General features: G+C 36.6%; 5 protein-coding genes across 5 annotated transcripts; 4 read left to right on the top strand and 1 right to left on the bottom strand.

The window, feature by feature from the left end:
- The first annotated feature begins 14,123 nt into the window (after positions 1-14,123).
- Positions 14,124-15,930, top strand: LOC116174592 (fatty acid synthase-like). The gene is made up of 2 exons (XM_031492531.1): positions 14,124-15,188; positions 15,235-15,930. Exons 1-2 carry the CDS (start codon positions 14,157-14,159, stop codon positions 15,928-15,930), a joined length of 1,728 nt encoding a protein of 575 aa, XP_031348391.1. The 5' UTR covers positions 14,124-14,156.
- Positions 15,931-15,944: 14 nt separating this feature from the next.
- LOC116174198 (fatty acid synthase-like) lies at positions 15,945-20,703 on the top strand. Its single transcript, XM_031492074.1, has 6 exons — positions 15,945-16,552; positions 16,599-16,857; positions 16,909-17,434; positions 17,487-18,528; positions 18,575-18,869; positions 18,916-20,703. The coding sequence occupies exons 1-6, from the start codon at positions 16,005-16,007 to the stop codon at positions 20,515-20,517; spliced, it is 4,272 nt and encodes a 1,423-aa protein (XP_031347934.1). The 5' UTR covers positions 15,945-16,004; the 3' UTR covers positions 20,518-20,703.
- A 19,055-nt stretch (positions 20,704-39,758) lies between these two features.
- LOC116174323 (intraflagellar transport protein 122 homolog) lies at positions 39,759-52,202 on the top strand. The gene is made up of 16 exons (XM_031492225.1): positions 39,759-39,898; positions 39,945-40,386; positions 42,295-42,639; positions 42,690-42,887; positions 44,314-44,595; positions 44,848-45,012; positions 45,060-45,324; positions 45,372-45,499; positions 45,550-45,869; positions 49,037-49,311; positions 49,360-49,504; positions 49,999-50,193; positions 51,240-51,514; positions 51,559-51,752; positions 51,799-51,963; positions 52,013-52,202. The coding sequence occupies exons 1-16, from the start codon at positions 39,840-39,842 to the stop codon at positions 52,121-52,123; spliced, it is 3,564 nt and encodes a 1,187-aa protein (XP_031348085.1). The 5' UTR covers positions 39,759-39,839; the 3' UTR covers positions 52,124-52,202.
- Positions 52,203-53,168: 966 nt separating this feature from the next.
- LOC116173902 (60S ribosomal protein L28) lies at positions 53,169-54,263 on the top strand. The gene is made up of 5 exons (XM_031491643.1): positions 53,169-53,237; positions 53,411-53,511; positions 53,567-53,695; positions 53,861-53,974; positions 54,143-54,263. The coding sequence occupies exons 2-5, from the start codon at positions 53,416-53,418 to the stop codon at positions 54,224-54,226; spliced, it is 423 nt and encodes a 140-aa protein (XP_031347503.1). The 5' UTR covers positions 53,169-53,237; positions 53,411-53,415; the 3' UTR covers positions 54,227-54,263.
- A 2,818-nt stretch (positions 54,264-57,081) lies between these two features.
- On the bottom strand, positions 57,082-65,925 carry LOC116173901 (dual specificity protein kinase Ttk). The gene is made up of 5 exons (XM_031491642.1): positions 65,732-65,925; positions 64,970-65,689; positions 57,773-57,942; positions 57,505-57,722; positions 57,082-57,455 (listed from the first exon to the last, which is right to left on the bottom strand). The coding sequence occupies exons 1-5, from the start codon at positions 65,803-65,805 to the stop codon at positions 57,168-57,170; spliced, it is 1,470 nt and encodes a 489-aa protein (XP_031347502.1). The 5' UTR covers positions 65,806-65,925; the 3' UTR covers positions 57,082-57,167.
- Between the last annotated feature and the right edge of the window lie 6,164 nt (positions 65,926-72,089).

Below are 72,089 nucleotides of genomic sequence, written 5' to 3'. Positions count from 1 at the left end.
ACATTCATTACGATGAAACCCATTTTAATGCTAATTTCGTTTTGTCTTCAAGGTTTAATAACAAACGTATACGTTCATTTGTTTTATTTTGATGTACGATATCTGGATTAATGTTATTCATCTAATTATGATACATTTTTTGAAAAATTTTCTTGAATAAGGGTACTATGTTATATCATCGAAAAAGGAAAAAAATCTCTATCAAATGAGCCTAATGAAAAGGTGCATTGCCATTTTAAAAAATTCAATTATTTTTCGTTACTCATTTATTTTCTGAAATAAAAACAACTGAATGCTGGCTTATTATGGGAATAATTTTATATACATTCGATATTTACCGAGATATAATATTATATTCCATACATAATGGGCACCATGTATAATATAGTATATGTAATTAGTCGCGAGCAAAGCCTCGCGCTCGCCGGTGAGTGAGTCATCTTGCATGATCTCCTCCTCTCCCTCTCGCCGCGTGACAGTCATTCAAAGTGCTTAAAATGACGACTTTGCATGTATAATTTTTCAAAAATTTCCGGTGGAGGACCCCCCTCCTGCGGGTGTATTCCAACCCCCCTCCCCTCGGCAATCATTGGCCCCCAGCAAAAATATTTCGCTCCAGGCCTCGCATTTGCTAAGGACGGCTCTGCCTTTGCGCATCTCGACCATTTACAGACCGTCACCGAATAGCAAACTTTCTTATTTATGAAGGTATTTAAATGAAATTTGATACATAGCCACTTGGAATAAAACCAAATTTTATGCCAGTTTCAAAATTTCGTTTTGCGCATGCGCAGTGCAAACTTTCTGATTTATGGAAGCTATTAAATGAATCATACATATACAGTGTGTCCCAAATCGGGTGGGATTGCATGGGTAACTTTGTTATTATTAAAGATAGAGAATTGGTTAAATGGGCAATGTTTTGCAGTTTTGGATGCTTATTTAAAATTTCCTTATGGAAATTCAAAATGTCGCATAGGTTCGACGTAAATTCAAAAAAACTAAAATTGGTCATTTCCTTGAATGTCTTATATCATCGAAAGTATAAGAGATATAAAAAAAAGTTTTATATAAAAGTGACTGTCTTTGATACGCTTAACTTAGAATTGATGTCAAAAAAAAATTCAAGTTGGCCACTTTTGAGGAACATTTACCAACTTCCTAAAGTTAAATGGGCGCCATATTGGATTTTTAGATTACTTGATAGATTTTTAAATTCTCTTTTCAACGAGCTATTATAACATAAGATTGAAAATAAGATACCAGTTATATTAACGGTTTTTGTATTTTAATCAAGTAGTCTGTGACGAATAAAAAAAACAAAACAAAATCTATTTCGAGGCAACAAAACAATGAAAATAATTACACCAGATGTTTAAAATACTGGCCATTATTAGTGAAACACACTTCAAGACAGTTTAGTTTAGGCAACGTGTTGCCATTGATGATTATTATTATTATTGTAGTGGTAGCTACTTCTACTTTACTTTTATTTTCTAATTAAGTACTTACTGTTATAATTTAATGTACTGTACATAATTCGTGAATTGTAATCTGAGCAGCCAGCTTGTTGGTAGGTAGCATAAACCAACCCTTTCTTCAAAACATACGTTGTCGAGAAAAATCCTTTAAGGAAGTTTATTGGAGAATTTGTAAATAATGGTGAGGAGTTAAAGATCCATCGAAGATTACCGGTCCAATTACATGACTTCCCATTATGCCATAAAATACATTAATTTAAAAAAATATTACTTGATTTCGGCGTGAAACTACAACACGTAGGTTTTCCTGTGACGAGTAGTGTTCATAATGTCGATTTGAACACTTCGCAGTTAGAAAAATAAGATTCATCTGTCCATATACTCGGACTGGTAAAACTGTTAGTTTCGATATTCTTGCGGATAAACCACCTACAAAATGTGACCTGGGACAATGCATCAATGGTAATACATTGTGTAAAATAAAGCGAAGTGTCTTGAAATGTCTTTAACTGGATAATGGCATGACTTTTTTCGAGGGGATAGTTTGTAGTAATACCACCATTTGTAGGTATGTAAGTATGGGTAATAAGTCAATAAGTGATGTTATAAAAATCAAATTTTTCTAGACCTAATGCTTATATAAAATTTTGGAGGGAGTTGTAATGCCAAAAACCCCCCCTCTCATGAGTGCGTTCCTGATTTTTTTAAACATCTGATGTAATTATTTTCATTGTATTGTTGCCTCGAATAGATTTTGTTTTGTTTTTTTTTAATTCATCACAGCCTACTTAATTTAAATATAAAAACCGTTGATATAACTGGTATCTTATTTTCAATCTTATGTTATGATGGCTCGTTGAAAAGAGAATTAAAAAATCTATCAAGTAATCTAAAAATCCCATATGGCGCCTATTTAACTTTAGGAAGTTGGTAAATGTTCCTCAAAAGTAGCCATCTTGAATTTTTTTTTACATCAATTCTAAATTAAACGTATCAAAGACACTAACTTTTATATAAAACTTTTTTTTATATCTCTTTTACTTTCGATGATATAAGACATTCAAGGAAATGACCAATTTTAGTTTTTTTGAATTTACGTCGAACCTATGCGACATTTTGAATTTCCAAAAGGAAATTTTAAATAAGCATCTAAAACTGCAAAACATTGCCCATTTAACCAATTCTCTATCCTTAATAATAACAAAGTTACCCATGCAATCCCATCCGATCTGGGACACACTGTATACTTTAAATAAAAGCAAAACTAACATCAGGTTTAAAATTTAGTTTTGCACATGCAATAGCCATATCCAGGAGCTCGTTTGCTATATTTGTTTAATTTATTTAGATTATTAAGGTGGCTACAGACTATCCATGTATTTGCGATTGATGATTCGCGATGCGTAATTCGTCCAGTTTGTTGTGGTTCATAGTGCGTTTGTTTACACTTCGTATGCATGATGCCTGATTCATCCATGTTCGTGGTAGTGCACGAAAATTTGCGAGTACGAGCAAAGCCTGTACAGGGTCGCTGGTCGATTATCGGGGAAAATATGCAAGGTGTCAAAAAGCATTTTATACAAAAGATTTGAGGTTCTTTAATGTCCATTTTTCTAATGCAATCGTCTCCGAGTTACCGAGTTTTGAAAATAAAAGGTATTTCTTTAAAATGTATTAAATAAACAACAATAATAAATAATGACATTACGAATTTCTTTTGAAAACATTCTGTGGTTCTGAAAAGAACCGTTTGTGAAGTTTGTTATGATTGTTTGTAATCATTAATTATTGTTTTTTTTGTTCAATTTATTAATTTTTTTTAAATAATAGCGTTTATTTTCAAAACTCGATAACTCGGAAATGATTGAATTTAGGTACATTATGCTTATTACAAATGGTGGTTAAAATTGAGAGAAGATTTTAAATATTGAAAATATACAGAGTGTTCCATTTAACAAAATTCAATTTATGTGTGCCGCCCCTTGCAACCTTGTATAATTAAAATTATTACTGCCTAGTAGACATTGAAGAACCCCAAAACTTTTGTATAAAACATATTTCGATATATTGTATATTTTCGCCGATAATAGACCGTTTCTTGAATAAGGGTACTAACGTGTTATATTATCGAAAAGAAAAAAAAATCTCTATCAAATGAGCCTAATGAAAAGATTCACTGCCATTTAAAAAAATTCAATTGTTTTTCGTTACTCATTTGTTTTCTGAAATAAAAACAACTGAATGCTACACAACGACTTTCATATAGAAAATGTTTGTATACATTCGATATTTACCGATATATATACTATATTCCAAACGTAATGGGCACCTTGTATATAATGCGTACATTTCCGCACCTTGTACACAGTGCGTGGATATATAAGTACTTAAACCTTCATATTTAGAGCACAATCATATTTATTTGAAACCTGCGACTTCTGCTTACAAAATATGCTACTAATGATTCCTAATCCCTAATCCAGCTACTACTAGTAAGTATTAAAACATACGAACTTGGGTGCGCTATTGTAACCAGTTACTCTGTCAGTTATATCGGGCCATTTTTATGCCCCACCGTTGAGCGTCAAAATGTAACACCAGTACGATTAGATTTGTTACTAGTTTATAGCATATGTTAAATTGACTTTTACTAAATTTGAACGAGTAGGCTAAGCCGAGCTTTAACCGTAAGGATACGACATACGACAGTTCTGTTTCTATGGAAACAATCGCGACGGCAGAACTTAAGCTTGCTATTTTTGACGTCTCTAAATTAAATTCAGAATTGTCAGAAGCTTTACAATGATTTATATGACTTCTGCTATAAAATATAATATAATAAATAACCATTTTATTGCAATTGCCCTTTTTTAGGAAGGTGCACTTTTCTCTTTACCTGATTATGTTCAACCATTTGATTGTAGTTCTGAATAAAAATAAAAAATGTCAGAATAATTCCATAGTTAAATAAAATTCGAAACTCTACTTTCGTTTATACCTCTTCTAATTTAGCTTTTTTAATTTAAAAACCCGTTACAGAGTCATACTGCTGCATAAACTGGACTGAGGGTCCCTGGTTCGAATCCGGGTTCGAGTATAGATATTTGTAAATGTACCTATAGTGGGTTGGGATAGTAGAGCAGCCTTGGCTGAAACCCTGTCCACTCAAAAATAATGCCAAAAATAAATACTTAACCTACCTAAGTGGTCACTCATTCACCTGTTTTAAACGATATTAGTAACAATTACTACCCCCTTTCGTTTCAAAACATAATTCGTAATCTTAAAAGAAATGGAAAATAGAAAAGTATAACCATTTCAGTCCACTGTAAGGCTTTTCTTAATCCCTTCTAGGTGAAACCGCACAGAAACATTCTGACAATATGAAGGTGCCGTTTTGTTAAGGTTAAGGAAATTATCCTTAGCACGCACTGTATATAACTATTTCGCCTGTCCCTTTATATATTCCCATTTATGTGGGGCGCATGCGCCCTCAAACAAGGGAAGATGTGGCACAACCGTCAAAAATGAACATGGCTGTTAAAGAGCAACATGTCGTTTCGTCAAATTTAAATGGTACGCCGCCGTGAAAGCTTTTGTTGCTGCAAATCATCGCTTTCGTCGAAACTGTATTTCCGCCTTCGTGCTTGAATCAACTAATCGACGTTATCACTGCAGCAAGAGGCAGGCTATGTCTTTCGCATCGCATTCATTTGTTTATTGCGCTTTCCTTTTCGTTCATATTTTTCAGAACTACAAACAAAGAGTAATTATGGTTACTCTTTGCTACAAGTGAGCTTCGCATCGACTCGCCAGTAGAATCAATTTACTTTACTTGTATTTTTAATGAATAGGTAAACACTTTGATCGTTAGTGTCGATATTTTTTCAACATCCCTTTTACACGAAAGCCATGGCGGGCAATTACATTAATACAGTTCACAAAATATCGAAGTTTCGCTTTACACGCAACGACATTGAAATCCCTGGGCATGTGACTCGACTAAGGGCTGTTTTGCTAGCGTATTTACAAAAAGTCCTCGAACCAGGAGAAACCAAAGGGTGGAAACTTCTGTATTTCTTAAAGCAAATCTTCAAAGATTGCACAATTTACTCAATCCAACGGAAAACTAATTTGGCATTGAAGATTAATTGATTACGAGCAAATAGTGAAATGCTACTCCGTCGTTTGGGCACTTTAAGGCGATAACCTTTGCTAATAATGCTCACGTAAATTTAAAACTCACCCCCGGTAATTTACCAGCTGAACAATGTAACGAGTGGTTTTATTTCGCGCCAAATTTCATTAAGAAAATCCAAAGTTTCTTGTCATGATAGTGCAGGTCACCCAGTATATTTCATTATTTGTTCCGGTTAGAAATTTTGTGTTTGGGCATTTCGGTTCGCTCAAGACTATGGTCCGATAGATTTAATTTCGCTCAGATTTAATTTCGTCGTGGGAAGAGTGCAAAGTTGATTGACGTCATCATGAGTAATGCGAGTTTTTGTCGTTCGTTTATCACCCAAGGCGCCGTCTAGACCGAGAATAGGAGCGGATATAGCACCGAGCCATCAAGAGATAAGGGGTTTTAAATTCGTCAGCAGAAAACCGTGAGATCAGCTTATTCAGCAGTTCCTGGAGGTTGACGACGAAGTTAGAGTGGGTTAAGTCATCTTTATCTAAACCAATGGGAAAATTTCTAGCGGAAGCCATTTTTGTTTTATGGTAATTTGGGTGTGGTTTTCTCAGTTCAATTCTGAAGAAGGGGATCGTTTTGAAAAGACTCGCGGTTAGTACGTCAAGCGGTCAACACGTACCTTGAGCGATCGTTTTGGTACACTTAGCGTTTTGAGCCACCGGTTTATTTCGGTTGCTCGCAGTTGCCTGCTTTTTGCACCCGTTTCGAAGTGTTATTTTCTTTTCGCGTTGATTTTTGGGCGACGAAGACCCAGGTTCCGATCAGGTGATATTTTGGCGAACCCTTGAGCTTCACCCCAGTTTACTTTGGGTGCAGTGAATCGCGTTAGGATACGTTGTGATTTCTCGAGGATATATAATTCAAAGTGCTGCCCTAGTCCTCAAGGCGCCGATATTCGGGATCCGCCCCAGGTGGAATTTCCTACTAGTGCCGTACGGTCATTTGTCGAAGTAGCGCTGCGTTTTGGAGAGATATTTGCCCCAAGAAGAGCTGGTGAAATAATACGTCGAACCACCCAAGAACAAATCGCGGTTTACCGTCGGATAGTGATTATAAAAATTTGTGTTCTGCCGTGCCGCTAACTCAAAAATCTGTCTCCCGCAGGCGATCAAAGTTAATAAACTCTAAGAGCCGGTGGAAGGAAATAGTAGGGGTCACTGTTTAAATTAAATACACCTGCTGTGTAGAAACTTTGGCAACTAGCCGTCTCCCACTCGCCACGCGAAGGATTTCCTGGACTAAGCTTCAGTTCAAACACTAAACTTTGCTTTCGTTCCGAGGAAGGATAGGCACCGTGGATTTTGTTTCCGTGTGTTAATTTCAAGCCACCCCCTAGGAAGTCACAGAGACCTAAGTGTCAGGTTTCATCACATCCACCCTGTACCAGAGGAAAGAGCAGTTCACAAGATCGGCTGTACAAATGTTGTAAAGGTTAGTCTAATTAAATTTGTAACGTTCTGTAAAATCCCACTTTTTGGTAATGAAGCTATAGTAAAAAATTTTGATTTGATTGTTTATTAAAGTCCAATGAACGATTACCAAAGAGTAGGATAAATTTTTGTGTTTATTTAAATAAGTCCCAGCCCACGCTGGAGTAAAAAACGATTACCTGTTGTTGAAATTTTCAAACTGTAGAGGATGGCCACCCCTTGAGTAAATTAGTCTCACCTGGTAGGATTTTTTATTTAGTTTAGTTGTCATTGTTAAGCTATTTTTTTTTACAAGGAGGAGAGAAGAACTGCTAGATCCCTGTAATTTGTTTGTATCTCTAATATCATTTAAATATATTATCTATTTGGTTTCAATGTGCCTATGTCTTTAACGAAGAACGAGGGGAAGGAAAGAGAGGAGTAGGAGTTGAGGCAGGAGACTGGTAGGCGGCAGGTTAAGGTTTGTTACGCAGTTTCAAAAGAGTTAAAAGCCCACCGATTTGAGTTAGCCGGAGCATTTATTTTTATCGATTGAGCAGCCTGAGAAGAAGACGGTTTGCCTTGCCGGGCGGAACCGATGGTAATTTTCAAGTCCAGAAGGAACCCCCGTAGCAACAACCTAATCCCCATCGGTTTTTACTTAATAATTTTTAATGACTTGTTTATTCCGCGATTTAACCACTCCGCTCACCTTTTTGGGGACTGACTTTTTTGTCCATCTATTCCGAGCCGCGTGACTGTACGTATTTCTTATCGCTGTTTCACGCGTAATTTCTTTCTACTTTTTTACGCCACTCAAGATTGCTCTTCGACTTGAGCTCTGTCGCGGCTTTCAACGAGAAATGGCCCCTTCTCCGGCTTAACTCCCACGCAAAATACTACTATAATACCCTGCTATGACTTTTCCGGCGTTCGATTAACCTTTTTGGCCGCGCAACACGATGCTCACATGGTGTAACGCATAATGCTTTACAGCTACCTTCGGAGCTTTAGCCTCCACCTAGTTCTCATGCCAAATATAACAATAGCATCATGGTAAATCCCGTAAACCAACTAAACTAAAATTTTAAACCCTGAAGGGGCTTCCTTTACAGTCACTAATGAGTGACGACCTCTACAATACTATACCGAGTGTTCTTATTTTTCCCTCGTTAGTAATTTTTCATTGCATTGCTTCAGTGCCATGGAAAAAGGGAATTCAAAATTCGTCCGTGTTAATGAACTTACTCTGAAAAATGAAAGAGTAACAAACATTTCGTGTAACCAAGATATTTCCAGTTCGGGGTTACAGGCTTACATTACAAACAGTTATTTTCAGGTCGAATTAATCGCTTTTTAAGCTAACGAAGCTCCAAGTACATTAGGGCCTTAATCTGACTAATAACATGACAAGCAATTATTGGCTATTAAATTAATTTCGGCAAGGGAATTGAAAATCCATGCATGTTAGAGTGTAGGGGAATTTTCAAATTCGATAGGCGTAATAAAATTACACATAAATTATTTACTAAAAAATATCAGTTGCAAAATTGTTTGCTTTTAGTTTTATTCGTGCTTTTGTCATGCAATTATGTGATCGTTTACGCGTATAAAAACTGGCGAAGTTCTATTTTTGAGAGACGCTGCAATGTTGCAAACGTAATCCCTCTTTTCGCAAGCTAAAATCGAAATCTGAACATATTTCCGTTCCAACGAGTTTGATATAATCTATCGGAAAAATATAAATAGTGAAGCAATCCTTTCGCATTGTATTAAACGTGTAATGGCATTTTGTGGGTTATCTGATAAAACCATTAAGCTTTATCTGCTTGGTGTTCCGAAGTCCTTGCGATGAAATTGGGGATATGCTCCTTTATCTCCTGGTGGATCATGCCCATACGTAAAAATGTAGGTCTTAATTTATCTGTAAAAACTATTATTTATTCAGGGTGAAAAATTGCTGTTACCATCTGTAACGGGAGCTCATTCAAGGATCGACTGATTTTTATTTCGGGGTGGTTTCAAATTGGGTTAACACGACTTGAGAAAATTGTAGAATCAAATCATGGACGTCAAAGTATACAATTGGTCTAGAATGGTCGATATTGGTTCGTCATTTAAATTTCAGAAGTTACGCTTATTTTCGGTCAGGCCAGAAGAGATAGAAAAGTTTGATTGTACTCATAATATCACCAACCAAAATTATATATTCATACCCCCAAAGTTGCATGAACGTAAAGTTTAGTGCTCGTTTAGAACCCCGTCGGCGTCTTAGTTGTGCATAGGGAAGAGCCAAAAAAATTGAAGACACACAAGAAGCTGTAACGGGTGGTCGCTTTAGACTTAGAAAGAAGTATATTTTTTTGATTTCATAGTTTGGTCAACATAGGAAAATTTACACATATACCGCTTGATAGCGAACAAAAACGAAATTACGTCTGGAAATAAAAGGCGATAACACTACCATACGTAGTACAAAAAGGTGTCTAGACTTTTATCTTTCGAGATAAGCGAGCATTCGTTAGACAGTAGGTGCGGAGGTTTTGGGTAGACTAGTTTGAACCTTCAGAGAGTAGGTACGTACTCACGTATTATTTTAGGTGTGAGAATTTTAGTATATCGTATATTGTGATATTTTTTCGTATCTAATTTCGCGAACAGTTAGTTACTATTTTTAAGTTTGTTTTTAAATATTGTACTGCAACATTGTATTATACCTTTTTTCTTCTCAAACTGAAGCTCGAGTCTGTAGGGCAATAAAATCTCAGCTGTGCCAGGTGGCTGACGGAGAACGTTTAATCCAACAGCGGTAAGGTATTGTCGGTTTTTATTTTGAGCGGAATCTTCTAATCAAGGACGACACTGCTATTTTCTTCAAACGCGCCGTTAAGAAACCCTGGTGACAAGGTGCGAGGAGCCATCTTGATTTGTAGCAAAGCGATTCATTTACAAATGATAAAAATTTACGCGAGGGAACATTTTCAATTGGGAAACGAGCTCTTCACATAGAAAGAGAATTAAATGTACTGTATTTAAAAACTCTTTGCGATAAACGAAGATTTTTTCTTCGTTTGCACCGCTTACGGTTACAGCTGGTTAGGAGCTATTTTATAAAAGTTGCGTAAAACGATTTTGTAGTGCTTTGTGCAATAAATAATGTTTTGTACACAACGTCATTTGGTAGGAAAGTTAAAGTGACAATTATTTGTTACATTTACTCACACCACAAACACTTAATTAATTGGCCAAAATTTTAATACGAACACAACGGAACATTGGCGTTTTATTCCAGTGCACAATTGACCATTGCAGGGATATATTTCCATATTCTAAAAAAGGGCGCACTTCTCCGGAGAGAGAGAGAGAGGCAAAGAAAGATTTTTTGCTTCGTATTCAAGGTGTACGTGTATTTTGAACAAGAACATGTACCGGTAAATTATTATGTGGTAAAGATAAAACCTCTATATAAGAGTCAAATTTAGCAGAGACACGGGATCACGAAATAGGCACCCCCGTAGCGCAACCTGTGCGCATCCCCGGGCAATTTTGAGGGAGACTCGTCGACCGCAAAAACCCCACTTCCGAGCAATTTCTGGGCACGGTTAATTTTTCACCCTTCAGCGCCTCGCCTATTTAGCTCCGGGTAAGTTTGAGGGTATATCTGGACTTGGCAACAACGAAAATCCCCGAGTAGCGATTTCCAAGCGATTTCTCCAGCTTTTCAGATGGACGAGAAAAATGAAGAAAAAAGTAAATTTTTTGCAAAACAGTTTGTATCAAAATGCGGTTTTCGGCATAGTGTTAAGAAAAATACGAATACATAAAAGTCAGGAAAATGACACATTACTGGCGAGAAAATACGGAAGTACGAGGCCCCCTTGGGCCGAGTACTTTAATTTACGAGTTAGGACATGTCATTTTACTAACGAGTTTTGTGTTAAATTTTACTGGAAATAATAATAATAATACTAATAATAATACGCATTTATTCTCCTTAAGTTTGTATTTTGCATTATATTTTTTAATATAAAATTTCAATTGTTATATAGAACTTTTGATTAACGATAAATGTCAATATGTCAGTGATGAGTCATTATAGACATTTAGCAATGTCACAGATGCGACCGGTAAAGTTACGGTGCGGCGGCTTGTTTATCAGCATAAGGGCCGATTTATAATCTTTGTCGGCCGCGTTCGCGCTGGCAGTTCGTAGTTCATCGAAGATATTGACCAATGGAAAAAGAGTACCCATTTGGCGCGCCAATTAGTGTCAAAGTCAAACTGTCAAAGTTGCTCGTTTTGGCGTGTGAAGTGTATTAATATCATTTATGTCTTACTAACCTATCATAGCACATTTTATATCTGTGATACGCGGGCATAAAGTACCACTTTATGCCCTAGGGCATTAAGTATCACCATAGTAACTCATTAATACTTAATGACAAAACTAACAAATATTTGCAGGTCATTGAAAATTACAAACGTCAATTATTAATTGTCAATACCTTATACTAAATCACAAGATTGGCCTTATTTCGTATAGTTTCTGGAACTTCTTGCTCATTCACGATGAATTGAATTATTTAAAATTACGTTTGACGTTTGGATGGTTTCAATCACATTAACAAATTCGAACCACGCATACTCGATCAAACATAATGAATTATTTTGTAAACGAATTTTGACGAAGAAAACTATTTGTAAAACATAAAATTGTGTATGTACCACGGGCATAAACTGATGTTTATACTCTCGGGCGACTAAAAAGCTCTCGGGCCATAGGCCCTCGAGCTTTTTAACTCGTCGCCCTCGAGAATATAAACATCACTATTATGCCCTTAATACATAAATAACTATTATAAGTCTTTTATCTCATCATCATAAATCTTTCACAGAAATAATTCTTGTCCCTTTCATGAACAAACTGTAAACTAAACATATCTTAACCGAAATATGCTCTGCAACGATGGACGCGAACGCCGACGCGAACGTAAAGTTTATAAATCGGCCTTAACTATTTGTGTTTTGTCAACATTGATTACATTTTTATATTGCTTTTGTCCTATGACCTTACATTAATGTATTTTGGCATTCTCAAATTGCACAAATTGTTAGTTGTGAACTGTATAAATTCATAACGATTCAAGTAATGAAAGCAATCCTCATTCTTTTGCAAGGAGTTTTCTACGTTATTTTTGCCTTGTATGTTCCCTGGTTCGTATTGATATTATGCTTTTATGTTTTGTCTAATTTCTCTTCCGTAACATGTTCCGTAATATGTTTGGTATAAATTTTAATTTATTGATTGCATGGTCTTGGTCTGATTTATCTAATTTAAGGTTATTCGATTAAATATTTAAATATGTGTGAATTGTTTCATTTTCTCAGTGAATGGGGTGACCACGGGGTGGCAATAACTGTAGGCACTTCTAGTTACGACAGCTAATTCCGGGACCAACCTCGACTCTCAACTGTAGGCTTGAATTTCCTGAACGAAGAGTAAATTGCCTATCTCGGGGGCCAGATTCTACTAACAAAAAGTCTTCGGTTTAGAATCTGTGTGCAATATATCAGTTGCGATTCACTGATTTCCACATATTTTGTTACTTTGGTTTGAGTAGCAAGACCATGTAATTTCCCATCCAGTTTCTCACAAAATTTTATTACACGAAAGATGATACACATCTTGTGTACTTTGGGATTTTCTTGCTTTGCGTTAACGTACATAATGCGTTTTATTTTGTGTTCCTTCCCTGCCGTACTCCAGGTCATAGCGTCAATATTTGTAACTGAAGAGGAACATAATCGTGCAAGTACTTCCACTTGTATTTAAATTATTTTCATAATCCAAACAAAAAATACGTAATTCGAATGCAAATGTGTACCTACTACGTAAACTTAACCATAGTTTAATTTAAATCCGCGCGTTCTTTCGTAAAACGTGATCCTACGAATCATGATCTTGAAATCATGATCGCGCCTATGGAAATTCAGGTGGCCATTTTTTTTTATGTTGCCGGGTTGATTTTATTTCCGTGATATTGTAGTGTGAACTTAGCATAGAACCTGGGGGTTAGGTACACAACCGGCTTTGTGGTTCAATTGTAGAACGTTGGGGTATAAAGTCGGAGGTCGGGTGTTCGAACCTGGGCTGAGTTAAGAATTTTTTATCTGTGGCAGAGATGGAAATTTCCTTAGATCAGTTTCGAGGATTCTGCCGGCTACTCCGAATTAGGTTTTCCTGCAATTTTTCTAGTTCGTAAGATACGTACCGGAGTAGTATAGACTGTAGAACAACTTAAGACCTTCTGCAGAGGCACCTCTAGCAGAGCTGTGCAATCAAATCCACAATACGCCCCTGTCCACTGTTCATGTAGCGAAGGTTGGCAAACATAAATTGAGAACCCTTAATATTTGATGATAGCATTAAAAAAGTACACAGCCAGGATTAACAAAACTCGAAATAATCGTATAATTTGACGTACTTGCTCTAATTTTAGGAAAATTGCCACGTTATAAAGGCGGATTTGTCACGCGCAAACAGTGTGTAAATGGCGTAAAAAAGTAATTAAATACCTTCATTACTTCTGTGGTGCTTTTAGTTTTTAGATGAACATTAGTGGTTTCCATCCAATACCCTATTTTTTGCCTTCTTATTTAAACTGATCCTCAATTGCACCATAATTGTTCGCAATTAAGTACTTGCGCGGCTACTTAATATAATTAAAGTATTATCGTTGAGTGAAGTACTCAATGGTATTATGTAATTTCCCCAAAGGTTGACAAGGACTGTTAGCTAGCATAGGTTGCCAAACAACTGTACGCCACAAAAGTTTAAAGTGCTGTAAATTGCTTATAGTAGGATCGGTGTAATCCAAGATAACGTAATTCAATATATAATCCCGTGATTTAGATTCGGTTTACCACATCTTCGCGATAATGCCTGTAGAAAGCAACCAAGCAAGTGCTCCCCTTGAAAATGAAATTGTTATATCCGGTATATCGGGGCGTTTTCCAGAATGCGATACTGTCGAAGAGCTCAAGCAAAAACTGTTGGATGGTGTCGATATGGTGACGTCAGATGAAACAAGATGGCCTGCCAAACTGCACGGGCTTCCGGCACGTATGGGAAAGCTGAAAACCTTAGATCAATTTGATGCCGCGTTCTTTGGAATACATTCAAAACAAGCTCATGTCTTGGACCCCCAGTCTCGGATTCTTTTGGAAGTTACTTATGAAGCAATCGTGGACGCCGGATACAATCCATCTGAATTGAAAGGGAATCGAGTTGGAGTATTCGTAGGTGTGAATGGAAGTGACACTGGCGCATACTGGAGACATAGTCCTGATACAGTCAGTGCATATTGTGCGACGGGTGTGGAAAGAACCATGCTTGCCAACCGAATTTCGTACTTTTTTGACTTTATCGGGCCCAGTATGTGCATCGATACGGCTTGCTCTAGCAGTATGATGGCATTTCAGAGAGCATTCGCTTCAATTAGAGCTGGTGAATGCGATGCTGCAGTGGTTGGCGGTTCCAATGTTTGCCTACAACCTACAATGTCTCTTCAGTACCATCGACTAAATATGCTAAGCGAGGAAGGGAAGTGTAAAGCGTTTGATCAGTCTGGTAACGGATTTGTACGTGCAGAAGCGATCAGTGCCATATTTTTGCAAAGGGCGAAAAATGCGCGCCGAATATATGCGACTATTTTAGGAGCAAAGTCTAACACCGACGGTTACAAGGAGCAAGGAATTACGTTCCCGTCGTGTAAATTGCAAAGAAAACTAATGGAAGAAGTATATAATGAATTCGGGATTAACCCAGTGAGTGTGTCTTTTGTTGAAGCACACGGTACGGGGACTCAAGCAGGGGACCCTCAAGAGTTAAACGCAATAGCAGAAGTACTTTGCAAAAATCGTAAAGAACCGCTCTCCATAGGGTCTATTAAAAGTAATTTGGGCCACTCTGAGTCTGCATCGGGAGTATGCGGTATAGCGAAGGCTATTATTGCAATGGAATGCGGAATTTTACCAAGGAACCTTCACTTCACTTCTCCAAATACCCAAATTGCCGCATTGAGTGACGGAAGACTTGAGGTATGCGATGCTTTAAACACGCTACTATTAAAGTATTGCGTTTCAGGTGGTTGCCCAAAATAAGAATTGGAGCGGAGGGATAATTGGGATCAACTCCTTCGGATTTGGGGGGGCAAATATTCACGTCGTACTACGTTCTAATCCAAAAAGCAAGAAAGTCGCGGCTCCCGTAACGATACCTCGTCTGGTGACGGTTTCAGGTCGAACACATGATTCTGTTTGTAAGCTATTGGATGGAGTGGAGCAAAACAAGCATGACACTGAACTTATGGCACTGCTTAACAGCGTGCACTCGCATAATATAACTGGCCACGGCTTCCGAGGTTACCGTCTTCTAGGCAAGGAACTTGCACCAGAAATCGCAAATGTTACATCTGAGAAACGACCCATTTGGTACGTTTACACCGGTGTCGGATGTCAGTGGCCCCACATGGCTAAAGACATGATGAAATTTGAAGAGTTCCGAAATTCTATTAGAGAATGCGCTGCAATTTTGAAACCATACGGTGTAGATGTGGAAGACCTTGTTTTGAATAGCAGCGCTACTAGTTTGGAAAATGTTGTAAATTCTTTAGTGGCTATTAATGCTGTACAAATTGCTTTAACTGATTTCTTAAGTACATTAGGAATTAAACCAGATGGCTTCGTAGGTCATTCGGCAGGAGAACTTGGCAAGTACTTTCTACCTGTTTCTCAGTTAATTAATGATTTCCAGCATGTGCCTACGCGGATCAAGGTTTAACCCGTGAGCAAACAATAAAGTCGGCTTACCAACGCGGTGTGGCTCTTCTCGAAAATAATTTGCCGAAAGGAAAAATGGCCGCTGTAGGTTTGTCATTGGAAGAGTGTCAAAAGCGTTGCCCACCAGGAATTGGGATCGGATGTCACAATAGTAAAGACAACGTGACCATAACGGGTCCGGAAAATCTAGTTGATGATTTTGTTGCCAAGTTAACCGCCGACGGAATCTTTTCCAGAACAGTACCGAGTGCCGGTTTAGCATTTCATAGCAACTACATTGCAAATGCTGTACCTGCTCTACAAAAAGCTTTTGATGAAATCATCCCACATCCAAAACCACGTAGTTCCAAGTGGATTTCTTCGTCATTTCCAGAGTCCGCATGGGATACTCTCGGTGGAAAGCTTTGTTCAGCCGAGTACCATATCACTAACGTAATTGCACCGGTCTTATTTTACGAGGCGATTCAACACATTCCTAAGAACGCTATTGTAATTGAAATTGCCCCGCATGGTCTACTGCAAGCCATACTAAAGAGAACGCTTCATTCTGAATGCACAAACATCAGCCTTGTTAGTAGAGCCGCTTCGAATAATGTAGATTTCTTCTTATCGGCGATTGGAAAGTACGCCTTGATCTTTTATGAGTGTTTCCAACACGTTATTTTGTAGGATATTCAACGCTGGCGCCCAACCTCAAATTGCACGAATGTATCCACCGGTACAATATCCAGTTGGTCGCGGTACCACAATGATTAACTCATTGGTGGAGTGGGACCACTCAGAGAAATGGACGGTTGTCAACTTTGCGGAACAAAGTTCAATGTCGGGAGAATGTAAATATAACGTAGACCTTACAAAGGAACTCGACCAATTTCTAACCGGTCACAAACTTCATGGGAAAATTGTGTTTCCAGTAGCAGGATACCTAGTAAGTACACTGACTTATTTTATCGCCATGATTTGATTGAGGTATGTCCAGATTATGGCTTGGAAAACACTGGCTAAACTACGAAATGAAGATTTTGAGCAGATGCCAGTTGTCATGGAAGAAGTGCAATTTAAGCGAGGGACTAAAATATCGATGGACGCAGTTGTTAAATTTTCGATCAATATTCTGGAGAGTTCTGGCGAATTTGAAATTTGCGAGGGGGGATCTTCGGTTGTGTCAGGAAAGATCTTTGTACCTCGTGATGTTTCAAAGGAATTCGTTCCCGTTCCTCAAGCTCCCATCAAAGCTGAGACTGATCTGCTTCAACTAACCACTGACGATATTTACAAGGAACTCAGATTCCGAGGATACGACTATGAGGGCCCCTTTCGATTAATAGAATCCTCGGACAACCGCTTCGTGAATGGCATAGTTAAACGCCAAAGCAACTGGGTCACTGATCTAGACGCACTTTTTCAATTTACAAGTTTAGGTCAGAAAGCTAGAGATCTTTACGTGCCCACACGAATTCGGCGAGTTGTCATAAATCCGACCTTGCATCGTGCTTCAAATAATAGTAAGCGTTTTGTTTTACCGCCATTTTAGTGTAATTGCATTGCTATCATTAGGCGTTCCGATATCGATGTTTCCCAAAACTGGCGTCGCTCATTGCGGGGGTTTTCAAGTGCACCAAATCAAATGGAGCATTTCACGCAAACCTTTGGATTTAGTTCCCCCTAAGCTAGAAAGATACAAGTTCGTACCATACGATGATGTTATCCTCCCCAGGGAACATGCGCTAACGGTACTCACTCAGATTGTCTTGGAAAATACGGATGCTCTTAAATTGAGAGTCATAGAAATGTTGCAAGATACGAACAAAGTTAAAACTTTTCACATCAAAGAAGCTATAGAGGCCGAACCCAAATTATCAGTAGATTACGCTGTAATCAAATTGATAGAAACCAACCTAGCCGAATTTGAAACAGAACAAGTTCAGGTACTACCAAGAGAAATGTTAGATCAATTTAAAGCAAACGTTCACCTGGTTGTCATGAAAGATGTCCAGTCGCCTGGAAATTTAGGCCTCACGAAAAGTGCGTGCGCTGCATTGAAACCGGGTGGATTTATTCTAAGTGAAGAACAGGAATTGAGTGATATCGTGATCTTGCAATCGCTTGGATTGAAGGCTGTAGCCACTCACTGTGCGGATATGACAAATTTCGTATTACTGCGAAAACCACTCGAAATTCAACGGGATTTGCTCGTACTTAAAATTACTGAAAAGAATTATAAGTGGGTAACACCCTTAGCCCAGGCGCTTAAAAAATCTGCAACAGATGGAACTAAAATATTCTTAGTCAGTCAAGGTGATGAGTTCAGTGGGTTGGTAGGACTAGTGAATTGTTTGAAGAAGGAACCGGGAGGAATGAATGTACGTGCCTACTACATACCCAAAGAAACAAAAGAAACCTTCTCGCTGTCTTCCGCATATTATCAAAATCAGATTGAGAAAGATTTAATTCACAACGTTCTGAAATACGAAATGTGGGGATCGTACCGTCACCTACTTCTAGACCGAAACATTGTCGCCTCGAATCACGCTTACATTAATATAGACACGAAAGGCGATCTGACCACTTTAAGATGGGTGGAAGGTCCACATCACAGGTACGATTTAATATGCAATTTTGCTAATCGCGTGCAACTATTTCAGCCCTGAAGATACATCCGACCTATGCTCGGTGTACTACGCGTCAGTCAATTTTAGGGATGTAATGCTGGCAACCGGACATTTACCTTCTGACGCTGTGCCTGGTGAGTATGGCACCCATGAGTGCTTGATGGGTTTGGAGTTTTCCGGGCGAGATAGCAAAGGCAGAAGGGTTATGGGACTTGTCGAGTCGCGTGGTTTGGCCCTGACCTGTATTGCTCAACCACATTTACTATGGGAAGTTCCAAAGCAATGGACCCTTGAAGAGGCGGCCACGGTTCCTTTAGTTTACGGAACAGTGAGTCTTAGTGGTGAATATACCGTTTATTGTAACAAATTTCTAGGCGTACTACGCACTAATAATTCGAGGGCAACTTCAACCGGGAGACTCGATACTTATACACTCAGGTGCTGGAGGTGTGGGACAAGCGGCTATATCAGTTGCACTCAGCATGGGTTGTACCGTATTCACGACAGTTGGCAACCAATCAAAACGTACTTTTTTAAAGCAGACATTTCCACAATTGCGCGACGAACACATCGGCAATTCACGCGACGCAAGCTTCGAGCAGTTAATCCTAAACGAAACTGACGGCCGCGGCGTTGATGTGGTCTTAAACTCGCTCGCGGGAGACCTACTCCAAGCATCGGTGCGCTGCCTTGCATGGGGAGGTCGTTTTTTGGAAATTGGAAAGGTCGACTTATTCGACAATTCACTTTTGGGAATGAGCGTATTTTTGAAAAACACCACGTTCCATGGGATTCTGTTTGACGTGATGATTGAAAAGAATAATTACCACACCCCTCGCATAGTTCAGTTGGTTAGCGACGGAATAGCCAGCGGAGTAGTTCGACCACTGTCGTCAACGGTTTTCGGAGAAGATCAAGCAGAGGAAGCCTTTCGATTCATGGCCTCTGGAAAACATATCGGAAAAATCCTACTGAAAATCAGAACCGAGGAGGATCAGAGCGTTTGTATTCCGCGCCCAACAGTTACAAATTGCGTTGCTCACAACTACATGCATCCAAAGAAGAGTTACGTCGTCGTAGGTGGACTTGGCGGCTTTGGTTTGGAATTGACAACCTGGTTAATACTCAGAGGAGCGACTAAGATAGTGTTATGCTGTCATAACGGTGTTACAACGGGATACCAATCGTTGTGTATCAGACGATGGCGCGAGGATGGTGCAACAATTGCGATTTCTCAAACTGACGTCACTTCCGAGCATGGCGTCTCCGAACTTTTCAAGGAGGCACTTCACCACGGCCCCATTGGTGGCGTATTCAATTTAGCCGAAGTTCTCGAAGATGCCCAAACGATAAATTTGTCCGCGGAAGATTTCGAGGCAGTATGCCAACCAAAAATACAAGGTACCAAAAATTTGGATGCCGCAACGCGATCTTTAGCACCAAATTTGGACCATTTTGTTGTGTTTTCATCAATATCTTGTGGTCGAGGTGGTATGGGGCAAGCGAACAATGGATTCGCCAATTCCGCAATGGAACGGATATGTGAATCTCGTCAAGCCGACGGTTTCCCAGGCTTGGCCATTCAGTGGGGCACCGTTGATGACGTCGGCATTGCAAAGAAAGTCGATGAAGTGTCCTTAGCTTTGGGAATAATTCCACAGCGTATAAGATCGTGTTTGAATACCATGGATGTTTTCATTAATCAACCACACGCTATTGTGGCTAGCATGGTTTTAGGAAAAAGCGTTAAAGTAGAGAAAGAGATTGGTATGGCAGACGTTGTCGCAAACATACTAGGCCTTAAAGACTTCAAGACTGTATCACCCACAATGGTATTTTCCGACTTTGGAATGGACTCGCTTATGGTTTCTGAAATAAAGCAAACTTTAGAAGAAAACTACGACATACATTTAACTGTGGATGGGGTTCGTAGCCTTACATTCGAACGGTTATCACTATTGAGTATCGCTAAATGAAGATTCGCAGGTTATATTTAAATTATTTAATTAAATAATTACTTCATATCCACAAATTGAATCAGATGTAATAACCCCCAGCTCGCCTCTAAAACGGCTGCGAAGCTACTGTTTATCACAGCCAAATTACATGTAATAATAACATATACTTGTTTTTATGTCCTGTTTCTTCCCAGAATTTAGCTAACTAGGAAGCGGACGAGTAGTTAATAAAGTTCGAATCTCACAATACTGGAGTCTTTTCATTTAACATTCATTAATTGATTAAATGCATAATAATTTGCACGTAGCATTTATAAAGTGCATATCACAATGTTCATTAGGTACTTTATTTAAGCTTTTGCAAAATTGTTTCCGGTCAACGTTAATGTTACCCTTGGGAAATTGTGCGTTCGGCAAACGTTAATTATTTATAATTTGAAGCAAGTTTACCAAAATATGCGAGCAGCTAGCGTAAAATGTATTTAATTTACGTGAAGGATTAATTCGTCTTGCTTGCCTCTTTGAATTCAGCGGCTGATAAGCAAGACCTTCTGTGCCAACCATTAACATACTGTGAAAATCCACCCTTTTGAAGGTGTAATTACAGGTAGTAACCATTTTACTCTTTCTTGTACCTACTATCATCGAATTTCTTGCCACAATTTGATATTACTTACATTTTGCTGATTTTGCATAAACTACGATATCTGAATCATGGCGTACGCCATGCCTTTGTTTTGAGTGCCGTTAGATGAATCTTGTTTGTTATACTGTACAGATGAAGATGCTATTATTTTGTTTTATTAAGTTTTTATTTCTGTATTCACGAGGAGTTGATTACCAGTGCAATGTTGCTCTGTCCGATTGAATAGTAATTATTTCGTGAGGGAACTACCTAATACAGTTTGATTGTTCGCTGTATCTGTTTCTTTCTGATGCGTGGCGCGCTGCAGTTCTTGTGCTTTAGGTATACGTAGGGTTGCTCTCTTATTTGATGTTTCGATGTTTGTGTGTGCGAGTGGTTCATTCTGTCTCCATGGAGTAGGTACCTAATACAGTTCGATCTTTCGCTGTATCTGTTGCCTACTTGTCTCGGGCGGATTGCAGTGCTTAGCATCTTAGCAATACGAGTAGGGGCCCTCTCATTAACATCTCCACTATTTAAAATTTGTTCTGCCCGAGCGATAATCGATTTTCACAAGAATACTTGCTATTGGCCATTGGCAATCTCACATGTACTTTTCGTGTTAAATTAAATTATGTTAACGGAAGGCTGGAGTAGAGCCACACCATTTTTCTTATTTTCTCTTGCATTTTATTGCTGTAGGTGATTTATTTCATGTATTTGTGTGGCCTATGCCGGGGTTTTTGTCCCGTAGAAGGTTTCCCTGGCATGGTCTAGTTGTGTGCGTAATATGTTTATTTGTTCTTGTCATTTCTTACGCACAAAAGTTCATTCGTGTCACCCATATCGAGCCGACTTCCATCCAAATTCAAAAGTGCCGCGAAACGTCCATCGTGTCGACTTGAAAGGTAGGTGGCTCTGCTCGTAGTTTTTTCCCAGAGTTGCCAATGGTAAGTATAGGGTAAGCCAACAGTTTCAGTGTCGGCCAACTAATACACTTCTACACGACTCACGACTTAATTAATTTAATAGAACGCTAAAAACACGGATGTGGCGGTACTTTACGTATTCTAAATCACTCATATCATTCAAGAATAAAAATGGCTCCAATAAATGTTATGATAAAAATATTTTGCAGGTGTGGGTGAATCTATATAAGAAAGGTTTAGGTGTGGAACGCAATCTAAAATACGGGGTAGGGGAACACGTACGGATAGCCAAAAGCAAGTATCAATTTGAAAAAGGTTACGAATCCAACCAGAGTCAAGAAGTCTTTCCTATAAATAAAGTTATAAGACGTCGACCACCTATTTATATGTAAGTTCATTTAAAGGACGGCGAGGTAGAGGGTACATATTACAAAAAGGAAATGCGTTGACGAAACTTGGAGCTTTGAGTTTAAAGTTATACTTGAAAAATCTCGACTAACCAAGATGTCAGTGTGTCCATATCAGTAATGTTATTTAAATCAAGCCGCGTTACTGGTATCGGTACAATTTATAGAGGTGCTATCAAAGAGGTCACGGTATGGGTAGTTCGTTGGACGGTATATTTAGAAGTATTTGCCTTTATTCAAGTCTGGGGCCTGGGCAAGCATTTTGGGCAATGTCATTGAGAATCTTTTGAAGATAGAATTCAAGAGGCCGGTCGGAATTTGAAATGAAAAGCTGACGAAAAAATTAATACACTAATACAAGGTTCTGGTTATAAGATCCTTCATTGCGAATAGTGATCAATCTCTTTCGGGTCCCGCCGATACTAGCATTCCAACGAGAAACAAAAAACCAACAATTACAACTAAAAAGAAGAAATCCAAATCATGGCGTTTCTTCACGCCCAGTCATGCGAAGGCATCAAATCGTAATTGGACTTGTTTGTTTTGCCCTATACGCAGACAGGTTTCGAGAGCGGTGATACAAACCGTTGTCTTCGTTGAGCGACGACACTCCGTTAGAGTTTACCGTGCCTGGAAACGTAAACTGAGTCAAACCATGTTGTAAGTCACGGCAAAGGTCATTAAGCAGGATGATAGTAAGCTAGGTGATACGGATATCGTTGCGCCCATCATACACAAAATGGCGCACTCAATCACAACGCAACACTGTGGCGTCTGAAAAAAAAGAGTGGGGATGGGTGAGTCTGTACTGCTTAGAAAGAATGAACTGAACTATTTTTTCGGCACTGGTGTCCTCCATAGTTGACGAAACACGGTGGGATTATGTCATCTCTATATGGTTAAATGAGGAATGATACTATAGTATATTGAAAGACAAGTGTTACAATGCGACCTATTGTAATACGACTATCTTGTGGCACGAGTGGCGTAGGGAAGCGGAGCCACGAGTGTCCACAAGATAGGAGTATTACAATAAAGCATTGTAATACGTGTTTTTCATACTATTTTTTCTATTTCGGGGCTTTAATTTAATTAAAAAGTAATTATGAAAAACTAGAGGAAACTTTAGAATTAATATGTCTTAAGTTGGCAACACCATTTACGTTGACAAATTTTAAGTTGACAGCGTAGATAAACACAACACTGACATTTGAAACATTAAATTCCGTGAATGTGTAATTTTTTATTCGTAGATACATTTATTTATGGTGGATGTGTAAACTGCTGATTTGGAATGTATTAAGTTCTTCGTGTACCAAAAATAAAGGAAAACATAAATTTTACGTAATTTGATTTCACATCTGATGATTTGACGTTGACGTCTTGGCGAACTGCCAACTTAGAGATGAAAAGTTACCAAAAACAATGTTACAATGGAACTCCTCATTGAAACCAGAGACTTGTTATAACTAGACCGCGCGTAACGTAGATTTTACTATAAACGCCTGTTGTCAAGATAGGATAGGCAACCAACTGTTCATCGCGGGGCAGACGTACGTTCTGCAGCTTGCTTTGGCCATGTTTATTCTAAATTTTAGTAGCAAAAAAAGATAACATATAGCTGTTAACTGTTTTAATGGAATTTATTAGTATTTTATTTGAACTAAATTGGTATATAACTGCCTTACTCTAGTCCTAATTTGATTTATATGTGTATTTTGGTCGTGAACACGTATAGGAAAATATACTCTTAAAACTAAACTTGTAAGTAGTAAGATATGATTATTTATCGGATTTTGATTCAATATATTCCTACCCAAAAACCCAAATGGGCTGTAACTGTTATTTGTTTTTCTTAGACTGCTGATAACCATAACCATTTGAATGAAAAACCTGAACACATTTTCAGCAATTTGGCAAATTTTTAATGCATCGCTTGATACGTGCAACAATCCTTCACGATTTTTTCTAGTTAAAAGCTTTGACTGACTCTCCGATCCGAATATCGCATCTGCGCTTGCACATATGGAACATAGACTTAGCTATTTTTCTTGTAAGAAAACACCTAATAGGCAAATAGGTACTGCTGTTGTCTTGCTGGTAAAGGATGTCGAATAATAGTTCTACGTTATTTTAACTGAATGGGAAAGTCGAAAACGTTCGGTATTGCATTATTGTTTAACACCTTTGTCGGTACCTTTCTAAAATCGGCTTCATTCCCCGCAAATGCACTATGGTGGGAGTACATTTTTCTCTTCGAATGGCTCTGATCCATTGGCCCTTTAAACTTTTATCCGTTGAAAATCAGCATATTATTTAAAAATTTATCGACAGAGTACATGTTGATAGGCACGAGTTAACCTAAGTTTATTGGTTTATTCTCAACAGAAATTTATCTATTCACTAATTCGAGCTAATCACAAGAATTATTAATGGACGGAACATCTAAAATAACAGCTTATTTCATTATATTGCACATCATCTTAGCGATTTTTGCCCCGCAGTGCATTGTGTGTTGCATACTGTGTCGACAACACCTTAGATACGTTAAGCGCAGTCTAGTTATAACAAGTCTCTGATTGAAACACTGTTTTTGCCGAAAACAGTTGCACAAAATTCTCATTGTAACACCGAAATAGAAAAAGAATTTTATTCATATCGCTTTCAACGTATTTTTTTACTGCGCTCGGTTTATCGCCCCATAGTTTGTGAAACTTTAATCTAACTCCAACTTAAAAATAAAAAAATACATGTGCGACAGAAAACATTTTGAGTATATCTGTTCATACGAAACAAAGCCACAGGTTACCTCCACGTCCACTAACATCACGAATAGGGGAAGTGTTTCTGTGTATAAAAACTAAAATCGTAAACATCGTAATTAATTAACAACCCTCCAAGTGGAAAACTCCTCAAAAGCAGTATGTATACAGCACATCTCTAATTGGATCTTTTCGCAAAAGTTCTTTACCTACAGAGTAACTAAGCGCCGTATCGCGATAACGATTTTCCTGTCTATCAAATTTATTGTAGACTGTTTAAGCAGTCAATTCAGACTGCGCGACAATAAATTACACATCGACCGATTTGCTCGTGTCGAAACGTTGGGAAAATCTATATTGCGCGAACATTTTGGCTAACGCCGAATTTCTGTTTCTCGGTGTTTCTTAGATCCAGTAAGTAAATAAGTACGTCATTAGAAGGAAGTCGTAACAAAAAAAAATTAAAAGGAATCATAAATAAATGTGCAAAAACTCAAGCAAAACATTAAACGTTGTTTGGAAATAATGAGAGTATAGATATTTGTACATAAATACAAGATGTTCTTAGTGAAATATATCAAAATATTTAAAGACATAAATTACAGAAATAAATCAGAAACGTTTGAACACAGTAATGTGTTTTTCATACATTGAGCATATGAGATGTAATTTTTCACGTTACATAAAGATTTCATCTTGACATATGCAACTTCTCTTTCATCGCATATACTGTCTCATACGCGTGAAAACTAAACTTTATTTGGGACTTTTACTCTAGAATTTGAATATTTTCAACAGTAACCTTCCTTTTCAAACAAAATAATAATAATGAATGTTACACAAAATTAGTGATGTGGATTGTAAAATAACGATTTGTAAGTTACATAAAAAAACGGTTATATTACGCGTAAGTTACAAGAGGTCGGTTTTTTTATGTAATTTATGTCTTTTATGAAATTTAGGTAACTTACGTTTTTTATGTAAAAAACCGTAATTTTTGTAAGTTATATAAATGTAATACCTATTTGATACATTTTGATCGGTACTACCACAGACCATCAACGGTACTACCAACGTAAACGATTCACCGTTGAATCTAGTTTGGTTTAATGAAGATGATACAGCATCTAATTCGCGATCTGGAACTTCTTCCTCCAAACGACGCGTGATGGCGAAATACCTACTGCTTGGGTATTTTATTTAATACACCAAAATATATAATTTAACAAGTATTTTTGTTTTCAAACACTCACAAAATTCAAAAAGGTTTATGGAATATTAAAAAAAAAACATAAATGACAGGTAATTTTACAAAAATATTTGTAAATTACATAAAAAACATAAATTACTGGTAATTTTACTGTAAAATTACGGTTTTTTTATTAAATGGTAAGTTACATAAATTACATAAAATACATAAAAAACATAAATAATTGGTAATTTTACACGTAATATTACGCACTTTAAAAAAACGTGTAATTTAACATCACTACACAAAATATATAGCTAATTGCCCTGTAACCTACGCTATATCAAAAAAATAAGCACACGGCATGAGATCGATATTTCTCTACACTCACTCTAACAATACTGGTCTATGGACCAAAGACGTTGAACACAATAGCCAAGCCTCGTATTACACCTATGAATGGCACAAGCATCACTACAGCAGACATCAGTCACTTACATAACATGGAAAAGTCTAGGCATCGATAACATTCATTGTTTGGATTTGCGTTTTATTTAAATTATTATTAAAATTTGTTATTAGAAGTGAATATTATCAACGTAAAACTTTTGTTCGAAGTAATTTTAATATTCCTAAAGGAATCGAACGGTGAAAATTATTTGCAAGAAACAGATCTGGTATTGTAGATAGTGATAGAGATATCCTTTAATGGTGTAATAATACGGGACTTGCAAGTATTAACTTAGGCGAGTGTCGCAGTTCTGGACATCGCGAGGGGTTTCCAGATTCTTCCGCTGCTTGTGGCCTGATACAAATTTATATGATAAAAAAACCGAATTCTTTTAAGAAAGTCCAAACGTAATTCAAATTCAAATTAAAATCGATTAAAACTAGCAAAAATTTAAAGACATCTTAAAATATGCAAGTTTATAATGTAAATGCAAACAAGTTAAAAAGTAATCGTAAACGATTTACATAAAGCGCATTTCCACTTGCATTCATTTCCCATTATTGTAAGATGCAACTTCTATTAAAATCGTAAAAATCCGGCCACAAATATGAAAGATAGCGTTGCACATGGGCAATCCATTTTTGACGTGCTACTTCAATTTCAGTTTATGAGAAGAATTTCATTTCAATGCTTTTCTAAATAAGAAAGTTGGAACTGCGCATGCGCAAACCTAAATTTTGAAACTAATGTTAGATTTCCCTTTATTCCAAGTGCCTATGTATCACATTTCATTTAAATTCTCCCATAAATAAAAATGTTGGCACTGCGCATGCGCAAAACCAAATTTTGAAACTGGCGTTTGATTTTCCTTTATCCCAAGTGCCTATGTATCAAATTTCGTTTAAATTCTTCCATAAATAAAAAAGTTGGCACTGCGCATGCGCAAAACCAAATTTTGAAATTGGCGTTTGATTTCCTTTAAAGTGCCTATGTATCAAATTTCGTTTAAATTCTTCCATAAATAAAAAGTTGGCACTGCGCATGCGCAAAACCAAATTTTGAAATTGGCGTTTGATTTTCCTTTATCCCAAGTGCCTATGTATCAAATTTCGTTTAAATTCTTCCATAAATAAAAAAGTTGGCACTGCGCATGCGCAAAACCAAATTTTGAAATTGGCGTTTGATTTTCCTTTATCCCAAGTGCCTATGTATCAAATTTCGTTTAAATTCTTCCATAAATAAAAAAGTTGGCACTGCGCATGCGCAAAACCAAATTTTGAAATTGGCGTTAGATTTTCCTTTATTCCAAGTGCCTATGTATCAAATTTCATTCAAATACTTTTATAAGTAAACAAGTTTGCAATTCGGTTTATAAAATGGTCGCGATGCGAAAAGGGCACTGTGAATTTTGAATCGATTCGATTCAACTTTTGGCATTGCGTATTATATGGCTAAAGCTATGCCCATATTGAATTTCATGCAATTCAGTTCATAACTAACGGAGATGTAAAAGCGATCGAACATTTCTAAACAAAGTTATCGTTCACACGGACAGATAGATGGACAGACAGACAAAGGAACAGACGGACAGACCAACAGGCAGACGACAGATAGCAATGCAAAATTATAAACGATCTCTAGGATCGTTAATAAACGGCAAAAGTGTAAAATTATGGAACATGTAAAAAACGGTTTTTTGTTTTTTTTACAATAACTTTTTTTGTAAGCGGTACAGAAAAAATTCCTTCCTTGGTACAAGACTCGACACCATAACGAACCAAATAGCGAAAAAAGTAGAACAATAGCTCTTAAGATAAAGAACTAGTAGCGTCGCAAAACGAGCGGACGGACGGACGGACGGACAGCCGGACAGACGGACGGACGGACGGACAAAGTGGCCACAATAGCGCATTTTTTTTTAATTTTTGTGGAAATGCGCTAAAAATATCAAAATATGCAAGGTTGATTGCATAATTGCACACAGTCACGTTTAATATTTTTGAAAGTACTGTGATGAAATGTGACGTTTGAAACTGTCTTGCCTCTATAAGGTGTAATTACACTGGTTGCAAATGAAATTTTTGTCACGTTTAATATTTTTGAAAGTACTGTGATGAAATGTGACGTTTGAAACTGTCTTGCCTCTATAAGGTGTTCGTCCGTGTCAATAGAACCTAAAGTCAAATAAATATGATGATTTATTCTTTTACTGGAGTTGAAGTAAGATTGGCATATTAAATGCTTCTTGGTTAGAAATCGGCATTTTAGAAAAGATTACAAATTCAAAAGAACTGCACTCTCTGAATGTAAACACAGCAGAATAATATACAAATTACGGCTGTTACCTAACGGGCGATCAAAAATGAGTTGCTGTCGAGTCGCCTTTGGAAGTTCAAGTTAAGTACGATTTCCCCTGTAAACAAAAATTCCAAAGGCGACTCGACAGCAACTCATTTTTGATCGCATTGTATTATTTTATAATGCATCGTGTTTCATTTGTTTAATTTTCCAAGGCCTACCTAAAAGTGTAGGGTCCTTTTCCAAACAATCTTTCGCGCCATCGACAAATACCGGAAATACGTCAAAAGTAAATTTAGGATACAATTTAAGCATTTTGATTAATTAATTAACGAATCTCATTTTCCCAATATTTGAGGTTAGGAACGAGATTTTAAAAAACGGTTTTCATTGGCCTCTTTGGATGTTATTTGGCTACTTTTTCATAAAGAAAAAGTCATATCATTCCATTTGATTTTTTTGATTTTTTTAGGATTTTGGGTCCTTTGTGTCAAAACTAGCCCCCTGGCGGAAAAGGATTCAACTAAATTAACTATATTTATATAAGAAGTTAAAGCAGGTTATTGCGAAAACAATTGAACACCCCACACCATCTTTGTTTTTGAAATAACTGAGTTTTTGTTTTTACGAAGATGATCTGGTTCTCTTTAAAAATGTGAAAAGAATGTTTAGTTTATTATGCAAAATTTAAAGAAAATGCAATTTTAAAATTAATGGCAGTTACGCCCTCTGGTGGTCATTTTTAGAACTTGAAAATATTTTCCAGCGATTCTTCATAACCGATTTACCCAATAATTTTTTACCTCTAAGTCATACGACGAACGGTTCCCGAGATATGGCCGAGGAACAGTCTTATTGGGTCACCCGGTACACTAACTCTGTCGATTTTATACGCAATTATTTTGTATCACACGGATGAAACATACATTAACTTCTTACAGTCATGTCATCTATAGTTAAAAAGTTAAAAGAAAACGCAAAATTCTAACGACTGATTCAATGGCATTCTGTAGACTGAAAAAAAGGGTATACCTGCGGACATTACACAAACACAGAAAACCACTAATAGAACTATCCTACTGTTTCGTATGCTGATTCATTAGCATTAACTCATCGCTAGGATAATCGCAATATTTACGTAAATAATACCCCAGAATAAGGCACCGTGAATATTGCCTCAATATCTGATAACAATAATAGTCTTATTCATTCAACTGTGAAAGGATTGCGTGATCCCTTTTGTGAATTCTCCCCGTATAAATTAGCGGGTAACCTATACACTTGGAAATAACAATCATATTTTTGTATTTTCTATACAGAAACGAAATGTTTACATTTACAACCTGCAAGAATAACAATGGAGAGTATACCTTACCAACCGTATTGATTAGGTACAATAAGGCGCCGGAAATAAGCTAACGAACTTTTAATACGTGTAATTTTACTGTAGGTACTTTTGAAATGATCATCAATGCAACAAGTCCCCATAGCTTGTCATTTGATATTTGTGTAACCACGGATTACTGAATTTTGGTATTTTTACAGCCGATTTCCCATTGGAAGCCTTAAAATCGCAATTTTAATTTAAGCCCCGCGATTACTGTAATGGTAATCTGCCCATAATATTAATTTTACGGATAATTAAATTTAGTTTTGTTGTGCCAAAATGCGAGGGGCGACGCAATAAATTTGAAATTCACTTGCCACCTTCACGAGCTTCTTAAATCTCGATTTCCATAGTCAGGTGATTAATTATTGCCCAAGCTATTTTGCATAATTTTAGAGCGTAGCTTTTGGTCTCTCCTAATTTAATTGCGTATTAACTTGTTGATTCTTTAATCGCAGCTTCTCGCTAGGATAACTTCGTGTTTGCCATATGGAATTATTTTAATTTGATATTCAAGAAAATTGATTATCATAATTGGCAAGCAAATACTTTACGCGTTTTGCTTTCATTTTATTTATGATCGTTGCAGGTCTTGTTGATTCAAAGAAGCCGATTGCACACAGAAATTACGAAGGGCAAACGTAGTGCGTCTTTGACGCTAGCCAATCTTGGCACTCCCGGGATCAAACTCTCACATTGCACGCACTTTAATTACTTTATTAACGAGCTCCTAGCGAGTTTATAATTTTGCGGTGTCTGTCCGTCTGTCCGTCCGTCCGTTAGCACGATAACTCATAAAGGAATGTTCCGATTACGATTAAATTTCGTTTTGCGCATGCGCAATGCCAACTGTCTTATTTATGGAGGGATTTAAATGAAATTTGATACGTATGTATGTATCTAATATGCCAGTCATTTTAAACACTAAACATTGCAAAAAAATACTGTAAACTTGCATTTTTAGTATGTTGTTAGGGACAACCTAGACAGTGTAAATGTAGATTTGCAACCCTCAGAAACGTGATCCAGCCGATATACAAGGTGAAATTCGAGAAAAACTGAAAAAGTCCAAAATTTTCTCGATTTTCACCCTGTACATCGGCTGGCTCATGTTTCTGAGGGTTGCAAATCTAGATTTATACCGTCTACGTAGACCCCAACCACATATTAAAAATGCAACTTTACAGTATTTTTTGCGAAGTTTGGCAAAATAATTGTCTAATATGACTGGCCTATAACGCAAGTTTCAAAATTTGGTTTTGCGCATGCGCAGTTCCAACTTTCTTATTTATGAAGGTATTCAAATGAAATTTGGTACACAGCCACTTGGAATGAAAGCAAATGTAGCGCCATTTTCCAAATTTGGTTTTGTGTAGGATGTGCAGTGCCAACTTTCTTATTTATGGAAGCAATTAATGGTTTAAAATTTGGTTTTGCTTTTGCACATGCTATAGACATACCCAGGAGCTCATTTGCTATATTTGTTTAATTTATTAGTGTTGAAAACACTTCTTTGATACTAGTGTCGAAGTTTATATGTAACCAAAAAATAAGAAAAGCCTTTTTGACATCTCCGTTAGTTATGAACCATTGAACCGAATTATATGAAATTCAACAAGGGCTTAGCCTAGCCATATACTTAATACGCAATGCCAAAGGTTGAGTCTAATCAATTAAACTTTCACAGTTCTATTTTCGTATCTCGACCATTTATGAACCGAATCGCAAATGTTTTATTTGTGAAGATACTTTAATGAAATTTGACACATAAGCACGAAAGAATAAAAGCACATCAAACGTCAGTTTCAAAATGTAGTTTTGCGCATGCGCAGTGCCAACTCTCTTATTTATGGAAGCATTTGAATGAAATTTGATACATAAACACATTAAATAAAACCAAATCTAAGGCCAGTTTCACAATTTTGTTTTGCGCATAAACATGGCCAATTTTCTTATTTATGAAAGCATTTTATTTAAATGATATTGGATACATAGACACTTGGAATAAAAGCACATTTAGTGTTTTGAATTATTGTCTTATCCCATCATCACCGGTCCATTTTTACAAAAAGGCCTAACAAATTATTACTAAAGGTAAGAAAATTGTATATAAAGAACACAGCTGCAAAATTAACTCACTGAAAATGTTTTTGTCTATTTAAATAAAAACAATAACTGCGCACATCTAATAGTAGTCTACATTCAATTAATTAAACAATCACGAACCATTTGCCTTTCTCCTAAACATAAGAATTTTGACAGTGGCTAATTGATGCTGTTAGGGAAAATCCAAATATCTTGAGCTTGTGGTCTCATTAAATCTCAAGTTAGACTTTGAATGTTTGGATAGATACACTTGGATCCACCTTAAGGGCATCCCGTTCGCTCGATATTATTCCCCTGTACTTCCATTTTTGGGGACTTCTAAAAGGCGAAGTTTACAAATCCAAATAGATTCAGCGACGTGCAATTCAAACTACTCTAATTCGGCTTTTGAAAATTTGGCTTTCGAATTGGAATTTCTAAATTGATTGAATCGTTACCTACTCTAAACTTTAGATTTACTCCCAGGAAAAGTCCGCTTGTACTGTTAGAATTGTTTAATTCCGTTCTACATTCTATTTGAACATACACTTGTTGTATGAAGAAAGTTTACTTAACGATTTTACTAAAGAGTTTTAAAAAAACAACATTTTGGCTCTCTATACTTTACAGCACTCAATACTTAGAAACTCGAAACCTTTAATTTATTCATCTCTCAACCCTTACTGTGGAGAAACATCCCTAAAAATCATTCCAACTACCAAAATCTAATAAAAACGAACCTACACGCATGTGTCCTAATTACAAATCTAAAAAAATTTAAGAAAAATCGACTTAAAAAATGTTAACGAGCTCCCGTTACAGGTTGAAGCTAAGCGTTGAAACGTGAAGATACAATTTTAAGGACTACCTACTTCTATATTAAGATTTCTTAATTCAATCGATCTTACATATTTCATGCTATTTATACTTTTGTGTAACAAGTTGCTTCTGTAAATGACAGGCAATTAGAAGTTGAATTCTTCGTGAAATAATTTATTAAAAATACTGGGTTATTTAGGTAGTATGCCATGCAAATACTTTGTGAGCGAGTTTGTATGTATCTTGAAAAGTTAATTGAATTATTTTTATTTACTATGTTTCAATCTTTACTTAGACTTTGACGGTACAAATAGCAATTACCAAAGTTTTCAAACGTCGTTGACACCCTACATTTAAAGACGTGTTACGACATCATCGAGGCAATCCAATTATAATTCTCCAGATTCCATCACCGAAAAGTAGCCTCCGGTAATATTTTTCAATTTTAGCACAAATTTGAGGGGTGAATAAATTGTCTGCAGGTATCTCGCCCGTCTACTTTCTCTAGCGTTGTGATATAAATCTCCGGTGACATATCGTAGTGGAGCAAAATACGTTTTTAGCATTAAACTTAAAATTGTATCAAACCTAACGAACCAGAAAATGGATGTAATAATAAGGGCTTGCGAATGCTGCGATTCGAATTTTTGGAAATATCAGTTTGGTTTTATTGATGGTAAAAAATCATCCCCTGAAGGACAGGTAGGTATACACGTGCCCGCTTACCAAATGTTAAAATTTGCTACGTTATTATTATTTCTCAAGCCGCCGCACGACATTTGGCTAACATATGGTAGATATTTCTTCTTGACTTCTTAAAGCCTACAAATTGCCTTTATGCACTTATACGAATTCTCCCAAACTTATTGCGTATAAAACATTATACAGAGTGGCCCAACGAGAAGTATGCAGAGAGCTTTTAGAGTATTAAATTTAGAAATTTCGAAAAATCCTCGAACACGTCAATTTTGTATTCGAGGGGGACGGACAACTTTTGGAATACAAATCACGAACCCAAGTCTTCATCCCTCTACGTAGGGAGCTTAACCCCTAAAATTTTAAATGGAATCCTTTCGCAAATGGCACATTATCTGAACGCCAATTTAATCGTGATTACTAATCTGCATTGCTTTTGATTGATTCGTTTCGGAGAACTGACAGGTTCACTTAAGTTTAACAAACAAATTGAAGCGTCAAAATAAAATTTTAATACAAGTTGACTTAGATCGCATTTGTTTTGTTTTGGTTTAGAAAAAAACCATTTCAAACGCGAATTATCCCCGAAACGAATCAATAGAATACAAAATTGACGTGTTCGAGGATTTTTCGAAATTTCTAAATTTAATACCCTAAAAGCCCTCTGTATACTTCTCGTTGGGCCACTCTGTATACTGTTCACAAATGTTTATAAATCAATGGTGTAAGTACATACATATGCCTTTTGTATATTGAACATATTGATGTTCAGTACCTACACTTATCTACACATATGTTTCTATAATTAGTCTCTTTCACAATCTTTTTGCGCTGTAAGCTTTATATAGGGGAGTCGATGGTGTCCGTCTGTCTGTCCGTGAACACGAACTGCCGAACGCTTGGTCCGATTCGTTCCAAACTGTGCACAGTTGACCTACATGCTACATGTAACAAGTCTATTGAAAATGGGTCAAATCCAATGACTCCGTAGCGTCAAACCGAGGTGCTTTGCCGCTTTTGTAGATCCGCTATAGCGGTTTATTTACATTTTTGGGTTGGGGTGGCTGGTGGCGGCGAATATCACGTCGGGTTGGTATATCGTGTACTAAAAAGTCCAAAAGTCGAAACCTTTTAAAACGCCAAATATAATTCCATCTATTTATTTTTATTTATTTATTGTCCCTCTTGTTCTAAGCCCTCAACTGGCTTTCGCCCAATTACAGAGTGTCCCGCATAATGTTTTGTGATTTAACATATTATACATATACCTAGAGTAGTGATGATTGGCGATAGCGGTACCTATAAGTAAAAAAAAGGCCAATGACCAAGATGTCGACGCCTTGAAGGAAAAAAAAAGTTTTAGAGGTGCCCCTGCAGAAGGTCTACTACTCCGGTATTTACCTTACGAATTAGGAAAACTCAAATTGCAGGAAAACCTAATTCGGAGTAGCCGGCGGAATGCTCGAAACTGATCTAAGAAAATTCCCATCTCTGCCACACATGAAATCTTCTTACCTCGGCTCGGGTTCGGACATCCTACCCATGTAGCCCAACGATTTACTACTGAACTACACAGTCAGGTTTATAAAACTGTTAAAAAAAGGTAATCCGGAACAAAGATCAGAAAACCTTTAACCTTCCCCATAAATTTGTTATCTTTGTTCCGGATTGTTATTTACCCCATTTCGAGGTTCCCTGAGAGAATTGATACTCAACAAGTTAAGAAAAGGTAGTCAGTGGATATCTATAGGCCTACGAGTAATTTTTTACTCATAGGTATAATTACTCATAGGCAGTGGCGGTCCCAGGATTTGGTAAAGGGAACTTTGTCCCAACACGGAAAAAAATAAAAGAAATTTCGCATAATGGAAATCGACACAAAATTGATGAAAAAAATGGACAATGGGGGGGCCCTACAGCCCCCCCCCTGGGACCGCCACTGCTCGTAGGTATAGATAGGCTTTACCATTGTTTAAATACTTTATAGTTGAACAGATCCAATGTAAAAATACTTGCCGTTATATTTCTTTTGATACACCTGTACCTTCAACATTTTGCATCCGGCAAGTGGTGTACTCTATTAATAACAAACAAAAGTACGTTAAAACAGTTGAGGATCACAACTTGACTACGCATTCCTTTATAAACAAGGATAAAGTATAAAAACATTAGAGGAATGTCGGTGTTGATAAGCAGATATATAAGGTGTCATTGTTTAGAATGATGGTATATCAAGTTACAGCTATCTTACATTATATGCCACGAGACGATTATCCCTTTAATAAAAGACTGCATACGTTTGCCGTTTCAGTAATAAAGTTCCATTTTGCCAAGTTTACTTAGCGAATTCTTTTTTTTTCAAAATATCTTTGAATTTAAACCATCATCATTTTGGTAGAAATTTTAGTGATTATGTACCTACTTGCATTCTTTTGTATTAGTTGCCGTTGCATGCAAAAATGAAATTACAGTTACTTACTTATTAACCGTGCATGATGAGAGCATAACTATTTGTTTGTATGCAAGTTACAAAAAAGATTATCACTTAAGAAAAACAGCCCTCGCCATTTTCCTACAGCTACTGCAAAGTGTTGCCAGGTGCGACGGGATTCATGATTCATTAGTGCCGAAGCTATTTTACGCGGACAAAGTGCGGACTGCAGTGACGATGGACATTGGAAATCTCTCTAAATTACTATTTGTACAGAAGAAGGAACCTATGTGCAATTTTTCTGTGTAAATGCAACAAATTTGTAAGACAAAACAAGCATTGTTTCTTTGATAATCTCGTATTCCCAGAAAAACGATGCAATTTTTTTCATTTCTGATAAATGATTTCACTACCAGTAAATTGATTTTTTTCACTACTAGCGTCTGATGACATGATTGTGAACCTTTTTTCCACTTGTAAAGTAGGCTTTCTCGGCAGTTGTTCAAAGTGGTTAATAATGTGGACATTATTACCTAACTAGTAGTCAATAATGAGAACTGTCACTTTTAGAAAACACAACCCGAAATTTCGCTCAGTAAACGCTCAGTAAAATTTAGACAAGTTCTCTAAAATGAATAATTGCCACCATCAGCCATTTCCAGAGAAATTACATATCTAAAATTATCACATTTTGAAAAAATTCGAACGAAATTACTCTTTGAAAATATCTCAATGACAAAAAATAGGGCCTGGTTGACCTCTACTTCCACGTACTTGATGGTTTTTGCATGTTGTTTACTCTAATAGCCATGTCACAACTGTTTTTCTAACCACTGGTAATTATATTCCAGAAAATGATGGCAAAACGTACAAGTGGACCTAACGCATATATACGCGCGGTTTCCTTTTAAAGGAATTTTTCAAAAGAAATTGCTGTGTGATGTGTGATGAAATGTGATGGTTTTGTCCGCCCGTCTGTTCGTTCGTATATCCATCTGTTCCTCGTCTAAACTTGAAAACGAAAAGAAACAGCGACGTTAATCCTTCACCAATCGATTTCAAGGATTAGTGCTAAATATTGAAGGATCCTTAACTCGGTCCACCACGTTTTTAACGTCCATTTATTTCAACCTTGCAAAATACTAATAAATAAATTCGAATCTAGGGCATCATAATAATGCTCTTGGTCTATTTCCCAACGATCTTGGTGCATGAATAACGATTTTGACATGATTTGATCAGAATACATATGGTCAATAAAAATACATCAAATTCATGTTTCCGGCATTGAAAGCTTTTACAACTCTAAATTCATGTGTGAAGACTAATTTTGGGTACATTTTGCTCTAAAACTTTTGACCTAGACCACAGAGAAGAATATTGAATTGTTACACATCTAAGTATCAGGGAATAATCTAGCGACAGTCCGAACTCGATACATGACCTAGGCAATGAAAATATGTTGATTTCTATTATACTGAGCCCACAGTGTTTCCTGTTCCCGTTTCACTCGAAGTCCTATAACTTTTGTTCCTGTTGAGCCAGCTTCCTGAAAATCAATAGCGTCCGACCCTCGATACGACCTTAATGTCCAAAGTATCTACTCGTACGCCATTTCAACATGATCGGTCACTTTTAAAAAGAGTTATAGTGCACACGGACGGACGGACAATACAAAACTATAAAGGCTCTGAAGATCCTTAATAAATTAGTGTAATTTAGAGTTTTGAACAAATAATAATAGGTATAAAGGTAACGAAATACATTTCAATTGAATTCAGCTTTTTTTCGACTTCTAATAATAGCATTGTTTAAAGACTTTATAATAAAATCCATACATTCTGGGTAAACTCCCATACAAATGAATACCGAACGATCTTCGAAATTGTTTTTGGCTCGATAGTCTACCTCTACGTAGCTGAAAAACAATAACGACCTTTCTGATTTGTGTTAAAATTTTCAAAGGGATATGGGACGTTTTTAAACAAAGTTATCGTGCACACTGAACTGACAGACAGAAGACAGCAATACAAAATTATAAACGATCTCGAGGATCGTTAAATGTGAATAATCCACATTACGTCAAAAAAATTGGGCAAATGTTACGATTTACCTTTTACAGGATTGTATTGTAGGGACTTGAAATCAGAGTGTATTTACTGCACCGTCGCATGCTTTTTTTAATACAAACTTAAAGCAAAATTTGCTACCAGATTTTAATTATCGTAATTTATCTTGTTTGAACGCAACCAACTCACCCCGGAACAAAAATTATTATAAATGCGAATTCGCTTAAACACACAATAGGTAAAACAAGTAATACGCATAGGTACCTACGTAATTTAATTATTATAAGCGCAGTGAAAAAAAACCGTCTTTACTTTAGAGCTTCAAATAAAGATTAAATAAAATATGTGACAAATAAAGATTAAATAAAATATGTGACTCTTTCTCTTAACAGTAAAGCAAAAGGAATTTGCTGTCGAACTAAACATCAGCGTTTTGTTTATATAGTATAATCGTAGCCGTATAGAGTTACAACTTGCATTCTTACTCAAGGTCGCCTCAGTTACGCTGTGTAGCCGATCGGGTTACATTGAAGGAGAGCCATCTGTTGACGATTTTTGCAGGCCTTACTAAAAAGTCTGTAATGATAAAGCGCAACCTTTCGTCGTAAACTGTCACTACTTATTTAGAGCACGATAGTAGCGCCAACTGGATTTTCTAGACCAGAACTACTTATTTCGTTCAAGTAATATTTCCATATGGTTGTTTAACTATAAAGTATTTAAACAATGGCTTTACTAAAATAGACAATACAGTCTAACTTACAATTGAGATAAAAGATAATAGACACGGCGCAAAGATTCTAATGATTTATATAACAAATTATTAATGAAACATGAACAAATACCGATTTGTACTCTCAAATATGTGCATTTTCGAATGCATATGGACCTCCGCTCGGAAAACTCCAGATTTTTGAATTAAACGATTTCAAAATGGCGGGAGTTTCCAAGTGCGACGCGCACGATCACTTTCAGAGTCCAATAAATCAAAATCATTTGGCCAATAGCGAATGGCAGTTCAGTTTGGTACACTGATGCATGATGTGTTGCCTAAGATTTAAAGAGTAAGCGCAACAGGTGATTTAAAATTCAAACATAGTTCACGTTGGCAAGGCAACCGTCAACACGAATGAACACAACATAAATCTTAGACTATGAAAGAAATGAACAAGCTCAACTTTACACAATAAAAATGCGAACTTTACCTAAATGGGTTGACAAAATACAAGACAGTGACAAAGTCGAGCAATGGTAAGAGTATCTTCAAATTCAAATAAACTAAATAGATCTCTTTCAGTATATATGACTTGTGCTTCAACCCTGAGGGCACTCAACTTGTTGTGGCCAGTGGTAATCGGGTGTTGGTGTATGATACAGGCAATGGAGCTCTAATACAACCACTAAAGGGCCACAAGGATATGGTGTATTGTGTCGCTTATGCGAAAAACGGTGAGAAGTTTGCAAGTGGCAGTGCCGACAAAACCGTTATAGTTTGGTCCAACAAACTTCTGGGCTTACTCAAGTATAGTCACAGTGATGCGGTTCAGTGCCTGTCGTATAATCCGGTATCGAACCAGCTTGCATCGTGCGCACTTACCGATTTTGCCTTTTGGACTGCGGAACAGAAGGCGGTGCAAAAGCATAAAGTTACAAGTCGGATTAATACGTGTTCGTGGACGAACGACGGTCTGTATTTAGCTTTGGGGCTGGGAAACGGTATGATTTCCATACGAAATAAGGTAATACTATTCCTGAGGGATTAACTGCTTTCTTCTATTTCCTTCTTAATCAAGACTTCCTTGCATTTCTCGGTATTTCCTTGCACTGCCCTTTCTTTAATCTTTCCTACCTGAAACCATTTTTTTATTCATAAACAAAGCTGAACTTTCTTGCAATATTTTATGTCTGGTCGGATATACAGGGTGTGCCAACTTTTCGGCTCTTACCTTCATGGTCTCGGTTATGTTAGAGATTCAATATTGGTAAAATTAGTGTAATATCCCTTATTATGCTTACTTGTCTGCAATTTTTTTTAAATTGTACCAATAAGACTGTTCCTCGACCATATCTCGAGAACCGTTCGTCATATGAATTAGGGGTAAAAAAAATTATTGGCTAAATCGGTCATGAAGAATCGCTGGAAAATATTTTCAAGTTCTAAAAATGACCAACAGAGGGCGTAACTGCCATCTTAAATTTTAAAATTGCATTTTCTTTAGATTTCGCATAATAAACTAAACAATTTTTTTCACATTTTTAAAGAGAGCCAGTTTATCTATCATTTTCGGAAAAACAAAAACTCAGTTATTTCAAAAACAAAGATGGTGTGGGGCGTTCAATTGTTTTTGCAATAACCTGCTCTAACTTCTTAACTGTTTGACCGATTTTAACAAATTTGGTATGGTTGAAAAGAGCATTCCTTGGGCAATGAGAATCAACCAAAATATAGTTAATGTAGTTGAATCCTTTTCCGCCAGGGGGCTAGTTTTGACACTGACCCTCGCTATGACCCACAATCCTTAAAAAAATCAAATGAGATGATATGACTTTTTCTTTATGAAAAAGTAGCCAAATAACATCCAAAGAGGCCAGTAAAAACCGTTTTTCAAAATCTCGTTCCTAATCTCAAATATTGGGAAAATGAGATTAATTCATTAGTTAATAAAATTGCTTAACTTGTATCTTAAATTTACTTTTTACGTATTTCCGATATTTGTCGATGGTGCGAAAGAAAAGCACCCTACACTTTTAGATAGGCCTTGGAAAATTAAATAAATGAAACACGATGCGCACGATGCATTATAAAATGATAACTGCCATAATTTGTAAATTATTCTGCTGTGTTTGCGCATTCAGAAAGTGCAGTTTTTTGAATTTGTAATCTTTTCTAAAATGCCGATTTCTACCCAAGAAGCATTTAATATACTGGCGGCGATGGTTTCATTTGTTTAATTTTCCAAGGCCTACCTAAAAGTGTATGGTCCTTTTCCAAACAATCTTTTGCGCCATCGACAAATACCGGAAATACGTTAAATAGGATACAATTTAAGCATTTTTATTAATTAATTAGTTAATCTCATTTTCCCAATATTTGAGGTTAGGAACGATATTTTGAAAATCGGTTTTCACTGGCCTCTTTGGGTGTTGTTTGGCTACTTTTTCATAAAGAAAAAGTCATATCATTCCATTTGATTTTTTCTCGGATTTTTTTAGGAATTTGGATCATAGTGTCAAAACTAGCAGTTAAAGAAGTTAAAGCAGGTTATTGCAAAAACAATTGAACGCCCCGCACCATCTTTGTTTTTGAAATAACTGAGTTTTTATTTTTACGAAAATGATAGATAAACTGGTTCTCTTTAAAAATGTGAAAAAAGAATGTTTAGTTTATTATGAGAAATTGAAAGAAAATGCAATTTGAAAATTTAAGATGGCAGTTACGCCCTCTGGTGGTCATTTTTAGAACTTGAAAATATTTTCCAGCGATTCTTCATAACCGATTTATCCAATAATTTTTTTTACCCCTAAATCATACGACGATCGGTTCCCAGATATAGCCGAGGAACAGTCTTATTGGGCCACCCGGTAAACTAAAACTTCCTCAGCGGTTTATCCCTCCATCTATTCTGTTTTAAATGTGCTGATTTTAGGATGGGGAAGAGAAGGGACGAATCGAACGGCCCGGTAACCCCTCAATTTGGGCAATTTCGTGGAGTCCATCCAAGGACGACCCCGCCGATATTTTGTGTGTTACCGATTGGAGTAACACGCTATCGTTTTACACGTTGGGGGGTAAATTAATAGGGAAAGAGAGACAAATGGGATTCGACGCCTTACGAGTGCACTACTTTCCCAATGGGGAGTACTTATTAATTTCTGGTACAAATAAGACGTGCTGCTTGTATACACGCGAAGGCATCAAGCTTGGGATGGTCGGTGATCAGCAGCATTCTTGGGCTTGGTGTTGTGCAGCGCATCCGAGTGCTAATTTCATTGTAATGATCACGTCATGTAAGTTTGTCAGGTGATGATCGGTGATTTGCAGGCGGTAGGGTGTCAAGATGGTACAATTGCCTATTACCAATTGATTTTTAACACGGTTCACGGCCTTTACAAGGAGAGGTATGCATTTCGAGAGCATATGACCGATGTTATCATACAGCATTTGCTCACGGAACAAAAAGTGAGAATTAAATGTCGAGATCTCATAAGGAAGATTGCAATTTACAAGCATCGCCTTGCCGTACGTATCACACCGCCTACACTGTACAGAGACACTTCTTATGGAAACTCATGTTCTTTTCAACCAAAGGTAAAAAGGTCGATGATTTAAATACGGTATGGTTGCCAAGTAACTATACGGAAAATCTCAAAAATTACGATACTCATATGAACGTATAAATTGCGAAGATGCAAAAGGCAAAAAAGATCCTCTCTAAACAACGGCTTTACCTTTTACTATTGCATGGAGGGATCGACGGTTTCCCAGCCGACACAGCGTATTCGGTAATCTACATCCAAAAATTAAAACGTTCTAAAAATCTGTAATTTGATCTTAAAATTTAAATTAATTAACGCGCTTCTAAATGACGAGATTTTGGACTCAACAAACATAATTGAAATATCTTGACGGGAACGGTTGCAAACAGCAGATTAAGTAATTACAATTTTTGTTTATTATAACGGCGGTTGTAACACAACTCATTAAATGGATTACTTTTAGCTTCTATCATCAAGAACCAACAGAAATACTTTCGACACGACACTTTTCATAACGAAGCACCCAACTTAAAACGCTTCTAGATACTGGGTGTTCATCTACAGAGTGATCACTAAAACAGGTAACTTCAAGGAGAATCCAAGCAAACCGACTTCAATTTCGCGAATGTACTCGAGATCGTAATTATATACAGGCATAGTAGGCCAATGTTTCGCTGTCCGTTGATATTAATTTTGCCCAATTTATTCACTAGGGATGGTTGCAAGTAATTGCACCGATTAATTGTCTTCAAATTCCTTGCCGTAGGTATCCCGTTGCATACAAAATTGTATCTATCGCACAATGCAGTATCCAATGACGTCACTCAACTGTGGACACTGACTTTTAACTAGCCGTTACTATGAGCAATCTGAAAAAAAAAAAGAAATTCTTTGCTTATCAGAATGAGTTTTAAGCTCAGTTTATTTGAAAAGCGGTTCCCCTACTCGAAAATGTTCCTTCGCGTAAATTTTATCACTTGTAAATAAAAGACCTTGCTACGAATCAGGCTGCTAAAAAGTTTTCCTCGTCCCGTAATCCACTGCATTTCGCCTATTCGGATAGGTATAAAATTGTTTTTCACGAATTCGAATTTGCTAGAACTTAATAGTTTTTTTTACTCAACTTACAAACTGCTAATTTTTACGCAACTCAAATAGATTTTATCCACTCGGTTCTTCTGGTTCTTAAAATCAAACTATGCGAGTATCCATGGATACTGCAGTTACAAATGCCGACCACGAAACCAGTCTAAAGCTGCTATTAACGGACACGCTAGTTTTAAGTCACTTTAATTTTTGTGATGTTGTGTACGGTCCATGCCATGTCCCACAGAAGGTATTTTCTGACATAACATGAGTTTCCATAAGATATCTTTGACATTGACCCATGTGTTGTATTTTTGTTGTAGGTGCAATTGCCAGAACGTATAGTGATATACGAATTGTACTCGGAGGATGTCAACGATATGCACTATCGTGTTAAAGAGAAAATTACTCGTAGATTGGATTGTAGTTTACTGGTGGTATGTGCCGAACATCTAGTCATTTGCCAGGAGAAGGAGCTTAGAAGTTTGACGTTTGCTGGTGTTCAAGAAAGAGATTGGAGTTTTGACAGTTCCATTAGATATATTAAAGTTATTGGTGGTTTACCTACAAAGGAGGGTCTCATAGTGGGTTTAAAGAACGGGGAGGTTAGTATATTTTACACATCAAATTGTAACAACGTTTGAGTATATTTAGAATAGTGAAGACCTTGTGCAGATGGAGCGAATCGTCTTTGGCTTATACTTCGCGTCCATAAAAGCATCGCGCGAATTTAACGTAATACGCGCGGCGAATTCGCTCCTTCTGGACAAGGGCTTATACACTTGTGGGTTTCACCAAACCCCCCCCCCAGAGCTGCAATAACAAAGCAGATGATAATTAATAAGCTCATTTCGTAGGTATGGCAAATCCACCTTGATAACTCTTTCCCAATATTAAAAGTAACTGTAAGTGCCGCCGTAAGGTGTTTAGATTTAAGTCGCAACAAAGAAAAACTGGCGGTAGTGGATGAGACCGGTCTCTGTCAAGTATTCGACTCGCACAACGGAGAATTATACTTTCAGGTGGGTACTTTACAAACTAACAAATGTTACTGGTCGCGTTACCGTAGGAACCCAACACAAATAGTGCAGTTTGGAACAGCTATTACGAGGACATGATCGCTTTTAGTGGCAATAACTGCCTTTCAGTTAAAGTTTCCACATTTACAGCCCACAAACAGCAGCTTGTGGGTTTTGTGGTAGGTTTGACGGGATCGAGAGTGTTTTGTTTGAATGGATCTACGATATCGACCTTTGAATTGCCTTTAAGCGCTCCAATGTATCAGTATATCGAAAAAAAGATGTACAACGAAGCTCATAAGATTGCGTGTTTAGGTTAGTTTGGCGCATGGCAAGTTAACAGGCATAATCTGAGTATTTAGGAGTTACCAATGGCGATTGGGAAGAATTAGCGTTTGCGGCCTTGGAAGATTTGGAATTGGAAGTTGCGAAACTCGCGTTTATTAAACTACAAGATTATAATTATCTTGAGTTGATTGGCGATATACAGGTAAGAGTGGTGTACAGGGCTGCTTTGGTTCATGATCAAATGATTTCTAGGAGAGACAAGAGAAGGGCGAAAATAATAACGACGTATTTATTGGCGATGTTTTGGCCTACAGAGGTAGATTTAAGGAAGCAGCGCGTCTGTACGTAAAAGCCGGACAGGAAAACAGGGCGCTCGCCATGTACACTGATCTGCGTATGTTTGATCTTGCCCAAGAGTACCTAGGCGCGGGTGATAATGTCAGTTTGGTACGTCAGAAAGCGGAGTGGGCTAAAAACATTAACGAACACAAAGCTGCAGTTGAAATGTTTCTGTCTATCGGTGAAACGCAGGCTGCGATTGAGATAATGGGCGAGCAAGGTTGGACAGATCAGTAAGTACCTCTATTCCTCTGAACCCTTTCGAACCTTAAACAAATGAACACTTGATTCATTCTGAGCTCAGAGGGTAAAACGAGGGGTAAAAACAAAGAACCTAAATATCAAAGTAGTATTCGTTACAGACATCTTGTAGGTCACTAACTAACTAAAGATGCACTTAGACTTCCTTTCAAAATGATGCAAATCTTAAAAGCATTATCAACTACATATACAGCACAAATTGTGTGTCCGGTGTCGGGAATACTTTTAACGCAGATAACTTTTGTTTACACATCAAATACGTTTGTAATTGCTTTCCGTTCTAAATCATTTTGCTTCGTGTAACGCGTCCAATTTTTAATAAGAATGACAGATGTCATTAGAATGCACAATTATTTGTGTCACTTGATGTACCCTTGTCGTTAAAGTGATCATTTTATACTTCCACTGTGCCACTTTGACTAATAATGCTGTGTGCCCCACGTTGGGCGCCAAATAATAATACTGTGTGCCCCACGTTGGGCGCCAAGTAATAATGCCGTGTGTACTGGTCCGTAGGCCAGAAATACCGAACACAAAACACCTAAACGAAACCCTAGCTAGCTCTTTACTTTTGTTATTTAACACAAATACCTTAAACTCCAAGTGAAATTTTTAATAATTAAAATGGACCTTGGGCAAGCATGCAACAAAAACAAGTAAATTAGAAAAGACGTCGTTGTGAATGAAACACGGAAATTAATGAGAGAAAAAAGATAAAAGTGCGATTTAATTCTAACGCACACTCAAGAAAAATGAACAATTATTACACTAAGACTAAAATTAAAACTTAATTACTTACATTACATGTCCGGGAAGGTAATCCAATTAACAGATATCCGTACACAAAACACCAAATTACAAATTTCAATTCAACGATTACACGTTGAAAACACACGCATAGGGGTCCGACAACCTCTTTTCTTTGAAGCACCTTATTAAATGGTCAGAACTTTAGGGCAATCCTCCAGCACGAACAAACGTGAAATGTAGAATAATAATTAGCCGCGAACTCGGCTTCCGGCTACGCAAACGGAACTTCTTCTACCTTCAAAAACGTAATACTGCCCTGACTTCAAACTAGCCGGCGTCGCTTCCAGACAAATTCCACGATGGAAACGGCACGAAGCGAAATAAATTCCTCAACGAAACGTAGTTCGATGCTGCACGTACCAAAAAAAACTGACTTAAATCTTCTAACAAGATGTAACTGCGTAAACTGTGCGTACAGCGAATTTTAAATTAACCGCACTTGGGCTCTGAACTTGGCTTAAAGCTGATTTGAATTTCAATGAAGCGTAGTTCTTTGATGACTGTGCCTAAAAGCGACGCTATCCCTGTTCAAATCCTATTTAAAGCGAAACCCTTCTTCCGAAAATCTAAATTATTACAACCAATCATTACACAGTTGACAACAAAATCTATCCCTGCTAGCTGCTACGTACGAAAAAAGGCCAAACTAATAGAGGTCGAATAATTTTACTAAACAAATTCTTATCAGACATTAATACTAGGAAAAATAAAAATTCATCTCTTTTAACTCCACAGAAAAGGCGATAAATCACATCCACCCGTCAATTAAATTAAGCATTTACAATTGATAACAGATAAAAGCAAACAAAATCCCCGGAAATTCTACGTTAAATAAAAATAAAAATTAAACAAAAACAACCTGGACCGCTTTCTCGTATGACAGTAATAATTTCCATGTCGTTACAATAGACCAACGACAAATTAAAAAATTTAATTATGAAAGTTAATTACATAAGGAGACCGCTTTTGTCCATCTTAATTAAAATTTCCAAAATTTCATCCTGCCAAACGAAATAACACAGCAATATGTACTGCTATCTATTTGGGATATATTTTTAGCGCATTTCCACAAAAATAAAAAAAATGCGCTATTGTGGCCACTTTGTCCGTCCGTCCGTCCGCTCGTTTTGCGACGCTACTAGTTCTTTACCTTAAGAGCTATTGTTCTACTTTTTTCGCTATTTGGTTCGTTATGGTGTCGAGTCTTGTACCAAGGAAGGAATTTTTTCTGTACCGCTTACAAAAAAAGTTATTGTAAAAAAAAAACAAAAAACCGTTTTTTACATGTTCCATAATTTTACACTTTTGCCGTTTATTAACGATCCTAGAGATCGTTTATAATTTTGCATTGCTGTCTGTCGTCTGCCTGTTGGTCTGTCTGTCTGTTTCTTTGTCTGTCTGTCCATCTATCTGTCCGTGTGAACGATAACTTTGTTGAGAAATGTTCGATCGCTTTTACATCTCCGTTAGTTATGAACTGAATTGCATGAAATTCAATATGGGCATAGCTTTAGCAATATAATACGCAATGCCAAAAGTTGAATCGAATCGATTCAAAATTCACAGTGCCCTTTTCGCATCTCGACCATTTATAAACCGAATTGCAAACTTTTTTTACTTATAAAAGTATTTGAATGAAATTTGATACATAGGCACTTGGAATAAAGGAAAATCAAACGCCAATTTCAAAATTTGGTTTTGCGCATGCGCAGTGCCAACTTTTTAATTTATGGAAGAATTTAAACGAAATTTGATACATAGGCACTTGGGATAAAGGAAAATCAAACGCCAGTTTCAAAATTTGGCTTTGCGCATGCGCAGTGCCAACTTTTTTACTTATGGAAGAATTTAAATGAAATGTGATACATAGGCACTTGGAATAAAGGAAAATCTAGCGCCAGTTTCAAAATTTTATTTTGCGCATGCGCAGTGCCAACTTTTTTTTATCTATGGAAGCATTTAAGTGAAATTTGATATTTAGGCGCTTGGAACAAAGGAAAATCTAACATTAGTTTCAAAATTTAGGTTTGCGCATGCGCAGTTCCAACTTTCTTATTTAGAAAAACATTGAAATGAAATTCTTCTCATAAACTGAAATTGAAGTAGCACGTCAACAATGGATTGCCCATGTGCAACGCTATCTTTCATATTTGTGGCCGGATTTTTACGATTTTAACAAAAGTTGCATCTTACAAATGGGAAATGAATGCAAGTGAAAATGCGCTTTATGTAAATCGTTTACGATTACTTTTTAACTTGCTTAACTTGGTAGCCTTTATAGCTCGCAGCGACTTTATTGTGTAAAAAACAAAAAGAGAGTCCTTTTCAGATTGGCCGATCTTGGACGTCGATTAGATAAAACCGATCGTTCGTCGCTAATATCAATAGCAGAGCATTTAAAACGCCTGAACGACTCAACTAGCGCTGCAGAAATTTACCGACGGCTAGGTGATTCCGAGGCCGTCTTGAAATTACACATCGACACCAAGCAGTGGGAAGAGGCGTTCGCGCTTGTTAAAATTCAACCGCAGTACAAGGCGATGGTTTACGTACCGTACGCGAATTGGCTCGCAGAAAATGACAAGTTCGTTCAGTCTCAAAAAGGTACAATCAAATGGAAATTATCGCGTAATTGTCGCCGATATTTTTTAGCGTTTTATCTCGCCGGCCTCCCTGACGAAGCGTTTAAAGTTCTGCAACAACTAACAGAAAATGCGGTTACTGAAAATCGATTTCAGGATGCTGGTTACTATTATTGGATTTTGGCGGAGCAGTGTTTAGATTTATCAAGAGGAGAGTATGTATCAATTTTGGTATTGAATATTACATTAAACGCAGGGCATTTGTTTTTTTTTCTTTATGTTTCACTCAATTCCCAGTAACCTTGCGAATAATGTAAGGTAGAAGTACCTAATACCACAGAAATTTAACACTGCAAATGGATCAGATTTTTTATATAATGCGATCAGCTAATAGGTACAGTACCAAGAAAATGGCAGATTTCTACAGTGATTAAGATAAATGTTAGATGGCGTACTGCTCTGATTTCATAAGCCCATGACTGCTATATGGTCACTGTGAGCGTGCCGGTTGGTAATTTACGTGCGCCTCGATAGTCCCTCAACACCTGTTGTAAGAAATCTGAACTTCCTTGGTACTGAAATGTAACTAAATAGTTGGTTTCATAGGAATCTTCTTAAACAAAATTAAAGAAAATATTTAATCATTTAAAAACAGTTAGCTTGGCTAATTTAGTGGATAGTACCTAACTATTTATGTACTTATTTGTAGCAATAAGAAAAAAGAGAAAATGTTAAATGGGTATTACAAGAACGAGCACCTGGCCGAAGTCTACTATTGTTACAATGTAATTCATCGATACTTAGAAGATCCCTTCACCTCATACATGCCTGAAGCATTATTTAATATTTCTCGGTTCCTGATGGCACAGATTGCAAATGAAAAGCCAAAGGGTGTTTCATTATTGTATCCTTTGTCTTTGTGTTGCAGGTAAATTAAGTGTGTGTATTGGCTTGTAATACTATGAAACTGATTCTATCAGTTCGCGGAATTTTTGGGTAAACATTTGATAATTCTCTTGTTTCACAACAATATTACATGGTATGTTTGGGGTTTTTGTTCATGGTTCGAGTTCAGGCGCCCGCCTTTGGCTAGAACATAACCTGTCTCATTATATACTGCAGAGGTATAATATTTGCATACAAAGTACGGTTCGAGACCCATCACATAACAGTGTTCCAATAACATAAATATTCGAGAGTTATGAAAAATAATCACATTTGGCATTTATACAATGAAATGGTGGAAAAATACCACTTCAAACAAATCAGCAAGTATATTACGCCGCCACATAAATCAAAACCCTCGACCCATCATACAAGCCGATAACAAATATCATAATTGAACTTGGATGTCACTTTCCTGCGAATTGTTAAAATATAAAAGTACATGTATAAAGTTATATAACACCCTAAATTATTTTAACATTAATTAATAAAATTAATCTCAAATGAAAGCTACCCACACGTATGGAAAGTTCCACTTTTTTCTAACGACGCAACGAACACTAAAGTATACCCTAACTTGTATTAACACCCTGTACCTTCCCTTGGCAAATAATAAAATCCACCCTCTACTGAATGTTAGCTAAGCTAAATGGAAATTCCTCAAAACGATTGCAACATTTGTATTACCACCTATTGCGCTAGTAAAGGATTGCATTGAGAGTCAAAAATGGCCCCCCACTTTAATGCAACTACACTTTTTTGCACCAGGAATCTGAATCAGACAAAATCAGAAGAAATTGACAAATGCCATTACCATTAAACTTATTTGTTTTGTGTTCAGGCGGCGGTGATTGTGGAATGAGCATGGAAATGAGACTTACAACGAGGTCAAATTCTAGTGTGTTTCCGTTTCGAATGAATGTGTTACAAAAAACAAAAATTAATGCCTTCCTGAAAATTGTATGTTAAAATTGTTGTTACGATTGCGTCCTTAATATAAGAAAGCTCTATATTGTACACGCTAGCCAAGCAATCGCGATCGTTGGGCGCCAACAAACTAGCAAAACAACTCTTCGATAAAATTCAAACACTCATAATACCAATAAAGTTCCAAGAGCAAGTCGAAATTTCGACCATCGCCGCACGAGCTAGGGCTTACAGCGATCCCGAGGACCTTCTACCGATGTGTTACAGATGCTCCACCTACAATCCGCTCGCCGCTAATAGCAACCGATGCGTAAATTGCGGACACAAATTTATATACTCGTTTGTAACGTTCGGTAAGCGCATTTTCGAACGTTCCTCGACTAACTTAAACTTGCAGAAATTCTGCCTCTGGTCGAATTCGAATTGGACGACAACATTTCGGACTTGGAGGCGATACGATTAATCGAAACGCCGCCGAGTGCCGAAAGTAAAGGGAAGCAGGAGATAAGCGAGACACACGAAACTTTGCAATTAGATTTCGATACCGATGACATAGACGAGGCGTTTACCTCAAAGGTAATTAATTACGATGTAAGTATTTCAATTTTAATTACTTCGAATTAAATGAATATTGTAGAAAGACGAAAGTAAATACAAACCAGTCGTGGTTGGTAGGAAAATTTTGTTATCCTTGGATAGTTCAAACGTGCTAGTGTGTAAACGCAATCCACCTTTGCACTTTCAGTATTATCGTAACCTAATACCCGATGTTCAAATCACTCTTTGTTGCTATTGCTTTAAGGTATGTATGATATTGTTTTTTTTCTAAATTATTATTAGAATGATCTTAGTTTTTTCACGTGGATGACTTTGAGCTGCAAGTACTTCAAAAGGGATTCTGTCCATTTTGTAGAGTTACACCTGGTACCCAGACATCCTTAAGTGATGATTTAGATTTTTAATTGCCTTGTCCCTAAGTTAACTTAAGTGCAATACTGTGTTATATATATAAGAGAAGTCAAATAAACTTGTACGTCTTTATGCTTTCTATTTTTGAGTATTGAAATCGTGTGGTCCTGACAAACCAAGAAAGAAAAATGTAAAGGTGTCCATGGGTATACATGGATTGCAGTTGGTAAGGCGCTACAATTGTAGGTATAACACTCTTTAAATTGTGAAAGCGAATCCGCTGCTGAATATGGCTTCACCTGACTTAATAGAATAGAATAATAGAAGTTTCGGCGCTAATAAAATGCAGAGTGTGGAAATTATATTAGGCTTTTCATATATTTATTATACTTAGTCAATCGATTTGCTTTTATTAAAAAGTGCTACTGTAAACATTTCAGCAAGATCGGTTCATAAATAAGAAAGTTACAACTGCGCATGCGCAGAAGGATATGCCCCACCGGTCTGAAAATTAATAGGTGTCTTCTCGAACCAGCAAGTAATACGCCTGCAAAAAGTCCCAGTATATTTTGAGTTATCATGGGAACAATAACCTTTTTCCTGGGATGAAAACAATACTTCACCTACCCATAATGTATGGGTGCGGAAAAATAAAAATTAGTAGCAGTGATCAGAATAAATATATATATATAGTCGATGATTTAGTTTAGTCTGTATAAGTATAACAGTAACAGAGCGCATGTGAATAAAATGATTCAAGTGAGAAATACAAAGTGGAATAGAGAACCTATCAAAAATAGAAAAAGAATATTAAAGTAGATATATGGGTAGGAGAAGCCAGAGCCTACTAAAATAAAACATTTCTTGGATTTTGTGTGACCATAATAGGTACCTACCGTTTACAAACGCTGCCTTAAAAGAGCATTCCACATTTGAAATAATTAATTAACAGAACCATTAACGTTTGGTTTTTACTTTTTGTAACAAATAAGTCTTCTAATACATTACATTACGAACACCCTATGTAGTCTAAAAAATGAAAGTTGGAATAGTTTCACGTTATGATGTTGGTTAACGTGATTGTTTAGGTGGCGCTGTTTGCAAAATAAAACTTCCTGTTGTTTGCAAAATGGCCGTATTTCCTTTTCGTTGGTCGATAAGGGACAGGTATGTGTGTAACCTTTCGTAAATTTTTACATTTAGACCTATATAGTCGTATTATTAATTTACGTATTGTTTGTTTATTTCCAAATTTGTTAAAATACTAAAATTGCTGATTTTGGAAGTAAATTTGTATATAACCCTAGTAAACCACGTGTTAATTTTAATCTGTTTCATAGACAAGATGACTTCCTATTCGCCACTGCTAGTGTGGGGCATGATCCGCAACAACAACGCGTTTTTGATCAAAAAACGTAACATTAAAAAACCCTTCAGTGCTGTAAGTAGGTGTTAATGTATGAAACTTGGTATTTTTATACACGACTGTTTTTTAGGAGCCTTTCAATCTTACGAATTTAAGCTCGTATAAGTACAGCGGCCTAGTGCATAAGAAAGCCGTCGGCATTGTCGATGCACCCGATAAGAAAGGATTCACGGTAGTTTATAAGAAGCAGAAGAAACAGGTATGCATCTTCAAAAACTGTGTTTAATTTTTTATTATATATGATGATTGATATTGTTCTGGATTTGCATGAAGACAATCTCATCACCCACCCAGACTGAGACTGTTTCTAATTCTTTTTACGAATTTATTTGAAATTTGGGTTTGTCACTGTTGCTTGTTTCAGTTTTGTCCTGCTAAGAATGTTGTGAAAACCACCATGAAGTCAGGACCGAGGCGATCACTGCACAATCTTAAGCGATTAATGAACTGCAATAAGTACCGAATGGAACTGACCAAGGTGAGAGTTTGCTTTTTTAACATGTAGTTAGTTTTTGTTTTTTGTCATGATGATTTTTATTATCACCAAGATCTCTGACGGCCTTGAAGACAATTTTATCTGAGTACATTGAGTACATACTTCTTTGTTGTAGTACTTAACTCTGTACTAATACGCTTTTTTTTGCAGTCTGCTCTTAGGAGAGCAAGTGCTGTACTCCGTTCTCAGAAACCTCCACGTGGCAAGAAGCAACGCCCAAAGAAAGAAGCGTAAATGTGTAAATTCTCGCTAATAAAATATATAATTTAATTTTTTTATTTTAAAATGCGTTTTTAAGAATACTTCAATGAATTAAGTTTTAATACCTGATCATCTCTGATGGTTACATCATCTTAACTGTTGGTTCTCCATTTTTTGAATTTTTATACTGCCATTTTTTGTTCCTCTGTTGATTCTATTCCACTTCAATCCTAACATTCTTGTCTGTGCTGCCACTTCAGGGTGGCCGCCATAAGTAACTAAGCCCCCAGAATATTTCCATCAATTTTAATGAAATTTTCAGGACAGTTTTATTAGTTACAAAATAATGAACCAAAATTTCAACATGATACAAATTAAAGTAATAAAGCTTATATGGCCTTTTTTTTTAATTTGTTGTAATTGCATCATGCTGAAATTTTCATTTTGAAATAAATCAAAATACACTGGGTATGTGCACATACGTATAGCGGGCAATATACATTTGCTTAGCTGGCACTCGCGTGAATTACTGTCTGTGAGACGTGAACACCAAAATTACATTTTTGAAAAAAATGCTATAGTCAGGGAGACATTTCTGAAAAAGGCTATAAATCATGTCTAACGGCGTTTTGTGCTACAAACTGGCAACAGCGGTTCTAGACTAATTTGCCCCCCGCTGAAAACGATGCGCCCTGTTGCCAGACCCGATTTTGACATTTCAGCCCTTAAATCCAAGATGGCGGTCAAAATTGCCGTTTTTTCGGTTATTTCGAGCCCACAAGGCAGCAACTGAACGTGTTGGGTAGTTTAAGGGTAGAATAACATCTAGTACACACGACGACACCGTTTAGGCACACTTTCGTATTCAATATTAAGGGCGTAAATGCCTAAACTCCGCTTAAAAACGTCAAAAATGCAAAAGTAGTTTTGCTACACTGGCCACTCTTTACGTTCGCTGTTCATTTTGGTGTTCTGGAACATTATTATGAGTAATTGTGACTGCCACCCCGGACGTAATACACCCCCACGAGAGGGGGGTGGAATTATGATCTCCAACCGAACGGATTCGCGAAACTATCAATCAGTGCACTCGCGTGTTGTTGTGCATCTTCTTCGGCGCCGCTCCTGAAGTTAATCGTCTGTGTCGCTTCGATGGCGTCTTCCACCTACGCCCGATATTACATTTAATATTAAAAGTCAATTAATTTTACATCATGTAACAAGATTACATAATTCAATGAAGTTTTATTCTGTAATTTCCTTAAGCCAGAAGATGACCGTTGGTCGAAACTAGTCGCGGCTTTTACAGTTTGTCTATTAAAATGGTATGGGGAAGGTTTTGTATCTTTTTGGGATTTAACCTGGGATTTAACGACTCACTCTAACATTTACATTAACATTAAGCTCGTTCATACTAATTTAACATGATATCACATTACATACATTCTAACGCATGAAGATGCTCTATTCAAACGTTAGGCCACATCTCTATTGATCGTAGAAAATCAAAGAAAACTTGGGAAGCATGTTTTAATATATTTGCCCTCAAATTAGGCCGCCAAACCAACTTCTGCCTCTTGGTTCCATAGTTAAAGTTTTTAGGAGACGAATCCCCACTTCCGCAGTTAAGGCCCTTCAGTTGTGTAACATCCAGAATGATATTCGCAATTCTCATATTATGGCTCCAGGCCATCGAAATGGGGAATGTGTGGCCAGTGTAGTAAAAATACGGCAAAAAGAACGACTTTTTCACTGTTTTTTGGACTTTCCAAGCGCCATCTTGATGTTTAGGCCCCAGGCATATGGCGCTGCTGGAGGTCCCCACATACTTAAATGTTAACTTTACCATGTGAATACATATTGGACGCCGACAACCGGCCAGAAAAAAAAATGACGAATTTTTGCATTTTTGACGTTTTTAAAAGGAGTTTTGGCATTTAGGCCCCTAAATATGAACACGAAAGTATGCCTAAGCGATGTCGACGTGGCATGCCTTGTGGGCTCGAAATAATCGCAAAACGATAATTTCGCCCGCCATCTTGGATTTAAGGGCTTAAATGCCAAAATCGGGTCTGGCAACAGGGCGCATCGTTTTCAGCGGGGACCAATTAGTCTAGAACCGCCTGTTGCCAGTTTGTAGCACAAAACGCCGTTAGACATGCAATTTTCAGAAATGTCTCCCTGACTATTATATTCGTTATGGCTGGCTGTCCGGGTAAGATCTCAGCAACTATACAATAGCTAGAGACTTCAAATTTTCACCAAAAGCTTTCTGATGTAGTGTAGATGTGCAGGCTCTAGTCTATTTTGAGTTAGATTACCGGTGAGATCGATAATTGAAGAAAATAATTTCGATATGGTTTTCGGAGGTGCTATAATTTTACCGTTAGATAGCGCTACCAGTATAACAACTTAAAGTAAATAACTTTATGATTTGTTTTACAAAATAAAGACGTACCCTCAATTGAAATTAAACAAAATTAATTATTTAACGCAGCCAATTAAATTACTCGTGAGATCGATAATTTTAAACTTCGCTAATAAAATACTGACCTGTATTACCAAAAATGCGCTTAAATCATGCATATGCTGATTTACAACTTGTTTTAAATGGAACGCCCTGTACGTTAATCAATATTTCAATTCTTCTTTCATTTTAAACAAACTTTTTAAGAAGCACCATACGTATCATTAAAATTTTGATACATTCGGTTTCACTCAAACTTGCCATTTTACACAAAAATTGGGGCCTAATAAATGTTTGGCATTGCTAATGTACCTTGATGAACTACTTATGGAATTTCATTTCGAGCATGCACAGAGGGACCTGAATATGAAAAAGACTATGGCACATGTTCTTGTCGAGTAATTCTGTTGTGCCTAATTGATCGAATAAAAAATACGAGTTTATTAAAACTAAATCGATATTTATACAAAGGAATGTTATACGCTACAAGGGCTATTAATAAAAATATTATATTACAATATTGCTACTTTGCGTCGATAAAAAAAAATGTTCGCATTCTTTTATCAAATCAACAATTGACGGCCTGTCCTTAATATTAAACTGCAAGCAACTTTTTATCATTTCTATGATTTTTTCAGGCACCCAATCTAAAGTGGGATAACTGATTTGATGATTGGGATTCATGATTAGTGCCAGTTTCGCACACAACTGTTGGACGTGCTGAAATGGAGTTCTCTGATATACCATCTGATACAAAATGCAACCTAGCGACCACACATCTGTTTTGTACTTGAGCTGCAAAAGAAATAACGGTCAAAGTGAATTTAATGAATATGCAACTTACTTTATATTGCGGTTTTCCGAAGTTTGGACTGTCCGCATTATTACTGGGCTGGTTTATTAAAGCTTCTGGGCTAATATACTGAAATGAACCAATCTGGCACGATCTAATGGCCGAAGTCATGTCCTCCTGCACGCAGGTTGCAATCCCAAAATCGATTAGTTTCAGGCGCCCCCCTACCAAAAGAAAGTTTGCAGGCTTTAAATCAGCGTGAATTATACCTGAAATTTGTCAGAACTAAAGAGGGTGGTAAATGGTGCAAGTAACCAACCGTTACTATGGATTTCTCGGACTGCATACAACATCTCCAACCAATAGCAGATTATCCTGTATAGAGGTAGGTGTGTCTTGGAGTTTATCGAATGCCTTAATATCTTTGAGAGATCCGGTTCACCCTTTTCTAATACTAGTAGTAAAGTGTTATTCGATTCAATATACTGGCTAAAAGAACAAATGAGATATAGCTAGCTTCCCAAAATTTGCATTGTACCGTCACAGATGTAAAATTATTACAGGAAAATAGCAACAATTTTACTGTAAATTAAAAGCATTTACTCAGATTTTATTTCTTTCCTCTTTCTTTCTTCTATTTATATTGTAAATTTTATTTTCTTCCTTCCTGTTGCTGATTTTGGTCCAAGTGGAAGACCAGGAGCGAGTTTCCTTCATCGTCGTGTATAATACAAAACTGAAGCCATAGAACTATTAAATATAGACGTCCAAAATAGCAAGATTAGGTTCTCCCGCCGTTTCCATAGAAACAATATTGAATTCTGTTCTGAACTTTATTTTTGTGCGTGCTACAGCCCTCTTAAGAATTACTACTATGCAAAACACTAATGAAAACGCAATCACTGCATTAATTTTAGTAATTTCCAAGGGCGTTCAATATAATTTAAAATATTAAGATATTTGTGGACAATTTCCACACAAACCAGTTCGTCTATGGAATAAATACTATTATTATTCTTATACACTGTGTTCAAGATAAAAGGGTCACTTAAAGATCTTTTTTATTTGGGGAGATACCAACAATGTGTCAAATATAATTTTACATTCTACATTACGATCTATCCGACCGCATATTGACACTTCCGGTTTAACGGGAATTGGAGGCACCTTTTGTTTTTCAAATGCAATGCCTACGTTTTTTTAAGATCTTTGACAAGAGCAATCAATTTACTGTACGACAACATAAATTATGCATATGATATATAAAAAAATTGAAAAATTCGTGACTGAAAATTTATTAAATCTAGCCTACTGTGTGCTGTCAAGATGCGTGGTGTCTGTCATAGAAAAGACCTACATCAACTTGTTCAATGTTCCATTTTGACGATTTTGCGCAATACTCCCCTGCAACAGATACCACGCAACCGGACAGCACCCGGCATGCTAGATTTCATAAGTTTTCTAAATACTGAATCACAAATTTCTTCACTTTTTTTGTATATCAACCATATGCATATTCTATGTTGCCGTACAGTAAATTAATTGCTCTTTTTAAAGGTCTTGAAAAAACATAGGCATTGCATTAGAGAAACAAAAGTTGCATCGGATGTGATGTCTCGAACACGCCGTAAAGATTTTGGGAATTCTGCAATACAGTTTTTAATTACCTCTTTGATTTGTATCAGAAAGTAGTATAGTGGATGAAATTTCCTCTAACCTGGCAGCAGTATCTTGTGGTGTTCCTCAAGGATCAATACTAAGGCCAATATTATTTTCGATTTATACCCTAAACCTATTATAGTCAGGTTATACATGGACAACCAATTAATCTTCGAAACCGACGTTAACTCAGAAATAGGCAAATCATATATTTTGCGGCGTTTATATTCATATAAGAATGTACTGGCACAAAAGCGCTGCTGTCTAATTCCTTAGTACTTTCAGTGACTGTGATGCCATTTACGGATCATGCATTAAAAAAACCAGTTCTAAAATTCAAAAGGTCTAAAATAGCTGTTTATGTTTTATTTTTGGCTGAATATGAAAGAATATCACATATCACGAATAAACCCTTCAAAAATATTTCCTCGCCATACCGCTCCATAAGACATCACCGTGGACATTGCAGTATAAAATATTTTCTTGTATAATATTGCTAGTGTTGTGAGGTGCAAATATTTTCAAGCGAATTTTGCAATATTTCTGGAAATTTTCTCATTTCTAAGAACGAATATTCGCGCTTCGGAAATTTAAGCGAATATTTCCCATGCATTTTCCAGATCTCTTTGCATTTTTTTATCATTCTTACTTTCGAATTTTTTAGTGAGTTGTGTTTTTATTCGTTCTTTTTGCATTCCGTGACATACCTCTGGCACCTCAACCTTGACGATCAATGTGCGCATGTGCAGCAATGTCAACTTTCTAATATATAGATATTTTTTGAAATTTTAACCACAGGTGATCCTAGTAAAGACAAGCATATTGTAAAAATCAGATGTGCGCATGCGCACCTTGTGCAATGTGAACTTTCTTATTTACACATTTTTTGAATTTTTTGAAATTTTAACATAAGAATCTTCTATAGTAAAGGCAAACATATCGCATGTAGTAAACATCAGGTTTGCGCAATACTAAAGTTCTTATTCATAAAAATATTTATGGCACAATAGGTAATAATTAGCGCATTTTTTAAGAATTAAAAAAAATGTGCTATTGTTTGCGCTTTGTCCGTCCGTCCGGACCAACTTCTACCGTTTTGAACTACTTCTAGGGGAATGGTCCTAGAGTCCAGGAAATGGTGCCAAGTTAAAATTTAGAAAATCAGAGGGGGGGGGGGGGAGTAAACACATGTTTTACCCTTCATGGTACTCTAATGAAAGGTCTCAACAAATGGAATTAATTTATACTAACCATAGTCTTCCTCCTCGATCCCTTGTCGTGATCGGTTATAATTCCTTATATCTTAAGACTGAATTGTCAAAGGAAAGTACCTACAAAGGGCGATTGGGACGCTTGGAAGAAATCGAGGAAGAAATATAACCATTGGGCATTTAAATAAAATTTGATACATAGCCACTTGAAATAAAACCCAATTTAACGCCAGTTTCAAAATTTCGTTTTGCGCATGCGCAGTGCCAAGTTTCTTATTTATGGAGGCATTCAAATGAAATTTGATACATAGCCACTTGGAATAAAAGCAAATGTAGCGTCATTTTCCAAATTTGGTTTTGTGTAGGATGTGCAGTGCCAACTTTCTTATTTATGGAAGAAATTTCGTAGGGGTGTTTTAAAAAAATGTGCTTTACCTGCATGAGGGTTGTGCACAATTTGTACCTGTTTTTTTTATGTATATTAAACTCCATGTTAAATAAACAATTTTAAACTCAGATGCGTTTTATTGTTTTAAAAAAACAATTTTATTAAAGATCGAGTTAGTGTTTGGTGTACCTATTGTAATTAGTATAAAATAGATGATTACCGAAAATGCGCGAATATTCTCGAAATTTCCCAAATATTCGCAACTGTGAATAAATTAAGGGAATTTTAGAACACTAACGGCCGGTTGCAGGAAAGCGAATTATAATCAAAATTCTACATTATTTGCCAAATCTGATTTTAATTTTGACATTTAATTGGCTGCCTACTGCAATATAAAGCCAATCAAATGTCTTAATACCGGATTAAGATATAATCCTGGATTTTGCAACTGGCCGTAAATATTGCTACAGACAGATTGTAATATGCTGGAACGCCATATCACTCCGTGAACCAAAATTGATTCATGATTGGGTGAAAAATATAGCACATTCAAAAATGTATTGGCTACCTTGTTTGTAATTTCCACAATTTTGCTATTTTTTTTATTGGTATTATATTTAATTTTTTTAGTGTCATATACCTATTAATCCCATTGGATTTTTTAATGCACAAAATAAAAAAGTAACAGAAAACATAAAATATGTATTAGATAATTTTTGTTTTTAGGATTTTACACGCTTTTGAGTTTTGTTGGGCAAAATGGAACAAGGCGATCGCCACAAAGGAAAACGGACATACAAAAGCGGCGCGGAAAAACGTAAGCTAGCCGAAATAAAAGAAAAAAGCAAAGCAGATTTGATTGCCAAGATACCTCGGATTACAAATTTCTTACGTTTATCACATCCTAGTACATCTCAGCAGCATCAGCATATCCAAGAACATGAGAATAGTGAACTCATTACATCGCAAATGAAGCCAGATGAAGAGATTGAATTAATTGAAAAGGGTAAGGGAAATGTAGAAATAGAACAATTGCAACCACCTTCTGTTCTAAATGTGAGCGTAGATGACGATGACGACAGTGTGAGAAATGAAATTATATGTAATGAATATGTAAATGACATTGGTTTATGGCCAACAAACGTATCACATTTGATCGATTACTGGTCGAAGGTAGGAACTTCTGCTCTCCAAAATTGTAATGATGAAATATTCAAAGAAAAATCATTTAAACAAATCGTGGGGTCGGGTGCGAATGTGAATGCAAGACGTTGTCAACTGAGCATGTTTAAACGAAGAAGCCATAACGGTGAAATGATTGAACGTTCTTGGTTGTGTTTTTCGCCATCCAATGGGCGAGTATACTGCTTTGCATGTAAATTGTTGTCTTCGGCAGATACTCAGTTTAGCCGCGATGGATATTGCGATTGGAAACATGCTAGTAGTAGGCTAGTGGCGCACGAAATATCTAAACCACACCTAAATGCTACTATAGCACTAGTGCAGCGTTCTAAAGAGATGGGTCGTATTGATGCTGAACTTGCAAGGGAAGCAAATAATGAAATAACATTAAAAACTATTGGCAAAATTTGTTGAAGAGACTTGTTAGTGTTATCAAGTTTATCTGTGAACGTGGACTAGCGCTTCGTGGTGATAACGAATTGATTGGTTCGCGCAATAACGGAAATTATCTAGGATTGGTAGAGCTAATAGCACAATATGATGACTTTCTTCAACAACATCTTAAAACCCATGCAAATCGTGGGAGTGGTCATACCAATTATCTTTCGTCAACTATTTGTGAGGAAGTAGTCCAACTCATGGGAAAAAGTGTTCTTGATGAAATAATTTTCCGAATTAAAAAATCAAAATATTACTCTATTTCACTGGACTCTACACCGGACGAAGGCCACGTCGACCAACTGACCGTAACATTTCGTTATATAGAAGGATGCACACCCGTCGAAAGGTTTTTGTATTTTATGCCAAACCAAGGTCATAAAGCACAAGACATGTTTGATGGTTTAATGCAATTTTTAAATACTCATGGTCTTGATATAAGAAACTGCCGAGGACAGTCATATGACAATGCGTCATCTATGAGTGGAAAATACAACGGTCTCCAGGCAAAAGTTATGCAAGAAAACAAATTAGCTACTTGGGTCCCTTGTGCAGCCCATTCTTTGAATTTGGTTGCAAAGGCCGCCGCTGAATGTTGTCCTGCTGCTGTAGGATTTTTTGATTTTTTAGAAGAGCTGTATGTTTTCTTTACTGGTTCAACTCACAGATACAACATTCTTGTCGATTCTTTGAAATCAGTATCGGATGGTTTTGGTGAGAAAACCGAATCGCGTCATTCTCGAATAATTATACCTAAACGTGTAACTACCACTCGATGGGCGTGCAGATCTGATGCATGCGAAGCTTTAGTTAAAGGTTACGATCAGATTAAAAACGCTTTAACACAAATTACGGATGATGCAGAACTGACGCCTAAGAGCCGCTGTGATGCAAATGGATTATTCAATCGAATGTGTATGTTAGAAACGGGAATATATGCAGTATTTTGGTGTGAAATATTAGACCGAACCAATGCTACTAGCCAACTACTTCAGCAATCTAAGCTCGATCTTAACTCTGCCGTAGCTGCCTTAAAGTCTTTAAAACAGTATGTTTCTATGATGCGAGACAAATTTTCTACATATGAAGTTCTTGGTGCGGAGAAATCCGGTACAGCAGATTATGGCCATCACAGACAACGAAAACGCAACGTGCGCCTAATTCCATTAGATTACGGACTAACACCTGAAGTTGAACTTTCGCCTTCCGAGAAATTCAAAATTGAAAACTACATCCCCGTTATAGATCAATTTACATCTGGTTTAACTCAAAGGCTCACTGCGTATGAAACAATTTGTTCTCGATTTGCTTTTCTACGCCACATAGAAGATCTAAGCCGAGAGGACCTAGAAAATAATGCAACAAATCTTGTGAATACTTACAGTGACGATCTGGAAGGGAATTTAGGTATTGAATTAGTGCAATTTGCAGAATTTTTTAAAAACTTTAAAGACGACACCAGTGTTAAGTGCAAACCTGACTCCGAACTTAGCAACGAACACTTGATGTATAAAATATTAATAGAAAATGACTTGAAGGTAGCTTTTCCAAATGTAGAGATAGCTTTGCGAATATATCTTGTACTGATGGTCACCAACTGTACAGGAGAAAGGTCATTTTCAGATCTTAAAATTATAAAAAACAGACTTCGTACTTCAATGACTCAAGAACGTTTAAATAGCCTAGCAATAATGAGTATGGAATATGACATATTAAGAGGTTTAAAATTCGATGATGTGCTTGCATCATTTGCATTGCAAAAATCTCGAAAGGTGCCTGGTCTAATATAGTTTTAAATAAAAATTCGTTTAAGAAATAAGATGTGCCTATTTATTTACAAAAAATGAGCATAATCATAATTTACTTTACTAATTGCATTTAAAGAAATAGTAAATAAAATTGAAAAAGGGGGCCCCACAGTATATCCGCCCACGGGCCCCACCGTTATAAATCCGGCCCTGATTGATTGGGTGAAAAATATAGCACATTCAAAAATGTATTGGCTACCTTGTTTGTAATTTCCACAATTTTGCTATTTTTTTTATTGGTATTATATTTAATTTTTTTAGTGTCATATACCTATTAATCCCATTGGATTTTTTAATGCACAAAATAAAAAAGTAACAGAAAACATAAAATGTTAAACAAAAAAGATTGTATAGTCGTCAGTAAAATAAATAAAACCTTTACATGCGCAGGAAACAGGAACATGCTGGGCTTAAAAATTAAAAATGTCGCCACTAGTACAAAAGCTATGGTTGGGTTTGAGTATTGGTAAGTTTTGAATTTTGATTCAAGACACTGCTTTATTTTTTTCTGGGATTAATATATGAAAAATCGCGATCCGGAACAGTGCAGCTAATTCTAGAACAATCTCGGCCATGTGTGGCAACCCTCGAGTATTATCTTTGAGACTGTGGCTATATAAATGCCTCGTTTACCTGTATGATGCAGATATAGCATCCCGTATAATAAGCACAGGCACAAACAGAATAATTCAAAATTAATATAAATTTCAATATAAGCTGTGTTAGAGCTTCACGAGTTACGTTTCACAATTTCCTTATGCCATGAGCTGCCTGTAATTTATTTACATCTGTGGTACGATGAATGAATAAACCTCTATGTGAATACTTACTAATCATACATATGGATTATCCAATCACTGTTCTGCAACTGACCCAAAACATTGACCTCATTCAAATAGCCAATTCGTTGTGTATCACTTTCCAGGTTAACTTTCTTAATTGCGCGTTCCTCCTTTGTGACAATGTTGTAGCAGTGGTAAACAACCGATGTACCGCCTCTTCCAAGTTGATTTAGAATCAGATAATTTACGTTATTTACGCAAATTTGTTCTAAATCATTTGACTGGGTTTTAGGGTTGTTCTCCTTATAGTCATGCGGCTGTTTATTTAAGTGCTTTAGTCGATTATTTACTTTTACTTCGTTGCCAATGCACAAAGGAGTCACTTGTGAAATGATGTGTGCTGATGCAGGTACTTTCAAATTGTTATTCACCTTTCCTATGGGCCCCAAACTGGGTGTTGACATTTGTTTACAATTTAAAGGGAACGGTGTGCTACTAAAAAAAGTAACACCCTCTTTCGCGTGTGCCACACTCACGTTAGGTTTTTTTGGAGTTTCCAACATTTTAACACCTAAATCACCGAACTTCGTATCAATAATGATCTGTGGTATCTCTTTCTGGGTTTCAGGGAAGCATTCGTTACTTTCTTCGGATTCGTTCAAAGTAATTTCTTTTAAAGGCTCATTCTCGGCATCGAGAATTTCTTGCGTAATGTCCTTTAAACGAAATGGAAAGAAGAATTTGGAGGTGTGGGTCGAGTTTCTTGCGCTGCAATCAAAGATGTACCTTTGCAAAATAGAAATGTGTTACCTATGCCTTTGTGACGAGCTAGTATTTGTAGATATATTCTGAACGTCTAACAGAGATTCATTATTGCAGCTCATTATATTAAAATTGGTTATTTAAAACGGTAAAATAAATTGTATACAAATTAAATAAGAAAAAACCGTTAGTTTTTTGCCGTCGAGGAGAAACTTCATCAAAATACAAAATTAGAGATGGTAGCCGGTAGGAACGGATTAACGGAAACAATAAATGTATCCGTTATTTTGTAACGAATATCCAGTTCCACGAAACAGTTTCAACCTGTTCTATGTATAGGGTGTGTCCGTTAATACATTATTGAGACCAGTTTTACTATTTTATAGAATGCGCAGGTTTGAAAATAATTGTCGCGACTCGCGTGCATTAAATTACTGCGGTTGTTTACTGTAAATTAATTTGTTCATAATTGTTTTATACCAATTTTATTACAGAAATGAAATATGTAGTTATAGACATGTGTGAATACTCATATTTCTATGTATGTAGTTGGATTTACTAACTGAACAATTTGTGAAATTAGGCAACAAACATATCTAATTAAATCCGACGTCCGAGCTTAGTAGAAAAGTTTTTTAATTATTTTTATTTATACTTAGCTCTTTACTCTCTTCTAACGTAATGAAACCACCACGGTTTACCCAACCGCTCATGATTCATTTGTTGAAGACACTTGGAGATTCTTAAAAGCGTTGAAGGCTCTTTAATACTCTTGAAGATTCATAAATGTAAAAGCTTGCAATCGATGGGTCTCCATTGCAATTGTTATTATAATTGCAATTAGATTTATACCAATTTTTATTATTAGTACTCATAGTCATAGCAACTAACACTTGAGAGGTTCCACCCTGTATATACAACTTACGACGATACATACATTTTGGAGAGTTGGCAACCATGCAATTTCTAGGTGGGAAAAAAGTTGCATGCGCCACCTAGAGAGCACGAACGGGAGTTACGTTTGGCATCTTGTCTTGAATGGCGGTCGCGAACGTTTCGCTCCATAAATGTTTGTTGTTATTTTGTGTTATTTAATGCAGGTAGTAATTTTTTGCATTTCTTTATATCGTATTTGTGTTTTGTTTGCCGCATTTTATATTTTTTGTGTGTTTCAATATTTGTTTTTGAAATTTACTTGGTTTAACCGCAATGCAATCATATGTGTGATACCGTTATGCTATTGTTTGTAATTGTTTACGTTTTTGGTGTAATGTTTGCTTAATTTATGTTTATTGATGTTGATTACTTGGTCTTGTCCCTGAAGTTACATTCATGTAAGTTTTCATTTTATTTTAATATGTGGAAATTGCTGATTCGTTTGATGTATGTACTGACTTGTTGTTTGTTACTAACAATTTTCTCCGTGAATGAAGCAGTCACGGGAGGTGGAAAAAGAAACTGTAGTCTATAATTATGTGTTAGGGCACCTAATTCCGTGCACTGTCTTCGACATCCAACTGTAGGTTCGAAACCCCGAAACCAGGGGCGGACTACCCATCTTGCAGGAGCGAGATTACGCTAATCAAAGCTCTTCAGTTTAGAATCTATGTGCGTTAAATGAGTGGCGATTCAATAATTTCCACATATTTTGTTTTTAGTCAAATTTGCCTACAAGGCCATGTAATTTTCCATCTTGCTTACAACAAAAGAACTTTATTGCACCAAAGATGAGTCACATCCTGTGTATTTCACCCTTTCTCAGAATTGGTTAAAGCAAGTTTTTGGGGACAATGGGTCAGGTAGGAGCAGGTACCAAGATTCTGAGAAAGGGTGAAATACACAGGATGTGACTCATCTTTGGTGCAATAAAGTCCTTTTGTTGAAAGCAAGATGGAAAATTACATGGCCTTGTAGGCAAATTTGACTAAAAACAAAATATGTGGAAATTATTGAATCGCCACTCATTTAACGCACATAGATTCTAAACTGAAGAGCTTTGATTAGCGTAATCTCGCTCCTGCAAGATGGGTAGTCCGCCCCTGGTTTCGGGGTTTCGAACCTACAGTTGGATGTCGAAGACAGTGCACGGAATTAGGTGCCCTAACACATAATTATAGACTACAGTTTCTTTTTCCACCTCCCGTGACTGCTTCATTCACGGAGAAAATTGTTAGTAACAAACAACAAGTCAGTACATACATCAAACGAATCAGCAATTTCAACATATTAAAATAAAATGAAAACTTACATGAATGTAACTTCAGGGACAAGACCAAGTAATCAACATCAATAAACATAAATTAAGCAAACATTACACCAAAAACGTAAACAATTACAAACAATAGCATAACGGTATCACACATATGATTGCATTGCGGTTAAACCAAGTAAATTTCAAAAACAATATTGAAACACACAAAAAATATAAAATGCGGCAAACAAAACACAAATACGATATAAAGAAATGCAAAAATTACTACCTGCATTAAATAACACAAAATAACAACAAACATTTATGGAGCGAAACGTTCGCGACCGCCATTCAAGACAAGATGCCAAACGTAACTCCCGTTCGTGCTCTCTATCTAGGTGGCGCAGGCAGCTTTTTTCCCACCTAGAAATTGCATGGTTGCCAACTCTCCAAAACGTATGTATCGTCGTAAGTTGTATATACAGGGTGGAACCACTCACACTATTAACGAGAAACCAGATTTATAACGTTTCTTAGATTTAAAAGAACTCAGGCGCGAATGTTATTATTTATCACTTCGACATCGATCTTGAGATGATACTAAACACAAAATAATTAATTTTGCCAATGTTGATTATTATTAACGATAAAATAGATAGATCAATGATAATAATACATTCTCTTTGGAAAGATGTAAGTTTTCTTTCAATCAATCTTATTTTTCAATCTAACTTAGGCGGCTTAGACCACTTACTCCAAATTGGCATTTCACTATACCATATGTAGAGTAAATTCTATGACCATACTAGTTTTTGCGTCGATTAGTAGCAAGTAGTAGCCAAAAACAGTGGAAAAAGAGTTAGTAGTTGAAAATCAGAAATTTTGGAACCGTTCCTAAAAAAACGCATGTGCCCCATCTCTACTTTTTCAAATAAACTAATATCAGTTCTGCCAATCCCAACGTAAGCAGAGGGTGCGCCAACGGTAATAGTTTGTAAAAGGTAAAATCGGGATTTCTAAACCCTTTTTAGACCTTTGATTGCTCAACTTGTTCCCCATTTAACCAATTTTGTATCTCTTACCCTTACTGGAATGCCCAATACTTATCTTATTGTACCTACACAATGTATACTATGCGATCAAACAAAAATGAGTTGCTGTCGAGTCACCTTTGGAATTTTTGTTTAGATGGGAACTCATATTTAACTTGAACTTCCAAAGGCGACTCGACAGCAACTCATTCAGTCATTTTTGACGCCCGTTATTATACCACCATACGTCCATACTTTGCGCACGCGTTCCACCGCACCGAAATAAAATGCGCGTCTATTGCTCTAGGATCGGAATTTCGTCCCTTCCACATAATATATTATTATACTTATTAATAAGTTTGTTTTGTAAGGAATGGGTGACGTCATGACGAGTTATGCTTTACTTACACTGATTAAATTGAACTGGCGAAATAGTTTTCTATTGCGGCATATACTTATTAAAACTGAGAAATGGATCCGAAACCCTCTAAATTAAGCGCTTTGACAAACACAAACTAAGGTACCTACTAAATTCAAACTGAAGAAGAATGGCGAATTTATTAGGTAGGATAGTCCTAGGGATAGTCTTTAGCAAACGATATTAAAATTACAACTGGCTTGTAATGTAGGTAATCCAAACAGCTCAAGGACCTAATTACATGAATCACACAATGCAATTTACACATACATACAGCGCTTAGATACAAATTAATTGACTGCACCTAAAACAAAAACAAACAAAAAATTCAAACATATAACACTATGAGCAGTCATTGTAGTCGAGGGTCCAGATGCATTGAGTTGATGCTACCTATTAAACGTAGAAATTACTTAAGCAAATTTGTACTGATGTGCGGGAGTCCAGTGTGCATAGGAAACAAGGTACAATAATGAGAAATTGATTGCTGTCTTTGCCCGTCGCAGATATTCTCCTTCTCCAGATTTCAAGTGTGTTTTTTAAAAATAAAACTTGCATAACTTTTTCATGCGACAACCATTGCGGTCTCAGATTTTGCATACACATGCCATTAGTGGTGCCAAGTAAAATTTTTGAAAATGGAGAGTGGTTGGGGGGCAAACACACCTTCTACGCTTCATGGTATTCTAATGAAAGGTCTCGCACCGAAATGAATTGGTTTGTACAAACTATAACTTTAACGGATATCTTGAAAACAAAGTGTCGGAAGAGGCAAGTGGAACGTCAGGACAAGATATAAATATCGATCGGTTGGTGGTATTAAAACTTCCAGTGCAAATATCCGCAGAACGGAGTGTCGGAGAGGAGTGTACCCTCAAGGTACAGAAAGAACGTCTAGACGAGACAGATCTACCGACGATGTAAAAACTTAATTATGAATATCTCAAAACTGTTGGAAGAATTAGGTACCTACAAAGGGAAAATTCAATATTTCGGAGAATTTCTTTAAGGACCTGTATCTTTTTGCATTATATAGCGTAGATTTTTAATGTATGTCATGCGACTAATTACGTTTACGCGCGGACTGGATAGATAAATGACATTTTTAATGGTTTATACCAAAGTGTCTTGTTAAATATTGTTTAAATAAATAAATATACAAATAAATTCGTTAAAGTTTGTTTAAAAATTAAATCTACAGATACCTATAAAACTACAGCAAATACTATTTACCTACTACTTAGGTACGTAGGTACTAAAGTTGCTATAAAAGATGTTAGGAGTAGCAATAAATGTATGTATATGTACGGTCATTAACAAAAGTAATGATCGCCTAATAGGTAAACTCTGTATCATAAGCCACCAACATGCCTATCACACCGGGCTCCGATGATTTCTTCAAGGAGGGGATAGCTTAATTTGTTAGTTCGCATTTCTAAGTTACACAATATATTCAAATGTTGATTGCGTATGGTGCAGGATTTACCTACCTATTCGGCGATCATTACTTTTGTCAATCACTGCACGTGTATCTGTAATAAATAGGTTACTTAGGCAAATCCTTTAAATAAGCAATTTTAATAAATTTTTTCTGCTTATAAGTAATCCCTTTTTAAAATGTTTCCTGCTTATATGTACCTATGTGCGGCTAATATTAATTTAATAAACAATGGCTGAAGTCATAATAATAATGAACTAACAAAATTCAGTAATTATTATCCACTCAAATTGATCAATTTTCCAAGTTCAACCAAACTTATATTACATGAACGTAAAGAATATTAACAATGAGGGTTGTTGCACGAAAAAATTCAGTCCTAAACTGATAAATTAGATTGAAATAAATTATACTTACGTGTTTTTGCACAAACAACACCCAACCGTCGCAAAAATGGCAAGTTACTGATGACAACAAAATAGAAATATGTAATCTCCCTTTAAAAAGTGTTTCAATGACTCATCTTTCCTTGAAAACGGCAAAGGGTCGAAGCCAAGGGCGGTCTTCCGAAAATGAGATTTTAGCGTTTATGTAGGTAGCAGATAGTAATACTACAGTATACTTAGGTACCTTAAACTTTAAGTATTTACAAAACAAACCTAAAGAGAGGACGGTAGTAAATATTTATTATATCAATAAAATAATGAATTTTTTGGATTCTCAATTGCACGAACATAGGTACTATGCGATCAAAAATGATTTGCTATCGATTCACCTTTGGAATTTTTGTTTACATTGGAAATCGTACTTAACTTGACTTGAAGACTTGAACTTCCAAAGGCGACTCGACCATCACTCATTTTTGATCGCTATTTATATTTATCTGCTACACAATCATTTTTTCACTTGGTACTGCGATCTACGTGTTGAAAAGTAATCCAGTAAGTACGAAAGTACTTCTTAATTGATTTGAGGGTAGTTTGTCCGTTGTCTAATCGTGCGCCGATTACGTTGTGGTTGTATTTTTGATACCTGACCTCTGTTCCTTTGTGTTTCCGAAAAAATGCACAATAATTAAAAGAAACAAGCAACAAATGAAAACAAAAGACGAAACGGGAAACTTAGAATCGAAAGTGCTATAGGGATAAGAGTCAAGCACAGAAAACAACGTGTATCATGGGCAAAAAGCAAAGAACATGCCTCAATGAGCAATAGCCAAGGAGTATAGAACGTGGAACAAAGATGAAGAATATAGCAGCAAAAAGTACCCAACATAACATTTTGTATTCTAGGTTTACCAAATAATTAGGCGATGGAGGTCAAAAAAG

This window comes from Photinus pyralis, unplaced genomic scaffold, assembly GCF_008802855.1.
Source record: "Photinus pyralis isolate 1611_PpyrPB1 unplaced genomic scaffold, Ppyr1.3 Ppyr1.4_LG6, whole genome shotgun sequence".
In the NCBI taxonomy this organism is placed as follows: Eukaryota; Metazoa; Arthropoda; class Insecta; order Coleoptera; family Lampyridae; genus Photinus; species Photinus pyralis.
Note: the sequence above shows the minus strand (reverse complement) of the source record. Positions and strands in the feature narration are given on the sequence as shown.

What these genes read in the sequence shown, in the direction of transcription:
- LOC116174592 (XM_031492531.1), top strand. Translation starts at nt 14,157, where the DNA reads ATGGTGACGTCAGATGAAACAAGATGGCCTGCCAAACTGCACGGGCTT. An exon ending in TGAGTGACGGAAGACTTGAG is followed by an intron (nt 15,189 to 15,234) that starts GTATGCGATGCT and finishes ATTGCGTTTCAG; the next exon opens with GTGGTTGCCCAAAATAAGAA.
- LOC116174198 (XM_031492074.1), top strand. Translation starts at nt 16,005, where the DNA reads ATGGCCGCTGTAGGTTTGTCATTGGAAGAGTGTCAAAAGCGTTGCCCA. An exon ending in TTCCAGTAGCAGGATACCTA is followed by an intron (nt 16,858 to 16,908) that starts GTAAGTACACTG and finishes AGGTATGTCCAG; the next exon opens with ATTATGGCTTGGAAAACACT. An exon ending in GCATCGTGCTTCAAATAATA is followed by an intron (nt 17,435 to 17,486) that starts GTAAGCGTTTTG and finishes TGCTATCATTAG; the next exon opens with GCGTTCCGATATCGATGTTT.
- LOC116174323 (XM_031492225.1), top strand. Translation starts at nt 39,840, where the DNA reads ATGCGAACTTTACCTAAATGGGTTGACAAAATACAAGACAGTGACAAA. An exon ending in TGGGTTTAAAGAACGGGGAG is followed by an intron (nt 44,596 to 44,847) that starts GTTAGTATATTT and finishes CTCATTTCGTAG; the next exon opens with GTATGGCAAATCCACCTTGA. An exon ending in AGTTGATTGGCGATATACAG is followed by an intron (nt 45,500 to 45,549) that starts GTAAGAGTGGTG and finishes AATGATTTCTAG; the next exon opens with GAGAGACAAGAGAAGGGCGA.
- LOC116173901 (XM_031491642.1), bottom strand. Translation starts at nt 65,805, where the DNA reads ATGAGCTGCAATAATGAATCTCTGTTAGACGTTCAGAATATATCTACA. An exon ending in AGCTCGTCACAAAGGCATAG is followed by an intron (nt 65,690 to 65,731) that starts GTAACACATTTC and finishes CTTTGATTGCAG; the next exon opens with CGCAAGAAACTCGACCCACA. An exon ending in TCGGAAAACCGCAATATAAA is followed by an intron (nt 57,456 to 57,504) that starts GTAAGTTGCATA and finishes TTTCTTTTGCAG; the next exon opens with CTCAAGTACAAAACAGATGT.
- LOC116173902 (XM_031491643.1), top strand. Translation starts at nt 53,416, where the DNA reads ATGACTTCCTATTCGCCACTGCTAGTGTGGGGCATGATCCGCAACAAC. An exon ending in ATAAGAAGCAGAAGAAACAG is followed by an intron (nt 53,696 to 53,860) that starts GTATGCATCTTC and finishes TGCTTGTTTCAG; the next exon opens with TTTTGTCCTGCTAAGAATGT. An exon ending in ACCGAATGGAACTGACCAAG is followed by an intron (nt 53,975 to 54,142) that starts GTGAGAGTTTGC and finishes TTTTTTTTGCAG; the next exon opens with TCTGCTCTTAGGAGAGCAAG.